The 51,981-nt window shown below is 39.0% G+C and overlaps 2 protein-coding genes and 1 pseudogene across 2 annotated transcripts; 1 reads left to right on the top strand and 2 right to left on the bottom strand.

The window, feature by feature from the left end:
- Positions 1–20,782: 20,782 nt before the first annotated feature.
- On the bottom strand, positions 20,783–39,305 carry LOC102827935 (olfactory receptor 51E2-like). The gene is made up of 2 exons (XM_006870240.1): positions 39,232–39,305; positions 20,783–21,904 (listed from the first exon to the last, which is right to left on the bottom strand). Exon 2 carries the CDS (start codon positions 21,852–21,854, stop codon positions 20,889–20,891), a length of 966 nt encoding a protein of 321 aa, XP_006870302.1. The 5' UTR covers positions 21,855–21,904; positions 39,232–39,305; the 3' UTR covers positions 20,783–20,888.
- On the bottom strand, positions 27,484–29,957 carry LOC102827685 (annotated as a pseudogene).
- Positions 39,306–42,167: 2,862 nt separating the features above from the next.
- LOC102827314 (olfactory receptor 51F2-like) lies at positions 42,168–47,978 on the top strand. Its single transcript, XM_006870369.1, has 3 exons — positions 42,168–42,191; positions 44,200–44,208; positions 47,052–47,978. The coding sequence occupies exons 1-3, from the start codon at positions 42,168–42,170 to the stop codon at positions 47,976–47,978; spliced, it is 960 nt and encodes a 319-aa protein (XP_006870431.1).
- The last annotated feature ends 4,003 nt before the right edge of the window (positions 47,979–51,981 follow it).

Below are 51,981 nucleotides of genomic sequence, written 5' to 3'. Positions count from 1 at the left end.
CATAGCGACCCTGTACAGGGTTTCCGAGGCTGTAAATCTTTACGGGAGCAGAAAGCCTCATCTTTCTCCCACGGAACAGCTGGTAGTTTCGAACTTCTGACCTTAAGGTTTGCAGCCCGATTTGTAACCACTATGCTACTAGAACTCCTTGGGAAGCTGATTAGAGAGCTGGAAATGAAACATCCTGTGTGTGTATGTGGAATTATTGTTGTTATTGTTAAGTGTTGTTGAGTCAGTTCCAACTCATACTGACCTCATATAAGGGGTCCAGGGAGGGGTTGGTGAACTTGAACAGCTGACCTTGCAGTTCAAACAAACCTTGCAGTCCAGCGCATTGACGTGCAGCCCCACACCAGGGCTCTGAGGGTCATTATTTGGGTCCTGATAATAAGCTGTTCACAGCCAGCATGAAAGATGCTGTTTTACAATCAGCTCTTCACCAGTGGCATGGCTATGTTGGTGTACATATGAAGCCCCATAGTGGAATAGCTGGTGTTGGGGCCTGCTCATGCTGTAGCAGACCTTAAGGAAAGAGAGAAGCACCATAGACAATATGTCCCAGCTGCAGGAATGCAAGGGGCTGGCCGGGGGTGGGGTGGGGAGTGAGCAAATAAGACAGGATGTAAGGGGAACTGGGTCAGGGTTACCAGGATTGACTTGCTTGCTGCTGGTGCTCCTGATACCAAGTTGTCAAACAGCCTAATACAATGCTAATGAAGCTAAGGCAAAAGCTCTGTCCTAAAAAACAAAGTTTGTTAAAAGTATGTCCTAACAAACAAGTTTGTTAAAGGAAGAGATCCTCAGGAGCCCACCTCACCTGGTGCACCCCCAGCATAAGAAATGCTGACACCCCTACACTAGGGGTGTGGCCAAAGTTCCCCATTGCCTTGAACATGGAGACTATTGGTGCACCAGAGACTGCATGTAGAGCTAACCATCCATTGGTCTTTCAAGAACAACAAACAAACTGTTTTAGTATTAGTAGATACCAGGGCCGAGTGCACCTTGATTCATGGGTTAGTTGCTCAGGACGTAAGCAAGTGGCGTAATCCCACTGTTATCCTTCTGTTCCATTATATTGATGATGTCATGTTAATTTGTGATTCTCTTCACTTACTCCAACAGGTAGCGCCACAATTAGTAACACACCTAACTAAGCTCTAGAGAATGGGTCATCAGTGATGTCAAACTGCAAGACTCTGGATCATCTGTCAAATGCTTGCATGTTTGTGATTGGGTAAGACAAAGGGGGTTCCCGATACTGTAATTGATAAAGTCAAAGTGTACCCCTGCCCTACTAAAGTAAAGGAGTTGCAAACATTCCTGTGGGGTGCTGGCATATTGAAGGCCTTGTATTCCCCACTAGCTCAGATTTTACACCCCATGTATCGTCTAGTAAAGAAAGAAAGCATTTGGGACTGGACTACTGAGACAGAACAGCCCTTTAATGAGGCTAAGGTAGCAACAAAGCAGGTGCAGGACCTTGGGACCATCAAGGCATACATACGAATTGGATGTTGCCAGCTACCCAGTGGAGTATGATTGGGCCTGTGGCAACAGCAACAGTGTCAACATATTCCCTTAGAATTTTGGCCTCAAAAGATGCAGAAACCAGGTACAGCCCTTTAGAAAAGCAACTTTGTGCCATGTACAACAGCTTACAGCTTGTAGAAGACTCAAAAAGGGCTGCTATAACAGTACAAATGCACTACTCCATACAAGGGTGGGTCAGGGGCTTTGTTAAGTCCCAATCAGGGGTGGCCCAATGTAGCACATGGGTCTAATCGAATGCACATTTGCAACAGAGAAGTGTCCTCTTAAGCAGTCCCTTGAATGACACGTTACAGTAGATTTTTGGATTGTTTACTTATGTCACCGATGGGAAGCACCAGTCACCCACAATGGAAGTGCTTCCATGAGACATTTGATAGGGAGTTGGGTAATTTCCCGAGGAAGCCTGGTACATGGAAGGCTCAGCTTGAAGGACCCTTGCAGTGTACTGCAGTGACTATACAGCCAGCCACAGAAGGTATGTGGATTCACCAGGGCACAGGGCAGAGTAGCCAATGGGCTGAACTGAGGGATGCTTGGATATTACTGATGGTGGAACCCAGTACCATAGTCCTGCATATGGAGAGTTGAGCAGTATATAAAGGACTAACATTATGACTAACACAGTGGAAAGAGCAAGAGTATCTAGTGGACCAATGAGCCCTCTGGGGAATGAGGCCATGGAAGGGCATTTGGGCCTGCACACAGGGCATGTACATTGATGGTTTTCATGTGTCGGCTCATAGCCCTCTTACTCTACTGGGGAATGCTCAAGCTGATGAGCTGGCCAGACTGCATGTCATACAGTAAGCACAGGTAGAACAAGTAGTTGAGTGACTACATAAAAAAACACAACAGGGCATGAAGTCTAAGATTGTGCAGATAGTATGGGCATTATTTGGCATTTCCGTCTCTCATACAATCCTATTATTGCTGGTCCAGCGGGATTATGGGATCCTGGAACAAACTCCACGGTGAGATATGCACTCATTACAACAGTGGATACAAAGTTTATCAGCTCTACAGTGTGTCAACAAATATCAAAGACATACAGGAACCGGTATCTATCAGCTGCTTACTCAGGGATCACAGAGAGCCATGAGAATACAAATATCCACTGCAAGTGTCTATCCTCTACTGGTGTTTGGAGACTCATAATCTTCTTTTGCCCCAGGACCAAAGCCCAGGAAGCACTATGGAGATGGCAAATTGGCCCCCAATGTTTTTAGTTTTTTTGCCACTTGGGGGATAAGGGGTAGGTATACAGATGTCCCCTTGGTTTCATCCTTTACCACCAAAAACCTTGCATTTCTGTTGGTACCTTTCACCTCTTTAGAGTGATTCCATCTTTACAGTATGCGGTAATGTTTTTGCTAGTTGGGCCACCATGATTGTAGACATGAAGAATCTGTAAGACTGTTGGGTATGTGTAGAACTCCCCATCTCCTACACCACTGGCATGGCATGGAGGATTGTACGTGCCAACACCAGTGCCTGGCCTGCTTGACTGAGTGGTACAAACAGCCTGCAGGCTGCTTCCCAGTGTTTCCAGCTAAGGGTTCTGTGCAACTTCCATCCTGGAACTATACTGGCTCCCAGATGTCCATCTGATATGGGAGCAAGTTAAAGTTATACACCCTGGGGGCTATGCTATGTGGGGATGGCCTGGGGTGGCTGTCAGCAGTAGACATCCAACTGAGCTATAAGCCTTGATGTGTAGAGAGAACCCAGAAAAATAACAGCCATAATATGGGTTGGGACTCACAACAAGCAGGCTCCCAAGTCATTTCAATGAAGTCTTTGTGGTTGGGTGCACAGGGCTAGGGTCAGAGCCTTTCTTTCACTTTGGGGCTGGGTCTAGGCATGTGGGTCTCATGAAATTTCCTACTGACCTCACAGTTAGACAGGCAGATACACATGGGGACAGTCTTATTCCCTAACACCATAAACACCCACCCGTTAAATCCAGTAACTAGGACACAGTGTACAGCCGATAATATTGAACCAAGTATACCTCCTGTGATTTTACGCCATTGCAGCATTGAATACCAAATCTATTGATGTAGAATGGCAAATTGAGGCCCTGGCAATGCATAAGGCCATGGCATTAAATAAAACCTGCCAGGCTCTCGGCTTGTTGTCATCTAAGAGAGAGCAAATATGTAATGTACTGTTACAGAACTGCATGGCTCTGGACATTCTCACAGCTGCTTAGGGAGGCACCTGTGTTCTCATTCATACTGAACGCTGTGTGTATATACCCGATTATCACCATAGCATCGCCGTGGCTCTGCAACAAATGCAGGACCACATTTCTACTATACAACAGTTGTAGGCAGACTCCTTTTCTAACTGGATTGGCTTTTTTTCCTCCACGTGACGATATATATTTCTATCAATTATGAGAATATTGTGCTTAGAAATGGTGCTTTGTTGCAGTACATATTGTTGCTGTGACTTTTGGTTACAATTTTCTACTGCCCAGACCCAAGGCCTTGTGCGAAAGACTAGTGGTAAGATTGTAAGGGCCATTTAGGGGCATTGGAGTGGAGTGTTGGGACACAAGCTAAACCCTCCAACATGTCAAGTCAAACCATATTCCTTCCTCCTTCTGTTATCTAAGAAGGAGTAGGTAATCCCCTCTACCCAAGACTGAAACTCCTAATTCTCATGCTTTACTTATGCATATGCTAGGAAGGAGCTGACAGCCCCCTCCTCCAGATATGCATACCAAAATTCTTTGTTCCCTAGGAAGGGGCAAGCAGCCCTGCACCTTGTGATTTTCCTGCATTTTTCTTGTTCTGAGTAACTAATTGATGCTTTTTACCCCATGATATAAAAAGACCCTACCCTATGCTCTTCACATGGGAAAACTTCATTGTCCAGCCAGATGCCACTGGAGACAACTGTCCATATCCTTTGTTAGTAAGTTCTTCTGTGGGCAAATACTTTCTTTTATTTTCTGTAATAAACTAAAGTCTCTCAGACAGTTTCTTGGTCACTTTTTCTGTCTCTTGGTTCCTATATATGCAGAAGACTTTTCCCTTCTGGACCTGAACCCCAACAGCACTGGGCTGCTAACTGTGAGATTGGTGGTTCAAACCTACTAACTGCTCATTGGAAACCCTATACAGGATTTTTATGAGTTGGAACCAATTCTTAAAAACAAGAACAACATGGAGAATGTGGAGAATACAATTGAAAATAATTCAACTAAATTAGATAGATACATTATAAAAGCAATTGGTAGTGGTGGTGGTTATGTGCTGTGGAGTCGGTTCAGACTCTAGTGACTGTATAGAGTTTCTGAGGATGTAAATCTTTACAGGAGCAGAACACCTCATCTTTCTCCTGTGGACCTGCTGATAGTTTTGAACTGCTGATGGTGCGATTAGCAGACTGACTTGTAACCACTATGCTACCAAAGTTACTTATAAAAGCAATTAGAAAGACTATAATAAATATGTGGGTTATTCCTTGGGCTGCTAACTTTAAGATCAGCAGTTTGAATCCACCAGCTCCTCCAAGAGAGAAAGAGTATGTTTTCTGCTCCTGTAAAGATTTACAACTTCAGAAACTCTACATAGGTTCACTACGAGTTGAAATTATCTCAGTGGTTGTGGGTTTTTGTGGAGATAATATGCTAAATAGTCAATGGATTTACAAACACAGTAGCTGCTCCTGAAGAAGAGTTAAAATAAATAAAAAAAAGAACTCAAATAGAATTCTTCTTTTTTTAATTTAAAAAACAAAATCTTTCTATGAAAGCACTGTTTGTTGTTGTTAGGTGCTGTGGACCAGATGACCCTTTCCAGGGAGTGATCCCTCCTAATAACATATCCAAAATATGAAAGCGCTTAAGTACCAGGAAAGAAACACGAGAAACAAATCTAAATATATTCAGGTATAGTTATTGTACTGCAAGAATACATAACAGTCTTAGAAAAGCCCTGAGAGAAGCAACAGATCTTTATAATTAAACAAAAAGTTAAGCTCATCTCCCAAATCTCTAAAGACTAGACCACAAAAGAAGGGAGATGTGTACAGTGAGTTGCAAAGGAACTCAAAGGAACTAGGTTTGGCATAAGGAGAGGCTTCTGACAAAGGTGTAGACTGGTCTCCATTCATTTCTGTTGGTTACTTTTCTGAGCTGACTTTCAGCTGACTTTCAGTCATCTAGCTAGCCTACCTTAGGAAGTCTGCAGGAGCTCTTCCTCTCCTCCTCCCTCTGCCCTTTCATAACATGCTCCCAGGAAGAACATTTACACAGGCTGGCTATTGAAATATCCATTGATCAAGCTGTTCAATGACTCAAACTTTATAATTAGCAATCTAATGCTTAAAGGGTCTTTCCATTGTCTTGTGTCTGTTAAAGCATGGTCTTGCAAATGCCAACCAATCAGAAGTTTCTTCTTGTAAGTTCCTGGATCCTCTGTATTTGAGTTCTGTGAAAATTTCTTTTCACTGCAGTGTTTTGGTGAACTCTTATGAAGTGCTGTCCTATCCTGGATCATTTTGTTACTTTAATAAGCTTTCATTTTAACAGGAGTTCAAATTGCTCTTTGATAGAGTTTGTGGAAAATTTATGTAACCTGAGCATTCTCAAAACATCTTGATTCAGATGGAAAGGAAAAAAACAAAACCAAAACCAAATATCAAGGTCAGTATTTTTATTATTATTTGTAGTATGTACTATTGTTGTTGTTAAGTGCCTTTGAGTTGGCTCTGACTCATAGGTAATGTGCATAGGGTTTCTGAGGCTGTAAATCTTTACAGGAGCAGAAAGCATCTTCTTCTTGAATGCAGACCCTTGTGATTCACAGTCCATTGCTTATCCTACAGAGCCACCACTCTCTCACTATGTACTATATTGCATGCAATGCAACATAAACACTGGACCACAGGATTGTTTTGAACTGCAATGGTGGGCCATCCAAATCCACCAGCTGCTCCTCAGAAACCCTATACAAGGTCTCTATCAGTCAGAACAGACTTGGTAGCACTAAACAGCTAATACCTTTAAGGAACCCTGGTAGTGTAGTGAATTACAAACAGGTCACCTAACTTCAAGTCAGCAGTTTGAATCTACCAGCAGTTCTGTGAAAGCAAGATGAGGTTTTCTGCTCCTGTAAAGATTTATAGTCTCAGAAATCTTATACAGGGTTGCTATGAGTCAGAATTAAGTAAGTGGCACACAACCATCACCACCATTAATGCCTTTGGGAAACAAGATTTTTAGTGTAAGGAAAAATAATATAAAAACAAAGAAGTCATGAAATTCTGTAGCCATAATCTGAATTAGGAATATCAGAATACATCCAAGAAGTATTTTTCTTTTAAATACGTATTTTATAGCTTTAGAGTTGACTCCACAGCAATTTTTTTTTTTTTTTATTCCATAGAAAATGCTTAGAAACATGATCTCAGGAGCAAGCAGCATCCTTAGTATGTAGATGATGCATTTAAATGATCATAAAAAGGTTCAGATATCCTTCCATAAATGACTTATTTCACTTTTGGACTGAACATATGCCAATGGAGCTTGGACATCTTTTAATACTAGAAAATAAGAAACCAATCAAAGACAACTAGGATCACTAAAAAAAAAAAAAAAAAGAATTCGGTCAAAATATGCTTCCACTTGCTAAAGATAGGTAGTTGAGAATGATAACTGCAATGAATTGAAAGACATTGAACATGTTAAGAGGTATGTATTAATAATTTTACATCCACCATGCACACATACATAGACACACACAAATACACACTTATTGGCTCCCTCTCGAGAATGTTAGATACTCATTCTATTATGAAAATGGGCAAAAAACTGATTCCTTCACAAATTACATCTGCATTGCATCCAGCCCTTTCCCATTGAGTTTGAGATGTTGGCAGAGGGTGGACTCCTTGAGTTAAATAGTTCAGATCCCCAGTCATCTATAAAGTAAAGAAAGGGAATCATTGAAACTCCAGGTTACTCACCCTGCTGCTGCCCCAGGCTTCCCTGCCCCTCCACATTGTGTATGAACCCAATATTTGTGGTAGAGAAATTGAGTTATATTCTGCAGCAGTGGGAATATGTCTGTATGAGGGCCTATCTCCAGGGAACACTGGGTATGGGACACAAGGGAACCATTCTACTTAGGTCACTAAGGAATGGGAAAGATGGGATTGGTATAGGGATTGAGAGCAGACAGAAGTTAAAGTAACTAAGCAATAAGGCATGAAGGGAGATTAGGATCATAGGTTTTAAGATATTCCCACCAAGTTTAAGTGTATATCTTTAGAGATTATCAATTTTAACAAATTGTCTGAGTTTGGATTCTTCCATGCTAAAGTTCTTAAAGTCTCTTCTGGATCAGACCACAGCCAGTCTTGGAGGGAAGAGGGTGGGGCAAGTATGAATTGATGTTAATGGGGGACTCATACAAGGAAGCCTAACCCAGATTGAGGGAGTCAAGGAAGGCTTCCTAGAGAAGGTGGAGAGCTGACTTTTAAAAAGTTCATAGAACTGTTTTTAGCTCTCATTATGGGACAGATAGAAGGACTCTGAGGTTGAAGCTGCCATCAGGGTCTGGTGAATGTTCTACCCACACTCTTAGAGTGAGTCTGACTTGCTGAATCAAAAAACATTCAAAGAATGTGGGTGGTGCAAGGAACATGGGCTACATTAACATTAGCGTTTGAATTCTTGCTCTACTTCTTATGACATAAAATTTCCCTCCTGAATACACGAGCAGACACAGGCTCTGAATGGTGAACACATTAGTCACCAATAAGGGGAAATGAGGGAAAAATAGCAATGAAGCTGCGAGCTAAATCCAACCACATTCAATACACTCCTGTGAACCCAGGTGGAGACCTGGTTGGCCAGCAGTTTGGCAAGACCTGGGGACTTCTAGGCCCAGAGTCAGTGACATAGCCACAGAGGACTAGAGTGGAGAGGGACATGTCCAGCTCATAAGAAGAGACGGAATATGCACAAGAACACCCACACTTGCAGAAAATACCCACTTGACCTGGCTTCAATGACTGGATGATCAGAGTTCAACTAGAAGAAGAAAGAAGAGGAAAAAAGAGTAATCTGATACAATCTGATTAACTTGACCTACACCTATGGATGCAGTAGCTCAAAAGAGGGAACAGATCTTTACAGCCAGGATCATTCCCACCCCCTCAATATACAGGGTAGACAGGGATGGGCAACTTAGATATTGGATACCCAAAATGAGGGGGCTACAAAGGCAAGAAGTGAGTGGCTTACAAGCTTGCAAGAGGGAGCCTAGATCCAGAGGGCATGGAAGAAGGTAGAATCTCCACAGAGTCTACTGGGCAGGACTGATGAAAGGAGATGGGGATAGAACTCATGTGGTACAATAGTGAATAATTACTATCAGGACTAACTGTGAGTGTTGAAAATGTAAAGGTAGACATTTTGTAGCAAAAGGCGGGGGGTAGTTGACTTTTCAGCCCAGGAGCAGAGGCCCCTGGAACCATCAAAGGAGAAGAGAGGAGTATGGGACCCTACCAAGAGAAATAGTGATGCCAGAGATGGAGGCAGAGACGATGACATTGAGAGATGGAGTGCCTGGGGATTCTAGACCCTGAGAGGGAGAGGGGTTGTGTGCTGATAACCAGGGGACAGGCTTGCGGGGTGTATGTACCCTTTGGTTTGTTGATGATGCATGGAGGGGATTGTAACCATGGCAATGAAACCATATATGATAGGATGAATGTAAGCTAATGTTCTACTGTGCAAACTATCACATAATTCACAATAAAACATTTTAAAAAAAGAAAAAAACTCCCTCCTTTCTCACCCCATAAGGGTTCTGGATTTGACTTCTTTCTAAATTAGCTTGGATTTTGGTCATTCACCTGAAAGTACATTCTATGGACACATTTAATTCATTCTCTTCTCTTACTCCTCCATATTGAGTTGGTGCCAGCCTGTGTAACTGCCTTCCTCCTCTAGATGTAATAAGTAAACTTAGAGAAAAATCATACAACCTTGAAAATTTAAGTTAAAATAAATTCATAATCCTTATACTGAGATAAGTCCTTAGAGGCAGTCTTTTCCCTCTCAATTTTAAAATCCTAACTATTCTTCCCAAGCTGATACCTCTACTTTCAGTAGCTCATATGGTCTTGCTTCTAACAGCAAACAGAAAATGGAGTCCATTTAGTTTCCTTCTCAACCCATCTGCTGTATTGCCCACTTCCACTCTCATATACACAAATTGCTTCATGTCAACCTTCCCTCCACCCTTTTAAATAACTATTTATTGGATGTCCACCACTTATAGTAATAAAATTCTGGGCTCCATTGCTTGGCACATAAGACACTTTATAATGCTTTTAAAGTTTTATTAAAAAAAAATTGAGATAACTATAAATTGGCATACAGTTATAAAAGATAATATAAAGAGATCATAAGTACTCTTTACCCAGTTTTCTTGACTACTAACATTTTCCAAAATTATAGTGTATTATCACAACCAGGATTCAGAATATTTCCATTACTACAAGGATCTCCCATGGAGTCTTTTACAGTCACACCAATTTCCACTCATCTCCATCCCCTTTTAAATCTCTAGTAATTGCTTAACAACAAAAACTAATATTTTATACCTCTCTACAGTTGTATATAGTTGTGTATTTCAAGAGGTAGCATATGATCAAGAGCCAATGATACTGAAGGAGGAAGTCCAAGATACATTGAAGGAATTGGCAAAGAACAAGGCACCAGAAATTGATGGAATACAACTTGAAATCTTTTGAAGAAAGTGAGGCAACAGAGGAGGCACTCACTCATCTCTGCTAAGAAATTTGGAAGACATCTATCTGGACGACTGATTGGAAGAGATTCGTATTTGTGCCCATTCCAAAACAAGGTGACCCAGCAGAATGTGGAAATCATCTGACAATCTCTTTGATATTCCATGCGAGTAAAGTTTTGCTAAAGGTAATACACAAATGGCTGCAATCATACGTTGACAGACAACTTCCAGAGGCTCAAGCTGGATTCAGGAGAGGACATGGAACGAGGGAAATCATTACTCTTGTCTGATGGATTTAGGCTGAAAGCTGAGAATATCAGAAAGATGTTTACCTGTGCTTTATTGACTACGCAAAGGCTTTCAATTGTGTGGATCATGGCAAGCTATGGACAATATTGCTAAGTATGAGTATTCCGCAACACTTAATTGTGTTCATGAGGAATCTGTACCTGGACCAAGAGGTAGTTGTTCAAACAGAACATGGGAACACTGAGTGGTTTAAAATTAAGAAAGGTGTGTGACAAGGTTGTATTCTTCCACCATACTTATTCAACCTGTATGCTGAGCAAATCATCTGACAAGCTGGGTTATATGAAGAAAAATGTGGCATCAGGATTGGAGGAAGACTCATTAACAACCTGTGATATGCAGATAATACAACCTTGCTTGCTGAAAGTGAAGAGGACTTAAAACATTTACTGATGAAGGTCAAAGAGCACAGCCTTCGGTATGGATTACATCTCAATGTAAAGAAAACAAAAATCCTCAACACTGGACCAATAAACTACATTCTTATCAAAGGGAAAAAGATTAAAGTTGTCAAGGACTTGATTCTTCTTAGATCAACTATCAACACTCATGGAAGCAGCAGTCAAGAAATCAAAGGATGTATTGCATTAGGCAAATCTGCTGCACAAGACCTTTTTAAAGTGTTGGAGAGCAAAGATGTCAGCTTGAAGACTAAGGTGCGCCTGGCCCAAGCCTTGACATTTTCAATAACCTCATATGCATGTGAAAGCTGGGCAATGAATAAAGAAGACCAGAGAAGAATTGATGATTTTGAGTTATGGTGTTGGAGGAGAATATTGAAAGTGCCATGGGCTGCCAAAGAACCAACAGATCCGTTTTGGAAGAAGTGTAGCCAGAGTGCTCCTTGGAGGCCAGGATGGCCAAACTTTGTCTCTCATACTTTGGACAATATTGTCAGGAGGGACCAGTCGCTGGAGAAGGATATCATGTTTGGTAAGGTGGAGGGTCAGAGAAAAAGAGGAAGATCCCCAATGAGATGGATTGGCCAAGTGGCAGCATTGATGGACTCAAGTGTGGCGGTGAGGTTGGTCCAGAATCGGGCAGTGTTTCTTTCTGCTGTGCATAAGGTTGCTATGAATCGCTACTGACTTGATGGCACCTAACAACATCAACAACAACATCGTTGTATAATTTCAGGACTATTGTATAAATTAAATTATAAAGAATGTGTTATTTCAATATATCCTTTTTCTCCATTCAGCATAATTCTCCTTGAGATTCTTCCAGATTGCTGTGTGGAAGTTTCTTTTTTATTGTTGAGTAGTTATCTATCATGTGGATTATACTATAATTTGTTTAACCATTTACTTGTTGGGCATCTGGGTTGTTTTCAGGTTTTGACTGCTAAAATTAATATCTACCAACATTTATGTCCAATTTTTGGTTTTAGCATAACTCTGTTTCTCAAATAAGACACAAGTCTGAGCTAATATGGAGTGGAGCACTCTGGAAAGCGAAAAGTGTTGTGATCATATGTATAGTCATATGTTAGTTCCATGTGTAGTTTTAAAGATTATTTATAAAATGTCAAAAGGTAATAGAGTGGATTCGCCATTTTATATTTACTCATTATGTTTATTTACTTATTTTACTTTTAATTGTGAATGGAGTGAGGATTTATAGCACAGATCATCCATTTTGCATTCAGCAAATCATATACTTCGTTTCATCTCAATGATTGTAATCCCCTCAGTGCAACATCATTTATCCTACTTCCTCCCTGTTTCTTGTTTCCTCTCCTCCATCTTTTCCTATTCTTCTGTACTCTGTACTTGGGAAAATGTTGCCCTTTTAATCTTGAATGGTTGACTATTCCATGGTATGCACACCTCTCACAAATGCATTGATCCCCTAGGGCAGAACATGCTCAGCATTTCTCACGCTAAAAGAATTGAGGAAAAAATTCAAGCTTCAACTTTCAATAGTGAAGAATTCTATGGGAAAGATATTGAATGAAGTAGAAAGCATCAGAAGAAGATGGAAAGAATACACAGAGTCTCTGTACCAAAAATAAGGGTTGGTGTTTAATCATTTCAAGAGGTAGCATATGTTCAAGGGCCAATGTTATTGAAGGAAGAAATCAAGGGGCACTGAAGGTATTGGCAAAGAAAAAGGCTCTAGGAATTGATGAAATACAAATGGAAAAATTTCAGCAAACTGATGCAGCACTGGACATACTCAGTCATCTATGCAAAGAAATTTGGAAGACAGTTAGCAGGCCAACTGATGGGAAAAGATACATATTTGTGCCCATTCCAAAGAGAGGTGTCCCAAAAGAATGTGGAAATCATTGGACAATATCATTAATATCACATGCAAGTAAATTTTTTTAAAAGATAATTTAAAAATGGTTGCAATCATACATTGACAAGGAAGTGCCAGAAGTTCAACTTGGATTCAAAAAAAGAACATAAATCTTGTTTTTGACTGCATGGATCATAACAAGCCATGAATAACATTGGTAAGAATGGGTTTTCTAGAACATTTAGTTTTCTCATGAGAAATCTATAGTTATTCAAAGAGAAACAGGGGGATACTGAATGGTTTAAAATCAGGAAAACTGTGCACCAGGGCTCTATTATTTTACCATATTTATTCAATCAGCATACTGAGCAAATAATCTGAGAAGCTGAATTATATGAAGAAGATGGATTACATATACTGTCAGCACTGGAGGAAAATCCATTAACAATCTTCAATATGCAGGTGAAATAACCTTGCTTGCTAAAAGATAAGAGGACTTAAAATTCTTACTCATGAAGATCAAAGACCACAGCCTTCATGATATTTTTCACTTCAATGCAACTAAAACAGAAATTCTCATAAGTGGATCAATAAATAACATTAAGATAAATGGAGAAAAGATTGAAGTTGTCAAAGACTTCATATTGCTCAGATTAGCCATCAACACTCATGGAAGCAGCAGTCAAGAAATCAAATGACAAATCTGTTGCACAAGACCTCTTTAAAGTGTTCAAAAGCAAAGATGTCAGTTTAAAGTGTTCTTGACGCAAGCCGTGGTATTTTAAACAGCTTCATATGCGTGTGAAAGTTGGTCAGTGAATAAGGACTACCACAGAATTGATGCATTAAGTTAAGATGTTGGGGAAAAATATTGAAAGTGACACAAACTGCCAGAAGAACAAACAAATCTGTGTTGGAAGAAATATAGATAGAATGCTCCCTAAAAACCAGGATGGCGAAACTTCATCTCTCATACTTTGGGCATGTTATCAGGTGGGAACAATCCCTGAGAAGGACATCATGCTTGGTAAAATAGAGGGTTACCCATTGCAAAGAATGGGTATTCCAATACACTTAAATTGTGCTCATGAGGAACCTTGGTATGCATATACCAAGACGCAGTTGTATGAAAGAGCAAAGAAATGCTGAATAGTTTAAAATTAAGAAAAGTGTGTGCCCAAACTGTTATTCTTTCACTATACTTATTAAATCTGTATGCTGAACAAATCATCTGAAAAATTGAATTCTATGAAGAAAAATGTGTTATCAAGATCAGAGAGAGACTCATTAACTACCTGTGATATGCAGATGACATGAACTTGCTTGCTACAAATCTGTTGTTGTTAAATGCTGGCAAGCCATTTCTAACTTATAGTGACCCTGTATGGGATTTTGGAGCAGCCGCTTGGTTTGAATCTCTGACTTTGTGGTTAGCAATCCAATGCTTTTCCTACAGAATCAATACCTACTGACTGATCAAAGACTACAGACTTCCTTATAGGTGCCTCAGGGCAAAGAAAACAAAAATCCTCACTATTGCTCCAATAAATAAAATCATGATAAATAGAAAATAGATTGAAGTTGTCAAAGATTTAATTTTAATTGTATCCACAATTACTATACACGAAAGCAGTAGTCAGAAAATCAAATGACCTATTGTATTAGGCAGATCTTCAAAAGACCTCTTTAAAGTGTTAAATAACAAAAATGTCATTTAAGGACTAGTGTGCGCCTGACCCAAACCACAGTATTTTCAATCTCCTCATATGAATGTAGAAGCTGGACAATGAATAAAGATGACTGGGTAAGAATTGATGCATTTGAATGATGGTATTTCAAGGATTATTGGAAGTACAATGTACTGGCAGAAGAATGAACCTATCTGTTTTGTAAGAAGTATGACCAGATAGCTCTTTGGAGAGATGATGGTGAGACTTCATGTCTGTACTTTGGACACATTCTCTGGAAGGACTAGTCCCTGGAGAAGGACATCATGTTTGGTAAAGTGGAGGGTCAATGAAAAAGTAGAGGACCCCCAACAAGATGGATTGACATAGTGGCAGCAGCTATAACATATGTAACGTAACCACAATTGTGAGGATGGCACAGAATTGGGTAGTGTTTCATTTGGTTGTACATGGGATCACTATGTGTCAGAACCAAGTCAATAGCACCTAACAACAATGTAACGCATCTTTGTTTTTACTTGTCCTCTTCCTTGCTTCACTCCCATTGTCCCTCACCATTGCTCACTGGATCATATTCCCCAATAAAGTAACTGTGCTTAGGTGTTTGTCACAGGGGCTTTCAAGTGAAGACAGAGTCTATGCTTTGCTGTTGTACAGTGAAGTTACTTAATATGCCTCATCTAGTCACTGTCTTTGTGACTCCCACCCAATGATTGGGTGAGGGCATACACATAAGGTGTATGGGAGTCTAATGCTGGGATTAATTAGTTTTACCATTCTCCTGGATTTAAAAGAGTCACATCAGTAAAGCTGAGCACTTATAGTCAAGAGGCTGGCTTGCAGAATGTGTCCTTTGGTATTTACAGACTGTTTAAAAGGAGTTTTGTAACACTCGCATGAGCAGGGTAGAGGTTGAAGGGCCAAAGCCAAGAATGAGGTGTGCCTGTAGTACAGCTGAGAAGAGGTGTTCCTGATTGAAGAACTGCTCCATCCTGAGTTGTTTCTGATAATGAATTGTACTTTACTTCCTTAATAAACCCGTAATCATGACTATTGCTTCTGAGTTTTGTGTGGCCATTACAATGGATTATCTAACTCAGCAGAGAAGAAAGGATTCTGTGGAAGGGAAGGTTGCTGTCAGACTAAGGTAGAGAAGGTTTAAATATGGAGGCTGTCTGACACTTGCTTCACAGCAATTGGTCTTGAACAGATTTTGACTTGGATGCCCTTTCCACTTTGTGAAGCCAGAGGAAGTTCAACATGGCTTCCCATGTCATTTTTGCATTTGCAAAAGAAGTTTCTTGCAGTGACAAAAAACAGCGGTTTCTTGTCTCTGTATTTTTGCATACAATATCCTTCCTTCTCCCGGCCCCCCATTTAGTCTCTCTTTTCCCCACCTCAATTTACAGATCATTTATTCATGAAGCTTTCCTGCTACTCCATGGCAAAGCTGATTTTGCCTTCCTCTTTGTAGCCAGTCTTCCTTGTAAAGCTCCCTAATGGGCAGTTACACAAAACCCCACAAAACCCCAAATCCGCTGATACTGATTGATTCCCACTCATAGGGACCCAATCTGGGGTTTTTCAAAGACTAAGTTGTTACTGGAGCAGAGGGCCTCTTCTTTCTCCTGCAGCGTTGCTATTGGACTACTGACCTTGTGATTAACAGCTCAACACCTAATCCACAGTGTCACCAGTGTTCCTTAAGGGACAGTTATATAAATTTGTTTTTTATTTGACCTCTAGCATAATGTGCACTGTTTTATTTCTTTCACCTAGAAAAAGGCCTAAAACATTGTAAATATCCAACATTGTATAATATGAAACAGAAATATCTGTCAAGCACTTTGGCACCAACTGAATTAATTAGTGGTGATCATTTCAGGAAAGAATCCCAGATATGCGATGCTAGTAAGATCTGGTCATAAATATGCATTAAATGTAAATCCTTTCTTCCAATAATATTAAAAAAGAACTGTCTAGCCCAAGAACCAAACAAAATTATGGTCTGTATTTTTTCTTATCAATCCAGCCTAGGATTAAAAAAAAATGTGCTACTCTAAAATATGTGCTAGATAACATTCCTGGGGGCAAGGGGATTGTTTTATTCATTATGCAAGCTTAGATTCTCAGTCTCTCAAGGGGAATTTGCTACCTAAATTGGTATCCTCCACTGACTAGGCCAACATAAACATGGCTGGGAACACGGCAGTGTTTTTATGGTCCTTATTCCCCGGAGAACTTGTTTCACTGGGAAAGATTCTCTCACTACAGTGAGAACTTGCACGGGTCTCCTAGTTCTGGAAGACTTTCATGGAAAGGACTGCCTGGGACCACCCACTGTAAGCTCATTCAGTTCTGTATACACCCAAAGGGCTTCCTCCAGAAGTCCTTCCAGATCAGGGAACAGGAAGGCAAACACTTTCCAATCCTGTGAATGGTCCTTGTAAGTGAGGAATAAGTAAGTGGCCACAGCTCTCTTTTAGTTTGCCCCTCCTAGAATGCAGTCACATTTTCCTGGCATATTTTTGGAAAGTAGGCCTTTCTGTTGACTTTCCTTGTTAAGTGTAGAAGAACCAGGCATTTTCTTTAAACCCTATTTCCCCTGTCTTCAAGAGAAGGATTGGTACAGTGACAGCAGCAATGGACTCAAGTATAACATCCACTGTCAGGATGATGCAGACCTGGTTGTAGGTAGGGTTTCTATGTACAACAATGGAATTTATTGATAATAATAATAATTATTCAACACTATGCTAAACTTTGTACATGAGTAATTGCCCACAATTCTCATGGCAACACTGAGAGGTAGACATTATTAACTATTCCTGATAAGATAGATAAGGAAAATGAAGATCAGAGGGGAAATTAACTCAACCAGTCAAAAAGCTATTTCCTCTTTCTATTGGACTGGATTTCCTTTTTGAGAATCTATGAATGTCCTTTGGGATGGAAATGTCACAATATTTGAGGACATGCTTAATTTTTTGAAAGCGCCATGATTGGCAGGATTAAAAGGTAAGAGATAGAGGTGAGAAATGCCATGTTTGGACAAAGAGCAAGTGTGGCCATAGAGAAGGGGGGCTGGCTTCTTTATTGTGGGTCAGAAGGCATTTCCCAAGAAGGTTTCAGAGGATTTTAGCATTGAAGACCATTTATAATTGTTTATGATTTTTAACAGTGTTCCGTGGACATAATATTTAGAATAGTGTTGAGATTTAGATGTTATATAATGAAATCATCATGTTTTAAAAAATGAGTTTGAAGAGATTATGTGAATTAGATAAGGTTCTCACTTAGTAACAAAATGTTGTTGTTGTGAAGTGCTGTTGAGTTGGTTCTAACTCATAGTGACCCTGTATAGTGTTTCCCAGGAGTGGGTGGTGAGCTTGAACTCCTGACTTTGTGGTTCCAAGTGACCTTGCAGTCCAGCACATTAACACACAGCACTACACCAGGACTCCAGAGACAGAACAGGAACTGACTTAAAAATTCTTGTAGCATAGTGGTTACGAGTTGGGCTGCTAACCTCAAGGCCATAGAGTCAGTCCCAACTCATAGTGACCCCGTATAGGGCTTCTGAAGATGTAAATCTTTATAGGAGCAGAAAGCCTCAACTTTCTCACACAGAAAAGCTGGTAGTTTCGAACTGCTGACCTTGAGGCTAGCAGTCCGACTTGTAAGCACACTACCAGAGCTCCTTAGCGTGAAGCTAGGAGGGCGTTAAGTAGCAGACTGGGAAGTCAGGACCTGTGTTCAAGTTAGAACTGGGTCATTTATCATTGCATGATTTTGGGAAATTATATAATCTTTTTGTGCCTTAATTTCCTATTCTGTAAAACAGGTATTATCTCAAATATTTGTCTTGAAGATTATGTAAGTAACACATAAATGATTAAGTGTTTGACTGCTAATCAAAAGATTGTTGATCAGAATCTATTCAGAGGTGCCTTGGAAGAAAAGTCTGGCAATGTACTTCTAAAAGGTAATAGCCATTGAAAACCCAACATACATTTCTACTCTTAAACACATGTTCCCCATTAGTTGGAACTGACTTGACAGCAACTAGTTTGGTTTTTGTGATTTGGTACTTATTACATTAGTGGATGAATAGTAATCCTTTAGTAAATAGTGGTGTTGTGATAGAGATGCATCTAATCCTGACTTTCTCAAACCTTATCCCATTTCCCTAACCTAAACAGTGTAGTTGCTGTATGTGTGCTATGTCACACTTCTTTGGCCTGCCTTGACTTCATTTATAGTTGTGACAGACATTTTTGTTCATCCTATTTCACATCAAGTATGTGTCCCTCCTCTCTGCTTTTCTGCTTTAGGATTTTCTCTAAAGCCGTAAAAGTTGAGTTAGTGCTCCAAGGGCAATCTCAAATCAAAGAGTTAATAGGTCAATGTCCTAACCTACCCTTTGGATACAAATTCCCTGGGACATTCTGTGATGAAGTACTGGCAGACTCAAGAGTCTATTGACCGTAGTAGCAATGACCTCTTCAAATCTGAGGTTATAGGATTTTATAAATGTCGAAGCAATTGGCATAACACTGAGCAAAACTTAAAAGAATACTTTATTTTATATTATATCTAAATAAAAACCCAGATAACATCAAATGATGCACATTAAAAAATGTTGGACAGATACAGGATCCACTAAGAAAAAGGAAACCATGATTAAGAAACTGTAAGAGACAGACAAACATTCTCTCTTAATCTGAAAAGAAGCAGGTTGTAAGATCATAAAAAGTGATCGCAAAACATGAAGACTCATCTGGATTTATTGTTCACAACAGGTCAGCATTATTCTTCAGCATAAATACAAACCCATCCATCTTACTACACAGCAGAGAGGAATGGTTATGTAAGCTCACATTTCGTTATCCAGATGAATTGCAAAGCTGTGTAACTACTAGCCATGACTTAGTTAAGTCAAATTGCTAATGTAAGCCTCATTTCTCGTCTTAGTCATGGGGGGACAAAAATGATATCTACCCCATAAAGTTGTTGTGAAGATTAGGTAGAAGCTTTGAAGAGCTTCTCAGAGTGCTTAAAACATTCTAAGCATTCAAGAGATGTTAATTAGCATTATTATTGAAAGGTTAGATAAATTCCCAATGTAATGGACAATATACTAACATTGAGGACTATGGCAAACACTAGTTTCTTTAAATTACCAGCTTCATTTTTTTCCTTTAAAATGTACATGTCAAATAAGTAAATTCTTCATAATAAAAATAAAAATTTTAAGAAAGCATGGGCAAATAAAAATCACTAGTGATTTGAGCACATTTCCTTCAAAGTATAAACTATTTTTTCAAGGGTGTTTCGATCATGTGCCTTTAAAACATTATAAGCATATTTTTATTGTGATAAATACATATATTACATATCATTTGCCATTTCATCATTCTACATGTATACAATTCGTTTACATTAGCTATAATTATCATGTTGTTTTCCCATCACCTTTTTCATTACCAAGAGCATATTTCATTAAATAAATAGGATATTCTGCATTTCATTATTCTTTTATATATTGTACTCCAAGATTTTCAAGCTTAGATTAAAAGTACAGCTACTGTATTTTTCAGGAGAAAGATGAGGCTTTCTGCTTCCATAAAGATTTACAGCCTTGGAAACCATAAACAGGGTGCTATGGGTTGGAACTGACTCCACAGCACATAACAACAACAACTGTATTTTAAAAAAGTTTGTTTCATGCATTGACAAATGCTTTGTTAGGATAAATTTTGAAAAGTGAGATTATAGCACTAAAGAATATAATGTTTTCAAAAGTTCTTGCTACATATTGCCCTAATTCTTTTCAAAGCTTTTGTGCCGATTTATACCATCCTCTACAATTTCCAAAGAATCTGTTTCAATATAACTTCACTTTCATTGTGAGTTTTCATTAATAAAAACTGCTAAATTGAAAGGTAAAAAATGCTATTTAATTATAGTTTTATTGTTTCTTGAATTACTAAACAGATTAATAATTTTTCCCTGTTTTAAAGCCAATTATATTTTTGTGTCAGTCCTTTCTGTTTTTTTGTTTTTACTATTTTTTGGAGGTTGTGGTAAATTTTTAAATTTAAATTTTTATATAACAAAGATATCAATAACTTTTTGACCTATGGGAAGGAACCAAGCTGGCTTACAAAATACACTTTGGTACACCAAATAGAGGCAGAATTTTGAGGGCAAACCAGAGAAATACGCTTATGTGCTTGGAGGCAACTGAAATTGTTACTGTTAGGAAATAGTTATATCAAGCCACTAAGGATAAGGGGAAGTGGAGTGGGCAGGGTCACCTATTTCCCACAGACTGAAGGTTTTTGTCACAGCTTATCTTGAACATGGCAAGCACCCGCGTTCTGATCTGCTTGGTCTTGGCTCCATAGATGATGGGATTGATCACAGGAGGCATCAATAAGTAGACATCACCCATGAGAACATGCACAATGGGATCCAGACTGTTTCCAAAACGGTGTACCACTGAGAGGCCAATGAGTGGTACATAGAAGGTCAATACCACAACGATGTGTGACACACACGTCCCAAAGGCCTTGGCCCGCTCCGACTTGGAAGGCAGCTGTAGAACTGTTCGTATAATCAGAAAATAGGACAAGGAAATGAACATGACATCCACGCCCATAACCAGCAGTATGGCAGTAAGACCATAGACCACATTAGGCAAAGTGTCTGCATATGCCAACTTCATCATATCCTGGTGCACACAATACGAGTGTGAGAGCACATTGGAGTGGCAGAAGGTAAGCCGCTTGATGAGTAGAGGCAGTGGGAAAAAGAATAGGGAGCCACGAGCCACAGCCACCAAGCCAATCTGGGCTGTTACTGTATTGTTGAGCACGGAGGCATGGCGTAATGGGTGGCAGATAGCCACATAACGGTCAAAGGCCATGGCGAGCAAGATTGTAGATTCTATGGCTGAAAGAGCATGAATAAAGAACATCTGGGCAAGGCAGGCATCAAAGGTAATCTCCCGGGAGTTGAACCAGAAAAGAGCGAGGATCTTGGGCATGGTGGATGTAGATAAGGCCAGGTCAATGGCTGCCAGCATGCAGAGAAAGAGATACATGGGCTCGTGCAAGCTACGCTCTGTCCTTACGACGAAGACCACGATGCAGTTTCCAAACACTGCCACAGCATACATTGAAAATAGCGGGAAGCCGATCCAGAAATGAACTGTTTCTTCTAGTCCTGGGATACCAATAAGCACAAAGGTGGCATGTGTGAAGTTGCAGGAATTCATAGCTGGTATTGAGTTTGGGGAACTGGAGAGAGTGAGGTCACACTGGCAGCCTGCTAGCCTGCTAGGATATGGAGCACAATCAGAGAGGCCAACCCTAGGAATCTGGGAGCTGAGGGTATTTTTAGCTCTTCCTATTTCCCCTCCCCTGCCCCTTAGTCCCTAGCCTCATCCCACACAGATGCCATCTAGGCTCTTCAATAAGCTCTGAGTAGCTCTTCCAAAGGGAGAAGGTGAGAGGTCACATTCATTTATCAATCAGTATCTCAACGTCCATTTAATGTTTTAACAAAAGTCTCTGTGGAGACCAATTCTTATCCCAAAATGTTGCTTTCCCAAGTTTTCTCAGACTTCTCGTCATGGTCCATACCTTTATTGTCTGGATACTAGCAAGTCTTTGACTCAGAAAGGTGCTAAGAGATTCCCTATTCAAAATCCTTTCCAGCTAGAGCTATGCTTCTTTTTTGTTTCATTCATAAACATTTACTTATATGATATGCTATGTATAAGGCTATTCGTTAGATGCTGCTGATAGAGAGATAAAAGTCACCTCCCTTACTGTTAGTTGTCCTGCCTAGTGGAGGCAATAAAGTAAACCAAATTATTAGAGTATTGTGACAAATATTAACATTAGGTGTGTATTTATTGCAGGGAAGAGGCGAGGCATTGTCAGAGAAACTTACCTGGAAAAGTTGATCCTTTGTTCAGTCTTGAAACATGAGTAGAAAATAGGTGCGTAAAGAAGGGAATAAAGGCTATTTCAAGCAGCAGGGAAAGGGGATTTTATTTTTCACATTTTGAAGGTTCCAGGACTCAAGGTCTAAGTCCAGAGAAGAGGTAAAGAAGCATAAAAACAATAATTAAAAACAAACAAATGAACAAACAAATAACAACACAAAACTTAAAAGAAAAAAAGAAATGAAAAAAAAAAAGCAAAAAAAAACTAAGACAAAAAGATCAAGAATATATTTTTCAGGCTCAGAGGAAACCCGTCCAGAGACATATAATGAAGGTAGTACTTTCCCATGGCTTCTATGGAAATAAAGACCTTTAGCAGATGATAGCTACCTGGTATGGTCCCTGAGAAGACGCTTCTGCTCCTGGCTGGTAAGTTTCTCCACCCCTGCAAATTGCCTTCCAGGGTCACTCCCACTGCTCTCAAGAAAGTTAGTCTAAAACCTGACCTGGAGCTAAGTCTTTTCTGGAATCTCTGCCAATAAGTTATCCATGTCTCGGGAAACTTTTCTTTCTTGGAAGCCTGGTGTCACTATACTCTAATCTCCTGCCCACACCCAAACTAAGGGACACTAACCTCATCAAACTCTTTTCCTGCTAGGATTCCTAGATGTCCTACTCTTTAGAGTTAATTATTTTTAAGGAATCAAGGGCTGGGCTTCTAGGAGCTGAGGCTCTGCCTCTTGGAAATAAACTCTTCAGGCTTCTTCCTAACAGTATTCATGTCAGCCTGTTTATCACCCCAGAATTCTTCTTTTCTAACTTAGACTCGGGAGGTGCCTTTCCTTTTGACTTAGTGGAGAAGGTTTCAGTAATAGTATTCTTAATGTATAATATGAAAACATGAAGACTAAGCGATTTGACTTCAATTCTCCCTATTTTTAATAAGCAAGGGAAAACAGACCCTGGGTTATAAGATCTCAAAAGACACACTTCTGAACGCTACTTATTTTATCTTCTCAGAATTTAGGCAAAGACACAATATCTACCTTCCTTGGTAAATATTTAATACCAAATATGGACCCCAACTGTTGTCAGAACACAAACAAGTATTTTCAGAGGCATAGAATGATATCCTTCAGTGAGATGCAACACTTTCTTAATAGATAACTTTGGCTTAATAGATAAGGCATGCTGGAGAGTGTGGGACTGAGAAAATGAAACGTCTAGAAAGAGGCAGATCACTGTGTCCAACAGCAATGGCGCCCATGTTGAAGACAAAGGAAGGCATGAAGGCCTACCAGGGAGAGCATGACAATGCATTTCCTCTTTCCCAAGGCCTTTTGTCCATCTACAACAAGGAATTTTGGTAGCATAGTGGTTATGAGGTCAGCAGTTTGAAACCAGCAGCTGTTCCATGGGAAAAAGATGCAGCTTTTTGCTCCTATAAAGATTTACAGCCTTGGAAACTCTATGCATGGTCACTATAAGTTGGAATTTACTCATGACACACAACCACCACCACCACCACTGCTGCAGGCAACACTGGTAAATTCGGCACTTTATTGAATTTTGTCATAAGGCATATTTTCTTGTTTGCTGGCACCTTCACTTCCTTGTTGAAGTCTCAGCACTTGGCTCTATCTTCTTATATACCCAGGTACATATCTTAGAAGACCTCATGTCTTCCTCACCTGGTGTCTGCCCTGTTGCCTAAGGTAGACTTTGTCTAGACCTAATTTCAGCTTTTCTTTGGGTTGAATGTGGCTGTTGCATTCATTCTCACATACTATCTGAATCATCAGCTAAGATTCTGGGACATTTCTTTCCAGCCCAAGAAGATGTGGGTGGGACACAAAATCTCCTCCTACCAAACGCTGCCATGAAGTAGTATATGGAGTCTTTAAGACCCCTTATATGGTAGGCCTCATGAGCTACCCAACCTCAGATGAGGGCAGACTTACCTGGTGATGGCATAACCTTACTGAGTGAGAAAGCTGGAGCTGGATTGCCCTTTCAGGAACATGCCTATTTATAATGCTTTCGGGAGGCCCATGGGAACAGGCTGTGGGAATGTGGACTAAGGCGCCAGGGACTTGGCAGACAGGAACATCTCTATATCCTCTTGTGTGTCACTCCCATAGGCTTCTAAATGGTCTTGCCTAGGGGAAGAAATCAAAAAGGGCCTAAAGCCTCCACCATTCTTCCCACAAGCATGTAGGTTTCTCAGAAATCTCTCTCTCCTTTTCAAAGCTAATCCAAATTTTCAAGGTCAGCCACTCTTTGATGAGTGTCTTTCCACTCCCAGCAAAACAACCAACATGGATGTACAGTTATGGCCCCTGGTCTCTAGGAATTCATATTATCTTTAAAAACAAAATGGTATACAAAATTAGCTCTGTTATTCAAAGTAGGACGCACAGTAACTGGATGCATTAGGTGAGGGGTGAATAGTATCACCTCTGGTCAGTACTCTGACACTTCTCTGTATCTTTTCTCGGCTTTTCTTTCAGTTAAAAACAGTTTTAAAAGTAGAATGCTGATCTTTTTCATACCTGTACTGCAGATAAAATGCAGATTGAATGAAAACACTTAGATTTAATTCATGTTGTTAATTAGTGATATATTATTTAAGAAACCACATGCTGTGAATCTTTAGTCATTCATTCATTCCTTCAACAAATGTCATTGGAGAGCCTGCAAGGTAATAAGCAAAATTAACAACAGCAACAAAATCCCCATCTTCATGGAGTTTACATTTTTTGAGGGGAGCAGGTAATAAACTGAGTTAATATATTAACTAAATAAGATCATCAGGATACAAAAATAAAGGGCAGAAGTGAAGAGATAGATAAACTATCAGTAGACATTTTAGACAGGGTTACTAGGGAAAGCCTTACATATTAGAGATATTTGATGAGATACTGGAAATTAATGAAGAATATGTCTATGGAGATATTTGGGGAAGACAATTTCAGAAAGAAGATACAGAAACTAGAATGTTTCTAAGCAGGCTGTATGTCCTGGGTTTAGAATAACTAAAGAATATAGGGGAGAGTTGGAAGGACATAGCATCAGAGGGATGGTGGTGAATTAAAACATGCGTGATGTTATAGAACTTACAGAGCATTTAAGGACTTTGGCTGGGACTCTGCATAAGTTGAAATTCTCTTGGAGAATTTGTTTGTTCTTTTTCCCTAAACTTTCTTGTAAAACTTGTAAGCCAATCACTTCATGCCTTTATCGCCCCCTCATTTTAGGTAGCCAATGCCTAAGTTGCCCATTCCTATCTACTCTGAATACAGAGGGAATAACATTGATACTTGATGTGAAGACTTATTGGAGAATTTTAAGTAGAGGAGGAGAATGATTTGATGTACCTACAATGACCCTTAATTCTGTCTGAATGGTTTTCTCTAGCTCCCCATTGGCTTATTTGCACATCTGTGGTGCTACCCATGTTTCTTCTTCCATTTTCCCCTTTCACTCATGTTGTTTCTGTTTTCATTTTTCCCTTTCCATGATTTCTCCATGTTTCAAACTTTTATGATCTAGCCTAAGCATCACCTCTTCCAGGATGTGTCCCAGTACTTGTAGATCCTGTGATTCCTCTGTAGATGTCTAATTGATATTTAAGATGGTTGATTGATGAGAAAGAGATAAATTCCTATTTTAAAATAATACAATGTGGCAATGAAAGGTATGGTCACGAGTGAGCAAATTAGAAAGGACAAAGCCAGGAAAAGATAAATGCTGAATAGAATGCAAAGACAATTTCAACATATGCCACAGAGTACATGCCACTGGAAGAAAGCAATCACAGGATTTTTGGAAAGTGGGGGTGCTCAAAGACTAATGTGTGGGTGGTAAAGTGGCAGAGAAAAATGTGGGTAGAAAGAATGTGAACATTTAGATTGCCTGCTTCTTGAGATTGAAGTTCCTTCTTCATTTCCTCTCATTCCTAAGACTCTGAATTCCCCCCACTTCTTTTATAGACAAGGTCACACTCTCCATTTCTCTTCTCTATAAACCATCATCTTATATAGTGTGTGAAAGCAAATTTGAAAAAAAAAAAAAAAAAAATCAGTCTGTAAGTACACATCATCTGAAGTTTCTTATCTTTCCTTGAACCTATCTCTAGCTTCTCTGGATTTTTGTTTTCCATTCACTGTAAATGAAACATGTATAAGGATGTACATCTGTGGGTGACAAGTGAGGGGGGATCTCAAGGGAGATAAATGCATAGAAAACAGCTAGATTTTTATTCAAATATATATCACTTTCTGAAATGACCTTTTAATCTTTTTACCTGTATTTGTTAATGACTAGAAAGGAGAATTTTATTTTGAAAAGGGGAAAATGTAAGGCTGTTTAGGATTTCTGTTTTTGTTATTAAGTGCTGTTGAGTCGGTTCTAATCATAGTGACCCTGCATAGGGTTTCCAAAGAGCAGTTGGTGGATTTTAGCTGCTGGCCTTGCAGTTAGCAGTCCAGTGTTTATCCTACAGGGCCACACATGACTCCTACTTAAGATTAAGGTAAAATTATACTAGATCTTTTGAGTCAGAGTGAAAAATCTTCATATCAGAAAGGGAATTCATAATACAGCTTCCTTCAAAATGTGAACTTTCATTTATAAAAATATATCTGTAGACATTAGGAAAAACTTTTTTATATTACAGATTTTTTTTCTTCTTTTATGCCATCCAAACACTTTGCATCTTTTAAGACACTAATTACTTACTCATTGATTCAAACTAACATGAAAAAATGTGCCAGGTAATATGGCTAGAAATATTGAGCCAGCAATGAACAAGACATAGGTCCTGGTCTTAAGAAGAGGGCACAGAATTCAGATATAACAGGCAAGAGTTATTTGGAACAAACAGAATTGGGGAGAAGAAATCCATCTAGCTCTAGAAATCCATGACTCTATGTGTCTTTGGGATGGAGAATTTTTATGACAGCTTTACGTATCTGGTTTTCACACTGTAGATTACCAGATTCATCACAGGGGGGACAAGCAGGTAGGTGTCAACAATCATAATGTGCACATAAGGTGGCGCTCATTTCCCAAATCTATCGACAAAGGACAGACTGATCATTGGAATATAAAACATAGCAACAGCTGCAATATGAGAGATACATGTGCTGAAGGCCTTCTTCCTTTCCTCTGCAGATGCAATGCTGAGGATAGTCTTAATTATCAAAACATCTGAAAAGAGTATGAATATTGACTCCACACCAATAGTAGAGATTATGGCAGTCTTCCAACTACACTGTTGATCCTGGTATCTGTGCAAGAGAGTTTCATCACATCAGGATGACAGCCGTAGGAGTGGTGAAGTCCATGGCTGCAGCAGAAGGACAGTCATTTAAGAAGTGCTACCACTGGTGTCAGCATTACTGTTCCCCTAATGACAATTGTCACCTCAATCTGGGCTATTCTGGAGTCAGTTAAAATGGCATACCTAAGAGGATTAGAAATGACTACAAAATAATCAAAGGCCATGGCCAATTGCACTGAGGATTCCATGACAGTGAAGAGTTTAATGAAGAGTATGTGTGACAAGCAGGCATTAAAACTGATATCCCTGGCATTGAACCAGAATATTCCCAACATGGTGACCAGAGTGGATATAGACAGGCCGAGATCAGTGGTGGAGAGCATGGAGAGGAAATAATACATGGGTTCATTCATGGAGGCTGGTCTGAGTGATGACGGCAAAGAGGATCAGGCTGTTTCCTGAAAGGGCAGTTACATAGAGAAAGCAGAAGGGACTGGAGATCCAGGTGTGGGAGGTTTCCAGTCCAGCAACACCAGCTAGCAGGAAATAATGGATGAGGATGTGGTATTCATGAAAGTTGACACACTGGATTAAAAGTACAGAATTCCAAGAGAAGAGTCTGAAACAAATAAAACTACATTTGTTTGGGTATTAGTCTAATTACAAATTATTATATTCCATAGAAAACTAATAAAAATTAATATCAATGTGAGTGATTCATTAAACTGATAAAATTATAAAGTTTCAACTTCTTAGCAGGTACCTGCAATTATTTATTTTTGTCCTTAGAATCGTTTGATGATAGCTGTGTTTATGCTATTGGATCTCCCACCTGCTACTTCTCTAGCCACTGATAATCAACTAAGAATAGATATTTTACCCTAGACAGCCCAATCATATTTATTCCTCCTTGGATTATTTTAATCTGAGACAACAGGTTCACTTTTCTGTGTATTGGTACCATAGAAAGAAATCCTCGAGTTATGGTGTGGTTACATTAGCCTGTGTGGTGCTGTGGGTTAATGTGCCAGACTGCAAATCCATTTGAATCACAAGGTCAGTGGTTCAAGCTCACCATCTGCTCCTCAGAAACTCTATACAGGGTCGCTATGGGTCAGAACCGATTCTATGGCAGTTAACAACAACAAGAGGTATGTAAAATAGAAGCTTTCAGTTTAGGAAGCCAGAAAATGTTGACTTTTCATGTGGACACATGTGAAACGTCAAATAAATGATTTAGGCATTGGTGCAGTCATATGCATGCATTGGCAGCATTTAATCTTATCCTTTCCAATGCAATGACTGGGACCATAGTTGGAAGAGATGGCAGGTAAAGAACACATACCTTCCTATCAGACTTAGAAACAGAGGAAAGTATCTCCTACTTGATATAATGTGCTGCTCAAGGCTCCATTGTTTAAAATATTTTTTTCTTCAATCTGCTTTAATATACGTAGTTCTCAACAATAGATCTTAGACTATGCCTATTTGAATTTTACTACTTTGTTTAAAAGGAAAAGGCATAATTTCATTGCAAAGATCACATTATTTTCATTGAAGGCAGACTTTCAGAATAAACAAAGAACATGTATGAGTTGAAAGTAGAGGATAAGGAAAAGTGGACTGTGATTGGAGAGGGCACAATAAGTGGGAGGAAATTAAAAATGTTTTCAGACTACACAAATTTGTTCAGATAAAGTCTCATCTCAAAGATCCGTTGAAAAAAATCTTAGTAAAACTAGGGGGAAAAAAGTATTGAAATTAACATAATTAGAAAAAAAAAAGAAGTAATTTACCTAAATTGACCAAATGAGTGAGCTCTAACTTTAGATTCCAAAGATTAGAGTAATGAGAGTGACCTCAGGCACCAATAAAACTGACTTCAGAAATGTTTTATAAAACCTCATGGTGGAAGTAAGAGTTAACAGAAAGTAGGCTTGGGCTATTTGTAGAAAGCATTCTAAAAAAGTTATCACTTGAAAGATTGCTAGGATTTGGACTTGGATAAATCCAGATGAAGAATTCCAAGGCTTTTAGTATGCTATGTCTAAAAATGTAGGGTCAAAATGAGCTTGTAATATTTCTCCCCTTTCCTCATCTTCCTTTACATTCAGAGACATTTACTTAGAACCTACTTTGTGCATAGTGTATGCTAGGAGTTAAGGAACAGCACAAAACCCTTTCATAGGAATTTATAATCAAGTGAGTGGGGTAGATAGGAAGGAAAGAGAAATGAATAATAAATAATTTTGATATACAGTGTACAAGTGCATATAATAAAAATGTATTCAAGAGTGCATTTGTTGTTGTTAAGTGCCATTGAGTTGGTTCTGACTCATAGAGACCCTGTAAAGTATTTCTGAAGAGCAGCTTGTAGGTTTGAACCAACTGACCTTGTGGTTTGTAGTCCAGGATTGATCCTACAATGCCACATCAGGAGTGTTGTTGTTAAGTGCCGTTGAGTCGGTTCCAACCCATAGCGACCCTGAACAGGGTTTCCGAGACTGTAAATCTTTACGGGAGCAGAAAGCCTCATCTTTCTCCTGTGGAGCAGCTGGAAGTTTTGAACTGCTGACCTTGTGGTTCACAGCTCGATTTGTAACCACTACGCTACCAGAGCTCCTTACATCAGGAGTGTATAGGACCTTAATATGTCAATCAATTCTATCTATCATGATGGTTTGTAGCTTCATGCACAATGGCTAAATTTGAAATTTTGGTCACTTAGTTTGTAACAGGGGAAGTAAGAAATAAAGAGCACTGGGAAAGTTTTAGCTTGGCCAAGGTAAAGCCTGTACAGCCATTCCAACATAACAGCTATAGTTAAAATGTAACTCAATCCCTGGCTACGCTCCATAATCAATCACACCTAACAGTGACCCCACAATTACTACCTCATAGTCAATCTTTTTTTTAAAAGATCAATTACTTTTTTATTAATTGGTAGCTAACTCATACTCTGAAGACTATCCTAGGAATGAAGACAAACAACTATACATTTCTTATGAAGGTCCCTGATAACCACCACTGGGAAAAGTTATTGGTGTCTGTTGGAGACAGCATGCTCAGAATGGTCAGCACAGTTTGAGATCAATACCATAACAAAGATGTTCCTGGAATTCTTCAGGCTTTTACCTTCTGACCAAGATCCTTATACATTCTCTGTCCCTGTTTCCTTGGGAAGGTATATGGGACATTCTACTTCCTCATGCTCCTGTATATTGATACTCAATAAATACTTTGCTCTTTGCTCTGAGACCTGTTGTCTTTGAACATTGGCTACATTAGTGGCAGATGATTAAAAACCCTTTTTATAGTAATTTGTCCTGAATCAATGTTATGAGGTCACTTTTTAGGAAACTGAACTGTTAACTGAACAATTTATATTTCATTCTAACTTCTTCACATCTTCCCTTACATTACTTGCATTTCATTAACTCAAACAATTTATTCATTGTTGAGTCTCATTATTTTTGAAAGTTTTCTTTCCTTCCATTTCTTGATGTGAGATCAGAAAAAAAAAAAAGAAAAAACATGAAGTCTGGTTTAACCTGCTCTGTACTGAGTTTAGTAGAAGAAAACTTCCTCAAATTCCATTCTTCCCATCTCTTCACAACCATAGCTTCTTGCACCCTACTCTCATCTCTACTGGGTTCAGAAGCAAATGATTCCTACTTATTTTCATAGCCAATAACTCTGCCTAAACTGTTGTTACTCATCATGAACACTCACTGCAGCTCAACAGCAAGCATGTGTACCAAGTATTGTGTCAGCCACTAAGAATATGAAGAAAGTCAATTAACAGAACAATAAGGAGTCAGGATCCCTGGTGGTGCAGTGATCAAGCACATGGCTGTTAATCAATAGGTGATGGATTAAACTCACCAGCTGCTCCAGGGGAGAAAACTATGGCAGTCAGTTCAATAAAGATTTATAGCCTTAGAAACCCTATGGAGCAGTTCTACCATGTCGTTTACAGTTGCTATATGAGCCAGACAAAAATAAATAACCATGAGTTGTTATGTGTATAAGACAAGGTAGAGAAGTATATCATGCAAAGTGGCTGATTCTGAATCTGGTTGGGACATGAATATGTTGTGTGTGTTAAGAGGAGTTAGTTTCAAGGAATTTGAACAATGTAGATAGATTATAATTGTGTAAATCTCTGATTGTCCTGCTGTGGCACTGTAGGATAAGCACTGGACTGCTAAACACAAATTCAGAGGTTTAAGCCCATCAGCTGTTCTTCAGATATCTTATACAAGATCATTATGAGTGGGAGCTGACTGGACAGCACTTAAAAACATCGTACCACTGTGAAACTGACCAATCTCATGTCATCTTAGAAGCTAAGTAGTGTAGGGCTTAGTTAATACTTGGATGAGAGACTGCCTGGGAATACCAAGTGGTGTAGGTTTAACAACCACCTGTCTGTCAGTGTGTCATACTATGGTGTCTTGTGTGTTTCTGTGATGCTGGAAGCTATGCTACCAGTATTTTTCATACTAGCAGGTGCACCCATGGGGAACAAATTTCAACAGATTTTTCATATTAAACAGATGAGGAAGAAGGGTAGACAGGCTACTACTGAAGGGTTAGTCAATTAAAATCTTAGGACTAGCAGTGAAACATCTGATATAGTGCTGGAAGATGAGTCCCTGTGTTTGGAAGGCATTTAGAATATGACTGGGGAAGAACTTCCTCCTCAAAGTAGAGTTAACCTTAATGACATGGATGGAACAAAGCCTTTGGGTCTTTCATTTGCTGATGGGATATAACTCAAAGTAAGAAGAAATGGCTGAAAGTATCCATTAATAATTGGAACCTGAAATTCATGAAGTATGACTATAGGAAAATTAGAAGTCATTAAAAATGAAATGGAATGCATAAATATTGATATCTTAGGCATTAGCTGAAATGGGCAAGTATTGGCAAATTTTAATTGAGCAATCACATGGTTTACTATGCCAGAAATGTTAAATTGAAGAGGAATGGCATCACATTCACTTTCAAAAAGAGTATTCCAAGATCATGTACAGTGCTGTGTGTGATAGAATGATATCCATATGCCTATAAGGAAGACCAGATCCTGGTGCAGTGCTGTTGAATAAGCACTAAACTATTAGCCACAAAGTTTATGATTCAAACCCATCTGTTGCTCCTTAGAAACCCTGTTCATGGTTCACTATGAGTCAAGACTGACTTTATGGCACTTACCAACAACACGAACACCAACAAGGATGACCAGTTAATATCACTATTATTCAAACTTAATGCACCAACCACTAAGGCCAGTGATGATGAAATTGAAGAGTTCTAACTTTTTCAGTCTGAAATTGATCAAGTATGCAATCAAGATGCATTGATAATTACTAGTGATTTAAATGTGAAAATTGGAAACAAAGAGGAAGAATCAGTATTTGGAAAATAAGCTGGAGATCACATGATAGAAGTTTTCAAGACCAATGACTTATTCATTGCAAATACCTTTATTCAATAACATAAAATGTAACTATACGCGTAGACCTCACTAGGCGGAATACACAGGAATAAAACTGACTCATATGAGGAAAATAATGATGAAGAAACTTAATAGCATCAGCCAAAACAAGGCCTGAGGCCCAATGTGGAACAGACCATCATTGCTCATATATAAGTCAGGTTGAAGCTGAAAAGAATGAAAATAAGTCAATTAGAGCCAAAGTATGACCTTGAAAGTATGACCGTTTTGGAAGAAGTGCAGCCAGAGTGCCCCTTGGAGGCCAAGATGGCCAAACTTTGTCTCTCATACTTCAGACATATTGTCAGGAGAGACCAGTCACTAGAAAAAGATATCATGTTTGGTAAGGTGGAGAGGGTCAGAGAAAAAGAGGAAGATACCTCAACGAGATAGATTGGCCAAGTGGCAGCATCGATGGACTCAAGAATGGCAACAGTAGTGAGGTTGGCCCAGGATCAGGCAGTGTTTCGTTCTATTGTGCATAAGGTCACTATGGGTCGGTACCAACTCGATGGCACCTAACAATAACAACAACATGACCTTGAATACATGTCCCCATAATTTAGTGACTACCTCAAGAACCGATTTGATGCATTAGAGACTAATGACTGAAGACTCTAAGAGTTATGGGATGATATAAAGAACATCATACATGAAGAAAACAAAAGGTCATTAAAAAGACAGGAAAGAAAGAAAGGACCTAAATGGATGTCAGAAGAGACTCTGATATTTGCTCTTGAATGTAGAGAAGCTAAGGCAACAGAAAGAAATGAGGAAGTAAAAGAGCTGAACAGAAATTTTCAAAGAGCAAGTCAAGAAGACAGTCAAATATTAATAATGAAATGTACAAAGACCTGTAGTTAGAAAATCAAAAGGAAAGAACACGCTCAGTATTTCTCAAGCAGAAAGAACTGAAGAGAAAATCAAGCCTCAGGTTGCAGTATTGAAGGATTCTATGGGCAAAAATGGTAGCTTGGTGACTGCATAGGATAGGCATTGAGCTGTGAGCCATTAGATTGGTGGTTTGAGCCCACCAACTACATAGGAGAAAACTAAGGCTTTCTGCCAGATTGACCCTCTGAAACCCTATACAGGGTCACTATGATTCAGAACTGACTCAGCAGCACTCAGCAACAGCATGGCCAACATATTGAATGACATGAATGACACAGGAAGCATCAAAAGAAGGTATAAGACATACACATAGTCATTGTACCAAAAACAAGTGGTCGATGTTTAGCCATTTCAGCAAGTAATATATGATCAATAATTGATGCTATTGAAGAAAGAAATCCAAGTTTCACTGAAAGCACTGATGAAAAACAAGGTTCCAGGAATTGATGGAACACAAATTGAGATGTTTCAATAAACTGATGCACAAGCGGAGACTCACTTGCCTAGGCCAAGAAATTTGAAGACAGCTATCTGGCTGATCCATTTGAAGAGATCCGTATTTGTGTTCATTCCAAAAAAAGGAGACCCAAATGAAATTTAAAAATCATTGAAAAATGCTATTAATATCATATGAAAGTAAAATTTTGCTGAAGGTAATTCTAAAATGATTGCAATAGTACATCAACAGGGAGTTGCTAGAAATTCAAGCATGATTTTGAAGATATAGGAATGAGGGATATCATTGCTGATATCTAAGGGACCTTGATTGAAAGTAGAGAATACCAGAAATATGTTTACTTGTGCTTTATTGACTATGCAAAGGCTTTTGACTATATGGATCATAATAGAATATAGGTTTGGGAAGAGTTAGCGTTCCAGAATACTAAATTTTGCTCATGAGGAACCTGTGCACAGACCAACGGACAGTCATCAGAACAGAACAAGGGGATTTTGAATGGCTTAAAATCAGGAAAGGTGTGCACCAGTGTTGTATTCTTTCATCATACTTATCCAATCAGTATGCTGAGCAAACAATTCTAGAAGCTGGATTATATGAAGGTCATGGCATCTGAATTGGAGGAAGACTCATCAACAACCTGTGATATTCATATGACACATAGTTTGCTTGCTGGAAGACAAGATGACTTAAAATACTTACTGACGAAGATAAACTACTACAGTCTTCAGTATAGGTTGCATTTCAATGTAAAGAAAATGAAAATCCTCACAACTGTACCAATAAATCACATCAAGATAAATGGAGAATAGATTGAAGTTGTTCAAAGAATTGATTTTGTTTAATCAACAATTAACGCTCATGGAAGCAGCAGTCAAGAAATAAAAAGATGCATCACATTAAGTAAATTTGTTGCAAAAGCCCTCTTTAAAGCGTTAAAGAGCAAACATGTCTGTCTGAGGACTAAGTTGTACCTTACTCAAGACCATGATATTTTCAGTCACCTCATAAGCATATGAATATTGGACAATGAATAAGGAAGACTGGAGAAGAATCATAGCATTTGAATTATGTTGTTGGCGAAGAATATTGAAAGCACCATGGACTGCCAGAAGAACAAATAAATCTGTCTTGGAAGAAGTATAGCCAGAATGCTCCTTAGAAGTGAGAATGGTAAGACTTCGTCTTTCATACTTAGGACATGTGGTCAGGTGGGACCAGATCCTTGAGTAGTACATCATGCTTGGTAAAATGGAGGGTCACTGAAAAAGAGGAAGACTTCCAATGAGATGGACTGACACAGTGGCAGTAACAATGGACTCAAACAAGAAGAATTGTGAGGACAGCACTGGACTGAGTTCATTCATTTGTGAGTATAGTCACTATGAGTCAGAACTGACTCAAAGGTGCCTAGCAACAACAACAACAACAACAACGCTTTGATGGTTTAATGTGTATTCACAAGACCAAAAAGTGAGAAAAGTATGTTCTTGGCATAAACAACACATGGAACAGTTTGTTGGTCAGCTATGAGAAAACGGTGTGCTGGAGCCTTCTTTGTGAGGAAAGATGAAGCTAAAGAGATCAGCAAGGGTCAGATCATGAAAATCTTTAATCCCACAGAAAGCATAAGGAATTTAGGCATTAAAAAAAAATTATGACTAAGCCAATAATTCATTCTCCTATCTTCTAATTTAACACCAGGAGTGTTCTTTACTTTCTTTATTATATGCACAATGTTATTGGGTTCCTTTCTGTAATTCATAATACTAGTTTACCCCAATCTAATAATGAAAGCTTCACACATTTTAATAAGGTTATTTTAAGCTCATTTTGTTCAACCAAAATATATTGAACATTTTTCCTCATTATCCACTATACTTAGATAATAAGAGATATAAGATATAAACTCCATTTATCCCTGAATTTTATGCCATGAACAATCAAAAAAAAAGTTATTTGACAAATAGTCTGCTTTTGCTTGTCACTTCCATTCCTTTAGTAACAATCTGGGGTCTCAGAAAGTTTCCCAACTGATGCCATTAACAACTTTCTAAGTGCCAAGGCCAAGAGTTAATTTTCAGATTAACGTTTTCTCACTCATCTGAAAATTTGGCAATATTGATCACCTCCTCCTTGAAACTGTATTCCTCCTCCTTGATGCTTTCTCTAACTTTAAAAATTGTTGCTCTGTTTTTTTTTTTTTTTTTCTCTTCTTTTTCAAATTATGTTTCTGTTTCTTGCTTTTTAAATTGTGATGCTCTACATGATTCTGCTCTTACACTTCTTCTTTTCTTGCTTTCCGAAGGCTTTCCGTTGTATATCTTAAGCTATTCCCATGGCTTTAAATAGTACTTATAGCCAAATGACTCACAAATCTGAAATCGAATTATGATCTCTCTTGAGTTCCATTTTTCAAAAGTTTAGCAGATTCTTTCAAGCTATGGCAGATTCTGGACTTAAACTGAAAGGAAATAATGAAACATGAGAGGCAAGTGAGGCAGTCAAATTTGCAATTAAGAAAAGTAACTTGCATATTTAGGAGAACAAATCAGAGATCTGTGCTTGGAGCTGGTGAAATAAATGTGTAGAAAATATTTTATCTACCCTTATGGGAAATATATACTCATAAGCTTTTAGCCACCTCAGTCACTATGAGTCAAACAAAATTTATGCTTGTTCCCATACCAGATTTGGCACTTTCTCCTACATTTCATTTATTAGTAAATAATATTAAATGCTAGGAACTCTGGTAATGTAGTGGTTATGAATCAGGCTGCTAACCTCAAGGTCGGCAGTTAGAAACTACCAGCGGTTCCATGTGAGCGGTCTGCTCCCATAAAGATTTACAGCCTCGGAAACCCTATGTAGGGTTGGAACCAACTCCATGGTACTTTACAACAACAACAATCAAATGCTAGCAAATCATCTAATTGGAATCACCTCTCAGGACACTCTCTTCATTTCCTACATACAAATATTTATTCTATTTTTACTGATATTACTTCTGAAAAGTAAAGACTGTAGCCTTAGAAGATCTTTATGTGAAGGCTATGTAATAGCAATCTGGTTGGAAATAGATATTTGAAGTTGTATTTCATTACATCATTCCTATTTTGTAGTAACTTAATTGTTCATATTAAAGAATAAAGCAGAAATATTGGGTTTTATTAGGGAGAGACACTAAAATTTCCCCAAATGATTCCTCTGTGCTGCTGTTACCCTAGAATCGGTCCCATTAATTTCTCCAATCCAGACACAATCTTCGTTAGAATTTGTGAAAAATAAACTATAATCTCTCAAGGAATTTTCCTGTTCACTCTGATCACAATAATTCTCTTTTTTCACTGTGCTGTTATGAGCTGCAGCTTGCAGCTACTGAATTAGACTGTACAGCATCATCACTGTAGGGTAAGTACTGTACTGCTAATCCACAAGGTGGGCAAATTAAACCCACCAGCTGCTCTGCAGGAGAAAGGTAAGGCTTTCTGCTCCCATAAGGATTTATAGCCCCGGAAACCGTATACTAGAGATATGAATCAGAACCAACTCGGTGGCACCTAACAACAACAACAAATATTCTCCAGGTCATTTTCAGTGGCATGGTTATAGTATGTGACTGACCTGGGTTCATATCATTGCTCAGCCACTAGCTAGTTTTGAGACCTTGCACAATGATATATTACTAAATGTTATTAAGGGTCGTTGAGATGGTTCCAACTCATATTGACCTGGTTACCAGTATCGGTCACTTGCTCTGTGAATGTTACTGTGCTAAGCCAGTCATAAGCATTCTCTCTTTTGAAGAAACTGAGTGTCAGAGAGGTTAAGAAATATATTCAATATCACACACAAACAGTAACTGACAGAGCTTCATATTTTAAATCCAAGCTTTCTTTTTTTTTAGCTCCAATATTCATGCTCTGAATATGATCATTTTACTGTAACATATATTGCTGTTAACTCCCATCAAATAGATTTTAATTCATTGCGACCCTGAGACCTATAAGTAATTTAGACTTCCTTTACTACAGTTTCCTCATCTGTATGGCTATGCACAGCAATTAATATAGTGCTTGATATGTTGTAGGCATTCAAAATTGGATTTAGAGATATAGACTTTACATACTTTTTGGTTTTCTTAAAGAAACCACTGTTATTGAAAAACATGTCAGCTCATTGATTAAGCCATTTGATTAAGGACCCACAGGGTATCCAACCCCCACCTGTTGTTATTAAGTGCCGATGAATCAGTTCTGACTCACAGGGTTTCCTAGGAGCTGATGAGCTTGAACCGCCTACCTTGTAGTTGAAACTGACCTGACAGTCTAGCGCATTAACCCGCAGTGCCACACCAAGATTCTTAAGCTGAACAGAATCTACAGATTTCTTGGGAAGAACAAATTATACCATCTTCAGAACAAATGATACCATCTTCCTCAGCTCACTATCCCCTTGTTTAATATAATTCTGAACATAGTGAGGAAATTCTTCCCTACAGATAAAAAAAAAAAATTACTTCATCTAGAGTCTAGAGCTTTTGGTGAACAAAAGCAGTTTTACTTACAGAGCCCATACAGCAGTCCTGCCAGTCTCTGTCAGGCTGACTCAGAAGGCTGAGGAGACACCGGATTCCAGAGCAGTATGAAGCATTTAGGGAGACGTGCTCTAGCCTATTGGAGACAAGCACAGAAGCCAGAAACCAATTTCAGATGGTCGTGCTCATTTACAGTGTCTCCAGGGTTTGAAAGTTCCCAGAAGACTTTTTAAAGAGTCTTTTTAATACTTTTCATAATGCAATTATTTTAGTGGTCATGTGCTTTTTTGGCTCTATAGTGCTTTATATATTTCATAGGCTGACGTCCCTATGTGATTTTGTTGAATTTCTTTTCAATAAATAGCTTGATTGAAATATTCATATAAGCACATAAATTTGTGCATATAAAGTGCACAATTCACTAATTTTTAATGAAGTTGTACAATCAGCAATCATTACAATTTAAGTTTAGAAAATTTTCATCCCACAAAGACAAACCAATTATCAGTCATATGAAAGTTTTATTTTAAATGAAGAATTATGAAAATTGTTAAAAGCTATCTCCTATATGGCTGTGAGTCACTCTGTATCTCATATCTTTCCATCATATATCATTATTTACAGCAGTACTATCTTATTAACTTACCTGTACTTTCTAGTAGCCTCTTTGTTGTTGTTGTTGTTGTTGTTGTTGTTAAGTGCCATGCAGGTGGATCTGACTCATAGGTACTCTAGGTAGGGTCTTTGAGAAGCAACTGGTAGATGTGAACTGCAGACCTTGCGATTTAAACGGCCTTGCAGTCCAGTGTTTATCCTATAGCACTTATTCATTCATCCATATTTCTAGCAAATATTTCATAAGATTCCTGTATTCAAAACATCTTGATAAATTCTGATGTTTTAAGAAAAGGAATGTTGTTGTTGTTAGGTGCTGTTGAGGCAGTACAGACTCATAGTGACCTTTTGAACAAGAGAACGAAACACTGCCAAGTTCTGTGCCAACCTCACAATCATTGGCTATGTTTGAGCCCATTGCTGCCGCCACCGTGTCAATCCACCTTGTTGGGGGTCTTCCACTTTTTCACTGACCCTCCATCTTACCAAGTACGATGTCCTCCTCCTGTGACTGGTCCCTCCTAATAACATGTCTGAAGTAGGAGAGATGAAATCTGACCATTCTGGCTTCCAAGGAGCACTATGGCTGTACTTCCTCCAACACAGATTTGATAATTCTTTTGTCAATCCGTGGTGCTTTTAATATTCCCCTCCAACACCAAAACTCAAATGCATCAATTCTTCTGTGGTCTTCCTTATTCATTGTCCAACTTTCCCATGCATATGAAGCTATTGAAAATACCATAGCTAGGGTCAGGTGCACCTTAGTCCTCAAACTGACAGCTCATGGGTTTGAACTGCTGGCCTTGTGGTTAGTAGTTACGTGCTTGTCCTACAGTGTCACACTACAACTTTACTGATATGAAGTTGATTAAATATGATTCTCCTTACTGCTGTACTCTTGCTCTAACCTTCAGATTGTTGTTGTTGTTAATTGCCATCCAGTTAGTTCTGATTTATAGTGACACTGTATAGGGTTGGTGAGTTTGAACCACCAACCTTATGTTTCATTCCAGTACTTTCTCTCAAAACATTGCAGCAGGCCTCCAAACTTCAGATTGTTGTTGTTGTTAAGTGCCGTGGAGTCTGTTCCAACTCTTAGTGATACTGTATAGGGTTCCAAGGAGTACCTGTTCAGTTTGGACCTCTGACCATGCGGTTCAAACAGATCTGGGGGTTTCATGCTTATCCTATGGTGCCACACCAGGACTCTCCCTTCGGAATAGTAGCTGGTAATTTGATTTGATTCAACATTTTGAAAAGTATTAACGTAGTATCTTTCAATAAATATCACATGTAACAAGAATATGTAGTTATCAGTATGTCAGTATGAATACCACTGAACATACCACAATCTGTGACATCACTGAAAGTCATATTAATGTTCTAAACTTGGTGATCCATATAGAAAGACAGAACAGGAATTAAGAAAACTATGTTGTAGGTCTTTGCAATAAATACTTCTACTAAGTGTCAACACTTTATTGTTTAAATGTTGTAAAAATAAAGGGAAAATATTTTTGCTTTGTAAATCAGAGAAGAGCATTGCTACTGTGTTACCATGTACTGCTGCTGCTGTTGTTGTTGTTGTTGTTGTTAAGCATGGCCAGCAAGGCTTTCACATTTATATCCCAGACTAGATGCAGCTGTCTTGGCATCTCAGTTTTTGATTTGTATCTTTGAAGTCTCTTTTATTTTTGTGTTTCACCCCCACCCCCTACTGAGTTTCATACATTCTATAAGAAACTTGTTCAGAGCTGTGAATATTTCTTCCCCGTCTGGTGAAGTATTTGCTGGGAGTAGACTATGTTTCTATTCGCCCAAGAGATGCCTCAAAAGATGGCATATTTTCTCTGGTTTTTGATCAGCTCTTGGAAAGACGTATTTTCAAAATTTCCCAGGAATCTTGGATCTTGTGATACAAAAAACAAAATGTGGTATTTAAGATTTCTAGGACTCCTGGTGTAGTACTGTAGGATAAGAACTGAACTGCTAACCACAAAGTTGGTAGTTCAAACCCATGATCTGCTCCTTGGAAACCCTATACAAGGTCATACGGGTTGGAACCTCCTCATGGCACTTAGCAACAACTCTACAGCAACTCCAATGGAATTAAATTACTATCTTACCCCTTTCACCAAATAGCAGGCCTTTGCAAAGCACTATCTTCTTGACAGGAGTCCTGGTGCGACACTGTAAGACCAGCACTGGACTGCTAGCTACAAAGTTGGTGGTTCAAATGCACAGCAGCTCAGAACCAACTCGATGGCACTTAACAATAACAACGATATGTCAAAAATAGCTAATCAATGTACCACAGTATTAATACACTGTTACCAGTTTTAGGCTAGATGGCCCAGAAGCCTATCACCTTTGTAGGCTAGTAAGAGATACACAAGGAACTCACAAAGTTTTGTATTTTTCTTTATTGACCTGTAGCTGATTCTCTGCTGTGTCTTTTCAGTAATTAACCTTGCACCCAAGATATTTGAAACACAAAGGACACCTTGAACTCTGAATCAGACAATCATTTCTCTAACTTCAATGCATGTAGTTATTTCCATACCTTTGTTCTAAGCTTTATGATTGCTGAGACTGAAAAACGACAGACAAGCCAACTCCTGCGTTATGCATGGACCCAGTTTCTCCTTTCCTCTCACTTTATGAAAAGTCTTATTAGAAATTGAAGAGTGTGGCTCCATAGCTGTTCAGGAGTTAAACTACTCAGTTGAGAATTGGAGCTGCTGTCCATCTCCAGGCTTCTCCTTTGGGGAAGTAAGAGTGGAGCTGGCCTGAAAAGAAATTACTCTTTAGAATCTGATGTTTAGGCCACAAAGGGTTAGCAGGATATAACTGTTACAAGATTTCTCTTAGGAATAAGATAAATATGCTTGATAAATGGCTCTCACTAGGCAGCCTCTGGATTGCTTATAAAAATTGCTTTCTCAGATTTGATAGACCTCATACCTGAGTTATCTTCCTATTTGTTTATCTGGCAAAGGAAAATCTCTTTGGAGACAGCTTCACAGGGAAGGACTGACAAGGGGCTAATTTCCCAGTGTTCAGTGAAAAGGGTCTTTTTTTGCTGTAAGTTTGTGAGGTGGAAGTAAGATCTCACGTTATCTTTCTTTCTCTCTCTTCCCTTTTTCTTCTCTTTTCTGTTTTTTCAAATTAAAAAAAAAATTTTTCTGCTGTCAGAGATGATCCCTTACAGAGCAGGGAGCAGGGTTAACTTTCCTAACCAAGAATAATTCTGTGCATGAGGTCAGTGTTTTGTGCATTGCAGACTTTTAAGAATACACCAGACATTGTATAGTGTTCAGAATGGGTTATAAAGACAAAAACAGAATAGTTAAGAGAAAATTTCTGAGCAGGAATTTAATGTTATGCAGTCAATAGATCCTTATAATATGTCAATTTAAAAACAAACAACTGTTCTAATGTTTAAGTAGTTATTACATGTAAAAATATAGTCATGAGCATGTGTTTATTCAATCCAAAAATTTTTTTAATGTTCTTTCCAGATAAGGAGTGTCAAGAGCATGGTATTTGGACTATGTATGTCTTGGAATATTTCTCAGTAAAGGATAAAAATAAATTTAATCTTTAATATTTGATTAAAGTTTCAAAATGTGTTCATCAGTTTTAGTGCTAGAAAATTCAAGGGTGATTAAAGAATCATATTATCTTTTTTTGTTTTTACCCCTAGCAAAATTTACTTATGTTGTTGTTGTTGTTATGTGCCATCGAGTCGGTTCCGACCCATAGCGACCCTGTACAGGGTTTCCGAGGGTGTAAATCTTTACGGGAGTAGAAAGCCTCATCTTTCTCCCGCGGAGCACCTGGTAGTTTCGAACCGCTGACCTTAAGGTTCGCAGCCCGATTCGTAACCACTACGCTACCAGAGCTCCCTAAAAAATTTATTTATAGGTATTACTAATAAAGTTTCTTATGTTAGAAGAGACTTAATATGTTTGCTTGCCTTTGATTATAGGAATTTGAAAACTGAGACCATGAGAAGCAGGTAGAGCAGTGGGGACTCAGACTGAAAACAGAAAGTGAAATAAAGCATTTAGCACATGTTGTTGTTGTTGTTAAGAGCCATCGAGTGGATTCTGACCCATAGCGACCCTGTAAAGGGTTTCAGAGGAGCAGCTGGTGAACTTGAACAGCCAACCTTGCAGTTCAAACGGATTTGCAGTCTGGCACATTTACCCACAGTTCCACACCAGGACTCCATTTAGCACATGGGAGATATTTAATATAATATCATTACTGTTATTAGGGTGAAAGTCTAGTGTGATCAATTAGATAATCCATTCTCATTATTAAGTGCCATCTAGTCAGTTCTAACTCATAGCAATCCTATGTAGAGTTTCCAAGGAGTGGCTGGTGAGTTTGAACTGCCAACCTTGTAGTAAGCAGTTCAGTGGTTATCCAACAGCACCACACCAGGACTCCAAATGATCCATTGTTGGTGTTAAGTGCCATCAATTTAGTTCCTACCCATAGCAACTCTGTATAGGGTTTCTGAAGAGTGACTGGTGAGCTTGAAACCACTGACCTTGAAGTTCAAACTGACTTTCAGTCCAGCACATTAACCCATAGTGCTAAACTAGGTTCCATTGCTGGTGGTGGTTATGTGCCGTGGAGTCTGTTCAGACTTATAGCGACCCTGGATAGGGTTTCCAAGGCTGTAAATATTTACTGGAGATGATAGCCTCATCTTTCTTCCATGGAACAGCTGGTAGTTCCGAACTGTTGGTCTTGAGGTTTGCAGTCCGATTCACAACCACTATCTATTGGGGTGTCATTTATATGCTGTAACAAAGTGAAACTCAAATTGAAAGTCTCCTTCCTCATCTTTAAAATAAAACTTATTATTTGTGTACTTGATTTGTGTAAAAAAAAAAGCAAAACTAAAAAACAAAGCAAAACAAAACACAAAGGTCCCAATCCAAGTAAAGTTCTAGTTTCAAGGACTTCCAATTAATAAGAAGACTTTTATTTTCCTTCCTAGTTTAAAATATGCTGATGTGGTTGCATGAATTTGACTTTTGATTTGAGAAAAACAGACATTAAGAGCAGGAGTTTAAGACACTTTGTTATTCTCAGAACTAATACCTTAATTTATTCAACACATACTTTTAGATATAATTGTGCCAGGCATTATTATTGTCTATGAGAACACAGGTCTGGAAGGAAAAAAAAAAAAAAAGGATAGTGAGGTTTGGCTCCCATTTTTCTCTAGTGGCTATGTCTCCAGAGTCTCATTAGAAGGTGTTTCAGGGCTGTCCTCAGGTCTCTTCTTCCAGATTTCTTTCTCTGGTATATTTTTAACCACTCTTTTGACTGCAATCATGGTGACTGGTTTGATAATTTTCAGACCTTATTATAAGGGCAGGAGTCAGTGAAATTCCCTGTGGTTGCAGAGGTAGATCTGTGACCCCATTTTTGCATATGGAGGCAGACATAGATGAGAGTGAGGCAGGTCTTTCAACTTAGGTTCAAGGGCTGATTCCAACGGACGGATTTTGTTGTATTTGTGTTGACTCTAGATTCAAATGTCCTATTCTACAAAATTTGAATGAATCCCCAAAGATGCTTGCAGCATTGAATATTTTTCTCTCCTCAAATAACTACAGAAATGTCCTTTTGATCCTATCTCCTGCAACTAATTATTCTTAGCCAAGTGCAAGCTCCAGTCTGCTCAACCAGGGACTGGAATGAAAATCTCCAAGCTGACTTGCCTTTAAATATTCCTTTCCCAGAATTATGTACCAGTTATTTGGGGAACCTGCTCTAATTACAACTTTGTCCATTGCAAACATTGCACTTTGTGGTTATTTAAATATTTGCAGAATGAATGCAGGTATAAATAAGTGAATGAGGAACAAACAACCTAAACATAGCCTAGTATATTTTCTGTAGATGAAAATATGATGGTAGAAGTCTTAGATGAAGAAACAACAAAAAGGAACTTCTTAGATTCTATAGATTTATTGATTTGGATGAGGACATGCTCATATCCCCAAATACAAGACATATATCATAGTCACCATCATCTACTTGAGAGGAGCCGAATCCAGCTGAAGTAAAGGTCTCAGAGGGACCAACTCCTTGGAATTTTATTTTCAATGTCCTTTTACCAAACATTTAAAAATCATGAAACTTGCTTGTGTCATTCTATTCTAGCTATAATAGGTTAGCCTCCAATGATTTCCTTTGTTCCTGACATCTTTTTTGATTAGTATTTCCCTAAACATACTCAAGTGTCTTGGAAACTGAGAAGTGAAGAAAAGCAGGATGAATTGCTATATTTGCCCAGATTTATCTCATTTGCCTATGTGCATAAAATCAGTGAGATGGAAAAAAAGTCTTAATATATAATGTAATCTCTCTTTAAAAGTATATACAGGTATATGTACTGATGCTGTAGGTCAAGCACTGGACCTCATTACCAAAAGATCAGTATGAACCGCAAGGTTGGTGGTTCAAACCAACCAGCTGCTTCTCAGACCAGGGTTTCTATGTGTCAGAACCATCTTTCGGTGCTTAGCAACAACAACAACATATGTACTGAGGAGCACTGGTGGTTCTGTAGATAATCACTAGACTGTTAACTGTCAGGTTGGCAGCAGTTCAAACCAATCAGCCATTCCATGAGACTCTCTACTCCAGTAAAGAAATACAGCTTTGGAAACCCTATACGAGGTTCCCATGAGTTAGAACCAACTCAACGGCACATGAAAACAGCAACATACATAATAAAACCTAGATCTAACATGGTGGTGGTGTGCTGTGGAGTTGGTTCCAATTTATAGCAACTTTGAAAAGGGTTTCTGAGCCTGTAAATCTTTATGGGAGCAGAAAGCAACAGCTTTCTCCTGCGTAGTGGCTGGTAGTTTCAAATTGTTAACCTTGTGGTTAGTAGCTTGACTCGTAGCCAATACGCTACCAGAACCCCTTAGATATAACATAGTGAGATCTTTCTAGAACCCAGATTTCCACATACAATTTAATATCCTGTGTCTTTCCCTAGTTAATCAAAGATTAGTTCCAAATCCAAAAAAGCAGTAATTTACTATTCATTTTCATTGATAATTCTGTTGATGATCCTAAATTAAATGATAGTTAAGAGAGAATAAAAAAGATTTCTCCATATTTTTACAGGACATGATCTTTTCTTCCAGGGAAATCTGCTTCCTTCACTCATCATGCCATCCTTGAACCAGAGCAATTTCCACCCTGAGGTATTCTTTCTTACTGGTATCCCTGGCCTAGAAATCTCTCATGCCTGGATCTCCATCCCATTCTGTTGTCTCTATGCCATTGCTCTTTCAGGGAATGGCATGATCCTATTTGTCATTATCACTGAGTCAAGCCTCCATGAACCCATGTACTATTTCCTCTCCATGCTATCCTTCACTGATCTAGGTTTGTGTCTATCTACGTTGGTCACTATGTTGGGCATTTTCTGGTTCAATGCTAGAGAAATCAGCTTTGATGCCTGTATTGGCCAAATGTTCTTTATACACGGCTTCACATTCATGGAGTCTTCAGTGCTCCTGGCAATGGCTTTTGACCGCTTCATTGCCATCTGTAATCCACTGAGATATGCCACAATCTTAACCAACTCAAGGATTATCAAAGCAGGCTTTGCAATTGTTATTAGAGGAACAACCGCTCTGGTACCTTTACTTCTGCTCCTTAAGCGTCTGTCTTTCTGCCGAAGTCATGTGCTCCACCACTCTTATTGCTTCCACCCTGATGTGATGAAGCTTTCATGCACTGACACCAAGATCAACAGTGCATTTGGCCTGGCCATTGTCATTTCTACGGCTGGCATAGACTCTATCTTGATCCTCCTCTCCTATGTTTTGATCATCCGCTCCGTGCTGAGTATTGCATCTCCAGAGGAGCAGAAAAAGGCTTTTGGTACCTGTGTCTCACACATAAGTGCTGTTGCCATCTTCTACATCCCTATGATCAGCTTGTCTCTGGTGCATAGATTTGGGAAGCATGCCCCTCCTTTTGTGCACACTCTCATTGCCAATGTCTATCTGCTCATTCCTCCTGTAATGAATCCCATAATCTACAGTGTGAAGACCAAGCAAATTCGCAAGGCTGTACTGAAAATATTCCTTTCTAAGAGAATGTAGAAAAGTTTCAGAGTATCCTTTCTCTAAAAAGTCTTACCAGCTTGTATTTGATCATTCACTATTTTGAATTATCACTGTATCTTGAAAAAGTCTGTTGATACATGTTATCTGATGATGCATTTACTTACTTTTTACCCAGTTCTAAACTGTGGACTCTTTAAGAACAGGAACTATGACATGCACCTTTGACCTTACTACCAGTACTGCACTTGAATCAAAGTAGAATTGTGGTTAATACATATACAGAACATATTCACATGCATGAATTGTTGGGTTTAGACTGTCTTACCAACTGTAGTGTGTAAAGCTATATCAAGTAAATTTGATGGCGTATAAATTAGTAGGAAAAGTCTGGGTTTCATGAATTCATACATTTTATTGATAATTATTTATTCTTCAACACAATGGATGTATGGGTAAAGAACAATAATAAGTGGAAATGTGAATGATAATAATACTCTGTAAATTGTTAAAAGAATGATTCATGACACTATGGTGATTGTATCGTTCTAGTAATTCATCTTCTAAGGATGTGTTCAAAGGGCAGAAAAGGGCAAGAGTGCAAAGTTTTATAACTATGTTCACCACAGCATTTATTTTAAAATGAAAATTTCAAAACAGCTTAAATTTTCTTTATGGATTTTGTTGAATAAAATATGAAAGATTATGCAACAAGCTAAATATTGTCATAGATCTAAATGGTATGTTGTTTTGTGAAAAGGTAGATTAATAAACAGATGATTTTCCCAGAATCTGTGTACATATTTCATGGGAATACACTCACATGAAGTCCTGATGTGGCACTTTGGGTTAATGTGGTGAACTATAAAGTGGGTTTGTACCACAATGTTGGCAATTCAAATTTACCAGTTGCTCCTTGGAAACCTTATACAGTGTTGCTATGGGTCAGAACAGAGTCAAGGACACTTAGCAACAACAACAACACAAACACACACATACATACATACACACACACTAGTAAACAAGGTAATTTTCACAGAATTCTTCCTTATTTTTCTCAAATCCCTGTGGAGCATTTGGATGTGCCTAAATATCATTCTCCTGAATTTCTTATCAGGCTGTTTCGAAGCCTGCTCTCCTTCCAATGGGAAGTCTAGGTCTACCTCCAGATCATTTGTTTCATCTACTCTATCTTGTTTCTGGACATCTTCTGAAGTTTTCTGTTACTTTGGGGGCATTTTCAGTAATTAAGTACATTTTCAAAAATTAGACGAGCGTATGTTGTTGTATTATTAATCTTTCTGATTGCCTCATGTTAGATATGGTCAGGAGATGGGCTTCCCTTTTCACTTCTCTTATTAGTCAACCCAGAGTAATTTGAGCAAGTGTTGGCTATCTATGCTGCTCTGGTGTATAGCAGCTGGTATTGGCTCTTGCTGGGATGGTAGGATTTTACAGGGTGCGCTTGTAGCTTGGCTTTATGATGGCAATTGCTGTCTCTTCTTGGGTAACATCAGGAGAGAAGAGTCCCACCAAGGTAAAATAGGGACCAAACATGAATAACAGATTGGACACTAAAGTCTATAATCACCACAAAAAAGAAAATGGAGCAAAATATGAGTAAGACTTTAATGCTCCTTTTTCAGCTTCTTGCTTTCAAGGCAACCTAAGAAATTTTGAGATGTTACCATTGCTCCTTATGATGCAACTCAAGATTTATTTTTGGTCGCTTTTATTTTTGCTTCTTTCATTTCTCTTCAAGCCCATTCAGGTGTTTCTCCTAGTGAGAAATAGCCCAAGGCTGGCAAGAGCCATTTTTGAAGACCCCTCAGTTTTAAGCTGTTCCTGTTGACTCCTCCCCATGTTTTGATTCTGTGCGATCTGTCAGACCTCTACGATGTGAGTGCTCTCCTGATCTTGTGTCTGTTCCATCCCACTCAGAATGGTTGTACCAGTACTCACTGGAAGCCCCAAATCAGAAAACACTACTTTTCTTGCTTGTGCTACAAATCCCACTAGCAGTAAGCCTTCAATACTTCTAAATATTCCTTTATATGTAGTTCAGAGTTCCAGGCCTGTCCCCTGAATCTGCTATGTTCAATATTCTGTGTTATTAATCGTGGGGTTCTGCACAGTTACTCTCCCTAATCCTCCATTAAGCCCCACCCCCTGGCATATTTGCTCTTTAACACTTTAAAGAAGCATGTGTTGCATATTGTCTAATGCAATATATCATTTGATTTCTTTCTTTCTTTTTTGTTGTGAATTATGTGTTAGTTTACATGGGTGAACATTTTCTTTATGTTCATCCTATCGTATTTTGTTTCATTGCAATGACCACAATCCCCTGCATGCATCATCAAACAACCAAAGAGTAGCCCCCCCACACCTGCCCCCAGCTGCCAGCCCACAACCCCTCTCCCTCCCTGAGTCCAGAGTCCCCAGCCACTCCTTCTGTTCATGTCATCATCTCTGCCTGCATCTCTAGTGTCACTGCCTCCCCAGACAGGGTCTTGCACTTCACTTTTCTCCCTTGATGGTTCCAGGGATCTCTACTCCTGAACTGCAAAATCAGTCGCCCCCATCCTTTTGTTACAAGACATTTACATTTACCTTTTCAACACTCACTGTCACACTTGATAGCAATCCTTCCCTATTGACCACAGGAGTCCTTTCCCCTTCACCTTTTATTATCCAGACAGGTTGGAAACAATTCACTGTAGATTGTACTTTTCCCTGTATCCTGTGGAGCTTCCCTATTGAAAGCTTATAAGCCAGTCACTTCTTGCCTTTGTAGTCCCCCCATTTGGGTAGCCAATTTCTAAGTTCCCCATCCCTGTTGACCCTGTGTACCAAGGGGATGGGAATGATTCTCAATGTGGAGATTTATCTGCTCCTTTGTCATACTACATCCACAAACATAGGTCAAGCACATCACTGGATTACTCTTTCTTTTTTTGTTGTTATTCCACTTCTTTCTTCCTCTAGTCGTGTTCTGATCATCCAGCCATTGATACCAGGTCAAATGGGTACAATCTGCAAGTGTTGGTATTCTTGTACATCTCCACTCACTTCATATCCGCTGGGTGCTTCATTCCCTGTTCTAGTCCTCTGGGGCCATGTCCCTGTCTCTGGGCTCAGGAATCCCCAGGTTTCATCATACTGCTGGTTAACAGGGTCTGAATCCAGGTTAACAAGACTCCATTGAATGTGGTTGGACTTCATTGCTGTTTTCCCCCACTTCCCCTTATCGGGAACCAGCATGGTCAGCAGCAAGACCACATGCCCGCTAGTGCATTCCAATTGCGTTTCAGTCTTGGAAGGGGTTTTGCCTTGAGGGGAACTGATCACTTGCCTTGATGACTCCCTGGGGGACAGCCTGCTTGTTCTTACAGTAGTAAATTAGACTGCTGTTATTGTTTTTGATTTTTTCCTGCTGGTCTTTCTTTCAAGAAGTATCTTCTGTTCTTCTAGCTGCTCTAGACTGGTCTGCTTGTCCTTTCAAGTGGAAATGTCCCACCCCAGAAGATTCTGGATGGGGACCAGGATTCCACCTATGTTCTTGTGCAATACAAATGCTCTGCAGTGAGCCTCTTTCACTGGGCAAGTTCTAGCCCCATTTTAGGGACTCCAATCAGTTATAGGCTGAAAACAGACTTACAAGATTTCTCTGGTGATGTTCCTGGATATTCCTCTCTACTCCCCTTCAAATGTCTATTTTACAATAGTAAGCAAGGGAAAGACAGCTAAGCATCTTAACATCATTTCCCCACTTTCACCCATTCACACCATGCCTCCATTTTTGTATCCACAAGCCCTGTTGATCCACGATTGTGCTTATGTTATTTACCTATGTCCTATTTAGCCCATGTAAACCTGCTTAGCTATTCTCCCATCTGCCTTGTTTTTCCTTTCCCCTTCCCCTTCTAGTGTATGCCACCCCCCCAGCACCCAAACTATCCTGTGTGTATTCCCTACACTGTGCTCCACTATCCTGTGCCTATTCCTTACCCTGTGTTTCACCTTCCCCTCCCTCCCCTCA

This window comes from Chrysochloris asiatica, unplaced genomic scaffold, assembly GCF_000296735.1.
Source record: "Chrysochloris asiatica unplaced genomic scaffold, ChrAsi1.0 scaffold00140, whole genome shotgun sequence".
NCBI classification, from domain to species: domain Eukaryota; kingdom Metazoa; phylum Chordata; class Mammalia; order Afrosoricida; family Chrysochloridae; genus Chrysochloris; species Chrysochloris asiatica.
Note: the sequence above shows the minus strand (reverse complement) of the source record. Positions and strands in the feature narration are given on the sequence as shown.

What these genes read in the sequence shown, in the direction of transcription:
- LOC102827935 (XM_006870240.1), bottom strand. Translation starts at nt 21,854, where the DNA reads ATGAATTCCTGCAACTTCACACATGCCACCTTTGTGCTTATTGGTATC.
- LOC102827314 (XM_006870369.1), top strand. Translation starts at nt 42,168, where the DNA reads ATGGCCCAGAAGCCTATCACCTTT.